This window comes from Microtus oregoni, unplaced genomic scaffold, assembly GCF_018167655.1.
Source record: "Microtus oregoni isolate MIOR12 unplaced genomic scaffold, Mior012 000087F_ref0000451, whole genome shotgun sequence".
In the NCBI taxonomy this organism is placed as follows: domain Eukaryota; kingdom Metazoa; phylum Chordata; class Mammalia; order Rodentia; family Cricetidae; genus Microtus; species Microtus oregoni.
The window spans coordinates 1492602-1564690 of NW_024544554.1; the positions used below are offsets into that span (position 1 = coordinate 1492602).

Sequence of the window (72089 nt, forward strand, 5' to 3'; positions counted from 1 at the left end):
CTTAATTATACATTACATTTTTAAATGAACTACACAATCACAATACCTTAATCAAGATCAGAAATACATATACATATAACAAAATTGACTGTAAAATCCACACCAATGCAAATTACTCATACCTATATCATTTCCCCCTTTAAATGTAAAAGAACATTTACAAACAATATTTTGGGAACATGGGCGCAGTTTTTTCTCTCCAAACTGCTTTCTGCTGAATGGGGGCGCTGTTAATCAGATCATTTAGGGTGTAACCTGTGTGCCAGGTTTATCTCAGTTGGCAGTTGAGTGAAGTAATTTTTTTGAGGGTGTTCACAGGAACTTTTCGGGAGGTCGTGGTCTATCATACCATATCGGGATAGATGCAATCCATAGGGTCTGGTCCTCTGTGAAAACAAAAGAAGACCCTTTCCAAAGCATCATATCCTTAGACCCAAATTCTGAAGTCATACCCTCATGATATCCGTTTTGGTTCCACTTGGCAGCCCATAGAATGAAATGTCTCTCTGTACTTAGCTCCTTTACAGTCAAAAATTTTAAAGAAAACACAATGTACATAATCCAGACTCTCTGTGAATTTTTCATTTTTACGTGGCTTATTTTTTTTTAATTTATTTTAATAACTATCTGTACTCTGTCTCTTTAAAGACTTTACCTTTTTTTTTTAAACCATTAACTTTATTTTCTATATTCTTTTTCTTCTCTCTCTCAAGTCTATGTGCATTCATCCAACAGTGTGGTCTTTTATGTCTGAATCTGTTTTATTGTGAATCTATAACATTTTTTTACTATCCAGGAACATTTTTTAAAATGTTAAGCAGTTCTTAAAAACTTAAGTTGCACCATGTACAGGTAATACGGTAATAAGGTACAGCCTGTTTCCTGCCCAGTCTAAACCTTAACTGAGCTGTTTTTATGGTAATTACGGTAGTTCCTGCCTGAGGCCAGCACAGTTCATCATGGCGGAGCCGAGCAGCTCCTGCCTCAGAGCCATTTGGTGCCCCTGAGCCACACACAGTTCCAGGCACACAACAGTCCACATTGCCATCAACCAAGCCGTAGCACATTACTCCAAATGCTCTATTTAAAAGCTCTGTCTCCCGCAGGATCCAGACAGAGATCGCATTGGTGGCACAGCCCAGAAAGTCACACTTTAAAATGACGCAGCTTTTTTTCTGCTGCTGTTGCTGATTCAGGAACTCTCTCTACAGCAAGCCACCAACAAACAGCCAAAAGCTGTGTTAAACTCTGTTTTTTTATGTGATAAAAATTAAGCTCTCTCAGGTTTTACGTGGAGTTCATTAGCATGTTGGGCGCCACTCTGTTGAAATATGGATCGGCGGGCTGTGTCCCGCCACCTGGCTAGCTTTACCCTAAATAATTACACGGAAACTGTATTCTTTTAAACACTGCCTGACCCATTAGTTTCAGTTTCTTATTGGCTAGCTTTTACATATTGATCTAACCCATTTCTATTAATCTGTGTAGTCCACGAGCTGGCTTACCAGGAATGATCTTAACCTGCGTCTGTCTGGAGTGGGAGAATCATGGCGACTCCCTGACTCAGCTTCTTTCTCCCAGCATTCCGTTCTGTTTACTCTGCCTACCTAAGGGTTGGCCTATCAAATGGGTCTAGGCAGTTTCTTTATTAATAAGAAATCACTCCCACATCAGGGGGCAGAGGCTAAAATTCAGAGGCAGAGGGGCCAGAGGCTAGAGTTCAGTGGTGGAGTTCCCACTGAGCACACCTCTGCCCTCCTCCACCCTCCAGGACCCAGAAGGAACTAAATTATTATTTCCAATAATTTTTCCTTTGGGGGAAAATTACAGGAAATATAAATCATCACAAGATTAGAAACGTTTTGCGTTGATCATCAGCAAAGTATAGACACTGGAAGACACTTAAAGTGCACATGCCAATATAAGTCTTTAATATTTGCAATGGGAACAATTACAAAGTCATGTACATATTGCATAAACACCTATTGGAACCAAGCATTAGAAAATAGGGATCGGGATAACCTCGGCAAGATCTTCCTTGTTTTACTAAAACTTTCATTACTGGGACTCCTAAATGAAAAAATAAAATAAAGTAAACAAAGCTGAAAGTTTATAAAGATGGAAAGAAAACCATACTGGTATTAAAGACGTTTCCAACAGATTCCAACATTTATTTGGGGCAACTTTTTCCCAGGGATGAGTTGCTTCACAGTAATGAGGTCAAACACACTGGATGGCTCTCTCGAGACCTTTTCTGTTCAAAAGGTCTTTCAAAATAAAGAAGGAGTGGAGGAAGAGGCTAGGGAACGGTTCCTTCAGGAGCCAAACGCATTCTCGGAGCACGGACATCTGTTTCGGTTTACATAGTTGCAGTATGACTTTGCACATGGAAATTAAACCCAGGCACCCTGCCGAAAACGCAGCCTGCGTGTAAAAGAGCTGCGAGCACAGCTGGACTCGGTAGATTCACCTCCTACAGAGCACAATATCCTGTAAGCCACCAATGACCCCACTCCCAAACCCAAATGTCACAAAACATCATCCTGACTCTCATGAAACTTTTATAGTAGAGAGAGAAAGGGCCGTGAAAGAGAAGAATGTGCTTACAATCTGGAGGCGTTCTAGACTTTTGTATTTTTCTCTAGAAAGGAGATTTTTAAAAAAATAAATATCTTTATTCATTACTTTAGGCTGAGACATTCCCATTCTATTTCATTTCACGAAGTTTCGTTATTAGTTAGGTAGATAACCACAATACTTTTCAGCTTAATAATCAGGTCGTGTTTGGTGGATACAGCCATGCATCCCTTGGCGCACAACGATGTGCCTCTGCTGCCTCCAAGTGGCAGTCTTGTATTTCTACAGTCGTAGTTTATTTTAAGCCCTAGCTTCGTATTCGATTCTGAAGTCATTTTCAAGACCTCAGACTTCAAATAGGAAACCGCTAAGGACTTGAAGAATATAGGATCTGTTCACAGGCAATTTGCACAGTAAAAACAATTAATAAATGAATAGCAAATAGGAGTCAACAGCCCAAGGAGAACATATTATCTTGGGTCAAACGAGAAGCAAACAGAGAATCAATGTGCAGCAATTCAAGTCACTGCAAAACCTGGGTGGCGATGAGTTACCATTCATTGAAAGGATTTCAGTGTTGTGAGCAGAAACGAGGAAGGTTTGTGGGAAACGTTTGCAGAAGAGAACTGAGAAGCCATGGACCTACGGGAAAGAGGTTACAATGGCGGGCAAACCGAAGAGCCTACTGCTGCGTATTGTGATCATTCATGACACGGGTGACCCCCAAGACTCCCCCTGGGTGGGTGGGAGACAGACACATACGCCATGCAGAGAGGGCTTGGGTATGGGGTCTGTTTGGTAGGTATTGGAAGCAGTGTAAGAGTAAGGGGTTATGGGGGGTGGAGAATGGGGGGACAGAGAAGGGGGTTCAGAGAAAGAGGAAAGAGAGGGGGGAGGGAGAAGCAGAAGCTGCTTCCTCAGGAAGACAGAGAGAGAGAGAGAGAGAGAGAGAGAGAGAGAGAGAGAGAGGGAGGGAGGGGGAGAGGGAGGAGGAGGAGGAGGAGGAGGAGGAGGAGGAGGAGGAGGAGGAGGAGGAGGAGGAGAGATGGAGGGGCTGGAGAGATGGCTCAGTGGTTAAGAGCACTGCCTGCTCTTCCAGAGGTCCTGAGTTCAATTCCCAGCAACCACATGGTGGCTCACAGCCATCTGTAGTGAGATCTGGTGCCCTCTTCTGATCAGCAAGCATAAAAACAGAACACTGTATACATAATAAATAAATGAATCTAATCTTGAGAGAGAGAGAGAGAGAGAGAGAGAGAGAGAGAGAGAAGAGATGGAGTGGAGGCAGCAGATCTGCCTCTGCAGGAGGAAGGCGGGGAGATGGGGAGTGGGCGGGGCTTGTCTCTTAAAAGGACAGGGTACCCAGGTGACTGGGCAAGCCAGCGGATTACAAGTACTATAAATTGCCAAATAAAGGTAGACATCCTGAATTGTCATAGAAGCTTATTAAATCAAGAAAAAGACAATGTATTACAGAGGTAAATCAAAACCTTTTATGGCACTCTTTGCTGCCAAGACAAAAGGCCTGAACTGAGCCTCTGACCCTAGTCATGGCCCTGCAGCATGCATTAATTCCATACAGACCTACCTCCTCAGTCACACGGGTATGAATTTATATGAACATAATTCTCTCCAAAACCGGAGATAGCTAGTAGGCCATGTCCCCTAATCCTTTGCTCTAACTAGGCAATTTAAAACTTGAGTCCGGAAATCAAAGAAAACCACCCCATCTCCAGGAGAAAAACGAGGCCTTGAAAGCAGTAACAAAATAGAGCATGTACAGATAGAAACGGTCTCTTGGTGTTTTACCGAGGCATTCTGTTTTGACGAGGTGCACTTTGAGAGGGAGATCTTCAGAGGATGCGAAGGAACCCAACCCTCACCAGAGGGGTTCAACACAAATTCGGGGAAATGCAGGATTCTGGAAAGGTCTTGGGACTTGTGCCAGGCGAATGAGCCTCAGAAGCACACGCGAAACTCCAGAACTTGATCTCTGTTCTCAAAAATGATTGATAATTTTAATACCTTAATGTGAGCTAGATATTATTGGATGCCCCCCCCCTTTTTTTTTTAACGGAGTCATGGTGCACCACAAAGAATAAAGAATCCACACAGTGAAGCTCCAGTAACAGCTTCCCGGTCCTCACACAGGCGAGGTGACAAGGCAAAGTCACCCAGCCCTCAAGAGAAAACCACACATCGCAAAGAACACAGTAAATGTTCACCCTGCAACCAGCGTGTTTTCCTCTTTGTGATGCCCTAGGCCCAGATGTTACTAATCATGACCAAAGTAGGGCTTCCCATGCAGAGGGGCCCAGAGCTCCCCGACTCTCAAACATATTCAGGCCACCTTACACATCCCTAAGAGCCAGATGAGTCCCGAGGAGCTATTTGCGGAGCTATTTGGGATGGATAGCTTCTTGCAAAGGGGAGGTTGGGGTTTTCTCCAACAGAGTGTCGCTGGTATGTCAACAGCACTCCAGGGTGGCCCCATGCCCAGGAGTAATTGGCCAAGGCCAATTGAATCCTTGTATTGGGGGTTGTTTGTTTGCTTTGCTTTGCTCTTTTGTTTGTGGGTGTTTTTTTTTGTTTTTTTTTGTTTTGGTTTGGTTTGTTTTTTTTTTTTTTTTTTTTTTCGAGACAGGGTTTCTCTGTGGCTTTGGAGCCTGTCCTGGAACAAGCTCTGTAGACCAGGCTGGTCTCGAACACACAGAGATCCGCCTGCCTCTGCCTCCCGAGTGCTGGGATTAAAGGCGTGCACCACCACCGCCTGGCTTGTTTGTGTATTTTTGTCTCACTTCGTTTTCATTTTGATTTTCATCTTTTGTTTTATTTTAGAGGGTTTTATTTTATTTTTTTTTTTTTTTTTGTGGAGAAAGAAAGCATGAAGTTGGGTGGGTGGGGAGAAACTGGGGAGAGTTTGGAAAAGGAGAAAATGTGAACAAAATACGTTTCTAAACGTTGAAAGTCATGCCTGAGAAATTTTCCTTTTAAAGTCTTTTGCCCCCCCCCCACCCAGAGGCCACTGCTTAGCCAAAGGAAACAACGATGTTAAACAGAAACTTTTTTTTGTTTGCTTTCTTTTTTATTTATTCTTCTCTCATATAATCCATCCCGACCGTAGTTTCCCCTCCCTCCTCTCCTCCTAGTCCTGTAGCACGATTAATAAAATCCCAGAGACAGAAACTGGGACTCACCCTGTAGGTCGGAAAAGCAAAACAGCCAGCCACTGGCTCTTACGTCAGCCTCTGTCTGAAACGATGATCCTGCCTGCAGGAATCGCAGAATGAGACTGTGTCTGAGAGCTGTCTCCTCCCGTCTTATATTCCTCTCTAGGACTGGGATTAAAGGCGTGCACCACTACCGCCTGGCTTCTATGGCAAACTAGTGTGGCTACTGGGATTAAAGGTGTGTGTCACCACTGTCTGGTCTGTAAGGCTGACCAGGGTGGCTGTTTTACTCTCTGACCTTCAATCAAGCTTTAGTTATTAAAATACAAATGAGGGGCTGGAGAGATGGCTCAGTGGTTAAGAGCATTGCCTGCTCTTCCAAGGGTCCTGAGTTCAATTCCCAGCAACCACATGGTGGCTCACAACCCTCTGTAATGAGGTGTGGTGCCCTCTTCTGGCGTATAGACATACACACAGACAGAACATTGTATACATAACAAATAAATAAATAAATATTTAAAATAAAATAAAACACAAATGAAATATCACTACATAGTTGCCCACAAATACACACACACACACACACACACACACACACATACACACACATCTTACCTCTCCCCCCAGACTCGCTCCTCCATTTCCTTTCAGAAGAGGGCAGGCCGCCCAAGGATATCAACCAAACATGGCATAACAAGTTACAATAAGACTATGCGCATCCCCTCATACCAAGACTGTACGAAGCAGCTGGGCTTCGTAAGAAATACAATACATAAAGTGGCCCATTATGTATAAGTACACTTCGCCTAACCCCTAACTCTCCTGGCCAAGGATGTCAAGGGAATGTCTGGATTTGCCAGAAATACTTCATTTCTCATGAGACAGTTACGTTTTGTGGAAAAATATTATCCTAGCTCCAAACTCAGTTGAGATATCGACATCTGACTCAGACACTCCAAAGAAGGAGACTATTAAACTCCAGTCATGGGGATGCATGACTATAACTCCCAGGAGATGGAAGCAGGAAGAACAGGAGTTCACCGTCATTTGCAGCTAATAGTGAACGCAAGGCTACCCTGGGCTATATGAAACCTTGGCACAGAAAAAAACTAAGTGGAGCATATTTTTATGGACAAAGGCAGCTAGTCTGAAGGGAGATTCAGGAACATCACTGAGAGAAAAAGTCACCAGATACAAGAAAATTCTGTATTTTTTTCCTTTAGTTAAAACATTATGACATCATTTCCCCCTCCAACCCTCCAGTGCCCCTTCTTTGTTCCCTTTCAAGTTCGTGGCTTCTTTAATTATTATTGCTACATGAATATATACAAGTGAATAAATGTTCAATTAGCGATGTTTGCATGTGTTTTTAGGGGTGACCATTGGGATTGGACAGCCAATTAGGGGGCTCACATCTTGGGAAAACTAATCCTCCCTCACTGAGGAGCTTTTAATGGCCTTTCTCTCCTCTATGGGAGCATTGAATGTCAACTGGTGTTTGCATTGCTCAGGTCTTGTTCTGACAGCTGTAGTTCTGAGATTTTTATGGGTGTAGTTTCGCTGTCATATCTAGAAGACACAATCTTGCAGCTGACTTTCTGGTCCTCTAGCTCTAAATATTTCTTTCCCGTCTCCCACCATATTCTCTGAGCCTTAAGTAGAGGAATTGTTTTTAATGGATGTATCAGCCGGGACCAGAAACTCTGCAGAGAATTGTTCTCTGAATTTTGACCAGGGGCAAATTTCTGTAATTATCTCTGCCTGCTACAAAAGGAAACCTCTTTGAGGGATGAGAGCTACACATGGCTGTGGCTATGAGAACTTGTCCTTAGGATGCAGCCAGGAAATACACTGACTTAGGGAAGCGGCTCTAATAGAGACTCCTCCAAGATCCAAAACCTCACCAGCCGTGGGTGATTTGCAGAGTTTACAGCATCAGCAGCATAACTTCCCTCCTGCTGAGTGGGCCTTAGGTCCTGTTAGACAGCTGTTGCTTACCACCAAGACATCAGTGGCACTCCTTCAGCTCTTCCTTGCCATGCTGGGCCATTGCTGTCATTTGTAGGCATTACTGCTGGGTAGGACTACCGTTGCACTGAGGGCTGCTTGTTAGTTCCCCGCTGCCAAGCTGGCTTAGACACAAAAGAACCACACAGAAACTGTGTTGATTAAATCACTCACAGAGATCCCACAAGAAGACCAACTCACATTCTGTCACATAGAGGACCTAGGTCAGTTTCACACAGGCTCCCTGGTTGTAGGCTTAGACTCTGTGAGTTCCTATGAACCCAGGTTCGTTGATTTCGTGGGTATTCCTGGGACTTCCTTGACCCGTCTGGCTCATACCATCTTCTCTTTCTCTCTTCAGGAGGATTCCCTGATTGGCTGTGGGTCTCTACATTTGTTCCCATCTGTTACTGGGTGAAGCCTCTTCCATGACAATTGAGGTAGGCACGAAGAATAAATTTCTCTCTGTCTCTTGTTTGATTGCTTTTGTGATGTCTAAAGCTGTTTTGACATTTGAGAATATATTTTCCTGAAATGAATCAGCCTAAATTTATGGTGAAATTTTAAAGTACCAAGCCTCTGCTCCTGTTGGGGTTAAGATACCAATGCCTCTTCCCTTGGGATAGTTCAGAGACAGCACAAATGAGAACTATTATTGACATATGGACCACTCAACATAGACAGATACCCCTAATATGCAGGAACCATGAACATGATGCACACATAAAGTGTTAGAGAGGCACCACATGCTTGGAATTCAGGGCTAAAGTCAAAAGAACTCAACAACCTTTGCAAACCCGACAGCCATTGCAGCAGCCCTGACATCTTGGTGCATTTGTTCGTTTGGTTTTGGTTTTCTGTGTAGCCTTGGCTGTCCTGGAACTCACTTAGACCAGGCTGGCCACGAACTCACAGAGATCCGCCTGCCTCTGCCTCCCGGGTGCTGGGATTAAAGGCATGGGCCGCCACCTTTAATCCTGGACTGCGTCGCCAAAGAAAAGAACTTGGCAGAACGCTGCAGAGATCCTGTGGCAACTTAGCGACGCTCACAAAAAAGCGACAGCTAAAAAGCTACACTTTATTTACTACTGTAGCTAAAGAAAGGGCTCTTTCTACTCCCCAAATAATAATGATAATTAAAAAATAATAATAATAATTGTCGCCGGATGTCGCTCACAGAGACAGAATAGGCGAGTTGACGAGGCCGAAGACATATCTCTTTGTATTAAATAACCGCGGCGGTCTCTGGTAAGATTTAATTTTGTGCGCGGCTGTTCGGCTCCACCCTTTCTACAAGCAGCTTTAATTTGACAGTGCCCAAACTAAAGATGGCGGCGCAGGCGCGGCGCTGACCACACTGACCATAGAGTCCCGGAGCTAGAGGAGCCCGCGGCGGACCGCGGCGGAGACCCACGCCCCGGGCTAGCCGGCCCGGGAAGGAAGTCGGTGGTGAGGCCGGCGCTCGGCGGCTCCTGCGCCTGCGCGAAGATGGTGGAGGAGCGCGTCCGCGTGGTTCGCTGCGGCGGTAGCCGGCTGAACTTCAGGAGAGCCGTGTTTTCGGCGGACTCTAAGTATGCGGGGGACCGCGGGCAGACGGGGCCGACTGGGCGCCGCGGGCCGGGGAGGGGACTGGAGGCCGAGTGCGAGCATGGGCTCCGCGTGTCCGGACCCGGGGATCCCGGGGCAGCCTGGCCTGGCTGCTGCATGGGTGAGCCTGGGCTCCCCGGACCCTGCCTGCCGGGAGATCGGGGTGCAGGAGCTAGACCTCTAATGATTCCGCCGTCTCCCCTCGTCCCGGAGAAAAGCATTTCTATTGCCAGCCTCTTTTCTTTTCTGGAAATTTACGTAAAAGCCGATGTTAGATCTCTAGGAGATAATCGGCCTCCCACAGTTTGGGAAGAATGAAATGTCTGTAGGCACACAACTTTTGCAAAGGTGCCTAGCTCAGTGGTCTATTGCACGTGAGCTGGCATCCAGGCCGCTACCTTGTATCATCTTGAAAGATGCCTACTAGTAGTGAAAGCCTCTGGACAGCGATACTTAGAGCTTGAGGAGCATAGAGGAGAGTCAGCCTGGTCCTCACTGCTTTGAGCTTTATGATAAGTTATAGTTATGAGTGTAACCGCTTGGGTTGGGAAGGAGCATCAGCTTTGTGGGAGGAAGCCACAGCTCCAAAAAGCTTTAGACAAAATCAGCGTTTCAGCAGGTGCAAAGGAAGCCGGTAGGACTTAGGAGCGCCTGGACCTCGCCGTTGAGCGGAGCCTTTAACTCGGCATTTGTGAGCTGCTGTCTCCGGTCAGCGTGGAGCATTTTGGAGCACGGTGCACATGTAGCCGGTGAAGAGGAGCTGGGTGTCAGTGTCTGCAGCCGTTCCGCAAGGGAGCCGCTCAGTTGTTTGTGGGGCGATTCTGTATCTGTCACCTCGTGGTTTTCTCCGTTAACCGATGAGTCCACCTTCGGTATCCTCCTAAGTTTAGCAACGCCTCCATCGGACTATACAGTTCTTAAGCTATTTTGAAAGATATTTGCGTTGTTGTTCTCTTTCTAGTAGGTCACAAAAAGATGACGCTCTCTGTGTCATATGTGAGACTTAGCTTTCCTCCTCTCTCTCTGGTTTCCAGGTATATCTTCTGTGTCTCCGGAGACTTCATCAAGGTGTATAGCAGTACCACCGAAGAGTGTGTGCACGTTCTACATGGGCACAAAAACCTGGTGTCGGGAATTCTCCTCAACCCCAACAACCATCTGCAGGTGCCAGTCTGGGGTGGAACATGCTAGCATTGGTCTTACTAGCTTAAATTTTTAGGGCTCTAAATATCTGCTGGTTCCCCTAGTCAGGGGATTTTTCGATTATTCTTGGTGGAAAGAGAACCATTGCTTCGAACTACCCTGCTCGTGTTCTACTCAGGGAACTCTTTCAGCCACATGATGCTAAGAGCTCTTACTTGAGAAGGATGTTCTTGTCTGTATGTGGTTCAGAAATAGAGGTGCAGTTAAATGGGTTTCTTGATTAGATAGCTTCTTGGGTCTCCATATCGCATTTGGCATCGTGAATATCCAAACACAGATCCATAAGTTTTGATTAAAAAATTTATTTCAGTATTTTGGTCTTGCTATAACAAGTTCCTATTTTCTTTCTTTTTTTTTTGGTTTAATGAGATGGGGTTTCTCTCTTTATCTCTGGCTGTTCTGGAACTCATTCTATAGACAAGGGTGACCTTGAACTCCAAGATCTACTTGCCCCCTGCCTCCCCAAGTGCTGGGATTAGAGGTGTGCACCACCACCACCTGGCTTAAGTTCCTGTTTTCTGCTTTAGTTAACAGCTTGGAGGCTATAGCTTGGTTTAGACGGGCTTTGTGTTGCTGCCCGAGACCATGTCACACAATGGTCTTTCTCTCCAAAGTTATATGAGCTCCTCTTAAAAATCAGAACCCAATAACTGTTCGGTGTGGCCCAGGTATGTTTTTAATCCTGTCCTCTAAGAACTTGGCAAAATGAATTATAATGAGCATCCTTTGAAGGCTTTTAATGGGGGAAAAAAAAGTGTTCTTCAGTTAAAATCAAAAATTTATTAAGTGTGTTATTAACCTTTGTCAAAAAATTTATATACATTGTATAAAAGTTTGTCTCAATAATAAAATCAGACAAAGGTATTTTTCTTTTTTAAAAATACTTTATTAATTCTTTGAGAATTTGAGACATTACATTTTGGTCATATTCACCCCCTCCCCTGTCTCCTCCCAGGTCTACCCTTCATCCCATAGCCATCCAACATTTTTTTTAAGAAAAAAAATTTTCAATTAGCGCTGTCTATACAATCCATTGATGTCTGTTCCACTTACCAAAGGCCATACAGATGAGGTCAGCTTTGTCAGCAGATTGGGATGAGGCTGTGGGATAAAAATTGTGTGCACTGGAGAGTTCCGCATTGTTCTGACGGCATTTGTGTTTTTAACTGTTTTACTCACCCATGTGTGTGATTCTTAGATAAAATAGCTGCCATTAATTTTTTTACCTAACATAATTATTCTGCCTGAATAGATACTGTCTGACCCAAATGTGTTTTATTTTAATCTGAATCCAGTTCACAAAAAATGGTCAAATTGGGGCCGGGCGATGGTTGCGCATGCCTGTAATCCCAGCACTCGGGAGGCAGAGGCAGGCGGATCTCTGGGAGTTCGAGACCAGCCTGGTCTACAGAGCTAGTTCCTGGACAGGCTCCAAAACCACAGAGAAACCTTGTCTCGAAAAAACCAAAAAAAAAAAAAAAATGGTCAAATTGGCACTTTCTTTCGGGTTGAAATTATTTATAAACCTTATAACCAAGCTTTTTTTATCTAACAACACAAAATCTGTGTTAGCCCTAGTAAAAAGCTAAGGTTACTTATCCTAACTCCACGCGGTATTAAGATGTGTGCTCACTGGGAAGGGTCCACAGACTGGTGTAACCTTGTCAGGGTGTCTGTAGTGATGTACAGCAACGAAGAGTTCTGCACCTTGTTGTCACCATGCGTGCTCATAGAGTCAGTGCGTAAGATTTCCTACTGTGTTCCCGAAAAGATTGGTCTTTAATGGATTGGATTTTAAGAAAGGAAAAAGAAGGCTGTGTTATTTGGCTATGTGAGGGACTTTTTGAGATACTTATTAGGTGAGATGAATGCCGTGACAGTAATTTGAAAGAGGATTGGGCTTTAGAGAAAGCAGGACGAATTCTTTTTTTTTTTTAAACAGAATTTGCCTCAAGTTTATTTGTAAAAAACAGCATAAGGTCCTGAACATCTGCAAATACTGTGTAGGTGTTCACACCAGTCCATCTGTCTTCACACTGGCAGACTGCGACCTTTTTTATGGGGCCTTCACAGGGGCCTGGGCACCTTTGGGAGCCTGAGCTGCAGCTGAGGCCTCTGCCTTGGCTTGAACCTTGGGCTTTGTTTTTTTGGAGCCTACGACCCCTGGCCACGTAGCTTCTAATCCGCTTCCCAAGCTTGGGGTGAGCAATTAAAGCCAGACGGGTGAGTTTGCGGGTGGGGCCCTTTGGCACCTTGGGCTTCACCACCTGGGGCTTCACCAGGGCCTTGATGGCCTCCGCACGTGCGCTCATGGCCTTTGCATTATTTGCCTGCATCTTCTTCAGGCCTTTCTTGTTGTGCTTCTTGGCAAAGCGCATGTTCCTCAGGAACTTGGGGTCAACCCCCTTGAGAGATACGTATCTTTGTGACCAGGATTTCTTGATGCCGTTTCTGTGCCATTTCCGGGACTGGTTGTGTGTGGTGTGGTTCTTGGACTTGGCCATGGCTGGACAGTAATCGGCGGCTCCCGAAGCCAGCAGGACAAATTCTTGAGTCATCTCCCTCATGCGTTCCATGTCCCTTAGCCGAGCAGAAGAGTGACTCCCGCCCCCTTCATCCCTGCTTAGACTTGAAATTGCTAGATTGCTAAAACTAGATTCTTTTGCAGAGACCCCTGGCTGGTCTCCTCCATCTCAGATACTCAGGGCAGAGATGTCTCAGACTCCGGAGCTTTGGAATTTGGGGAATATTCGTTTTACTTTGCCGGCTCAACAGCCCCAAATCCCAAAGCTGAATCTGATACTTTTTGAGCATCGTGCTGGGCCTCCTGAAGCTTTGCACTTAAATTTTAAGTAGGGATATTCAAGTTTTATAAACTCCACTGTCCCTTAAAGGCTAACGATGAGCTGATGAACAGCATGCACAAAGCAGCCCTTTAGGCCCATAGTTATTCATTGATAATTTTGGAATACTGTTTAATCCGTTCTCTGCTGTTTTACCCTTCTAGCTCTACTCTTGTTCCTTTGACGGCACAATTAAGCTATGGGACTATCTTGATGGCATTTTGATAAAGGTATGTGTATTGTTCTTTAGTTTCCTTTTCTCTATAAGGCTTAATCTTAAAGGGACTTCCTGAACAAATTAGTAAATCTATATTATTTCAAAAGATACATAGTTCTGACTATGTAAAAATTTGAAGATCCTGTCACAGAAAGAAGACTAATAAAAGCATTAAGAGAAAATATTTTAAACACCAATAAGAAAAGACTAGATAGACCAACAGGAAATATTTTAAACAGCAATAAAAAACAACTAGTTATTCCAGCAGGATGGGAAGTAAATGATCCTGGACACTGAGGCTGTAGGTCAGTGGTGGGGAGTCTGTGTGAGGTGCTGGCTTCTCTCCCGGCCTTCTCTGGGAAGGGTAGAAGAGGCAGATGTAAGTTAGGGATTATACAAAACAGGAAAAGACATGCCAGTTACCATGGTGAGATGGTTCATCCCATTAATGTTAGAAGTATAAATTTAAACAAACAGAGTGATTTTTTTCCCCCCTGCCAAAATACACATTATAAAAGAGCGGAATAAGCACGGTTTAGAGAGAATTTATATGTGTAGTCAGCAGGAAGAAAACCAAAAATACAGTTCTTTTCCTATAAGAATTTCTCACTGAAATGTGTGTGTGTGTCCCCATATATATCTTCCTTAAATTGTTTATGGTGGAACAAACTCTATATAATCTTGATGTTACTTAAAATTATGGTAGGTTTAGTCACTGAGACGCTGCAATCATTGAGTCAGGAAGGCATATAAGAGATTGTTCGGCGAATCGTGTGCCTGGCCCCTATAGACAGGCGCTGTCCTGTGGTAGGAGACAGAGGTGAGAGCTTCAGACTGCGCTGCGAGCTCAGGGCTCTGCTGGGGGCATGGGGCATAGTGTGACCTGTGACCTCTTTCAGACGTTCACCGTTGGACCTAAGCTCCATGCCCTGTACATTCCTCCCAACGCTGAAGACTCCGTCTTCCTCACGATCCTTAAAGAAGACCCAGGTACAGCATAGTGCGCTTAATAGTTCTCGTGGCCATCAGCTGGATCTTTGCCATGTCACAGAACCGTGTTGCTCGGCGCTACTTTTAATCTCGGGTTACCGTTTAAATTTCTGTCATTTTTTTTTCCCCAAGAATTTTTATTTTATTTATTTTTAATTAAAAATTTCCACCTCCTCCCCAATTTCTGTCATCTCTACATCAGGGTGGGGGTTCTGTTCCGAGGTCTTCAGCGGAATTAAAGGCAAGTGCCGTTTTAAACCTCAGCTTGGTATACTGAAACAAAAATACCCGTGTAAGATTTTTATTTCTACAGTGATAGCCAGGAGTGGCAAGAAGTTGTAGATTCAGACCTTGTTCCGATGCAGAGCCCAGGGACTAGAGAGATGGCTCAGCAGTTATGAGCATTTGCTGCCCGTGCAGAGAACCCGGACTTGGTTCCCTTACCCCTGGGGCAACTTACAGCCACCCATTGCTCCACTCCCAGGACCCCCGTGAGCACCAGGCTCTACGTGAAGTGCACTTTTATACAAGCAAGCAAAGCTCATAGACATTAGGTAAATCATTTTAAAAAAAAAAAAAAAAAAATGATGAGTTCAGCCAGACAGTGGTGGCACACACCTTTGATCCCAGCGCTCTAGAGGTAGGGGCAGGTGGATCTCTGAGTTTGAGGCCAGCCTGGTCTACCAAGCAAGTTCTGAGGCATCCAGGGCTACACAGAGAAACCCTGTCTTGGAAAAAAAAAAAAAAATGAAGAATTAAGCTTTTTGTTCAATATGACCTTAAGTTACAGTCTTGGCATTTGAGCGTACTGAATGGCAGTTTTGTGTGATTCGGTGTGCTTGTTTTAGAGAAACTCTGTAACAAATGGCTTCCTTTGGCTAGACGTATTTCAGCTGGTTTCCGTGAGACTGCCCAAGTCATCAAGCCAGAACGTGGAAGCTAGGGAGCGGACCTTTGTTTTGGATTATGTAAACCGGTCACCCAAGTGCATTGACTTCGGGTATGAGGTACGTTTCTCCTGTTAGTTTCTGCTTATATTTAACATCTGTTCCCTGTAAGTGTTCCCCTCAACACTGGTCATCCAGTGCAATACCATATTTTTGTTGGTAACTAAAGATCTATGACATTGTTTTAACAAGTATTCCTGGATTATGGTCTGTATTCTTTTAGAACCATCCTTATGTTATATATTCTGCCCTTTGTTCTTTTATAACTTCCCCCCCCCCCAAATAACAATGTCTGGTATTTTTACTCTTTTTTTTTGCCTGTTTCATATAAAAACCACTGAGATTGTTCCATTTTAAGAAAAGAAAAAGAAGTTATTCTATTTTAGGCTGTGTCTCTTTAGACAATATGGACTCTGTAACTATAATTGACATACCCATTATAGGAAATTCAGGTATTACAGAAAAATACAATGAGGAAAGAAAACCTTCAGTGTCACCAGGGATAATGTTTAAAGACTTTTCTAGACTTTTTTTTTTAACACATAGAAGATGACAGTTTTTAAAGGAGATAAGGTCAGAAATATTTGTCTCTTTTCAGCTGAATATTGCACCCTGCATGTTTGTGACAGGTACTTGATGATATTCGTACCATTATCTAGCTACCTGTTAATAACTTATTATTTTAAAATAAAATGCCACCGAAGACCTATTACGTCAGCCTTGGGGTTTGTAGGATTCCTTTGTCATTCTCCTGGGCGGGGACATCCTGGGCAAAGATGGCTTTATCACGGTCGGTCAGTATTCACTGTAGCTGATCCTCAGTTAGAGTCCGCCTCACTGCTACTGCAGTTACCAACGGTGTCAGGCTGAGATCAACGTTAGACCCCCTGGCCCTGGATTAGAGCTTGACCGTAAAGGAGTATGCGTGAGAGTGACGGTGTTCCCGTAGCTCTGAAACATAAGCTGACAACCAGAGCCCGCCAGCCAGACGGCTGAGTGCTCCTCCGCACTGAAAAGACATTCGTGATCTACATAGAGGTGTCGTTCAGAAGGGTGCTTGTGTTGAGCTACGGTTGGTAACATACAGTAAAATAAGCCGTGATGATAACAAATGGCAGTTGCTGGTGAGCGTTGGGACATTGGCCAGACGGGGAAGGGGCATTCAGGGGTGATGAAGGAAATGTTTCTAGGTCGTGGTTGTGGCAGCGGCTGTGGACAGGCTCAAACGTGGCGTGGTATCATATGTATGCCTAATGGGGAAAAAATTACATCACTGCAATTAAGGCAAGAGAGTGTCGTTGTAGAATTTAGGGCTTGCTTCCTCTTGATTTTAAAGGTAAGACGGTCTTTTCCATGGCCGAAGTCTAGCACGCCGTTTTGCGGTCTCCAAGAGCTTTCCTCCTAATGCTGCCTTCTGCTTCAATCACCAGGGAGAATATATCGCCGCGGTGCGGGACTTCTACTTGTCCGTTTACTTTCTCAAAAAGAAAAAGACATGCAAGTAAGACTTCATCGTATTTTCCAGAGCCCTTGTTACAGTGTTGTACAAACCTGCTTCCTGGGTCTTGTTTCTAGAAGTGGGAACCTCCAGTGTAGGTGAGGATCCTAGCTCGGGGTCTCCTCCATCCCAGACCCCGTCTATGCAATGCACCAACCGTGGACTTGGTGTAAAAATGGATTTAGATTGACAAGGCCTGGCCTGATGGTTCTCATTGACTGTAGGAACCGAAATAGGAGGTTACTGGGGCTTTGTTGCAGTTCACTTCCTGTTGCTGAGAAGGACACCTTTACCAAAAGCAACCGGGGAGGAAAGCACGTTTTCGACCATCATCTTGATCTCACAGTACCTCATAAAGGGCAGTTAGAGCAGAAACTCAAGGGGGCCAAATAAAGCAAAGGCCGAGAATGTTGTTTATCGGTGCTCTCGGTGGTTCCCCCAACTTGCTTTTTCTACCCCCCAGTCCCGCTTGCCCAGTGGTAGCATCTCCCCTAGAGAGCGAGGCCCTCCCACCTCAATGTCAATCAAGAAAATTTCCCACAGGCTTACCAACAGGCCAAATGGAGGCATTGTCTCATTTGAGCTTTCTTCTTGCTGGATGACCCTAGCTTGGGTCAAGTCAACAAAATAAATAAATCACAGCATGGTCTTAACCTATTTCATGGTTCCAGCCACCGTGTACTTCAAATTAATACGTTGAAGTAGAGACAATATCTCACGGAGTTGTAAGGATGAATAAGATCTGTGTTGAGAGGCTGCGGTGAGAGCTGGGTGTTCTGTAGACAGTCTCTGTCAGCCACGGGCATCTTCCCAGCCTCCCTTGTAAGAGCCTCATGTCTTCACAAGTGAGCCCACCTAGACAGAGCCAACAGTTGATTCCTCTGTCGCGGCTCTTTAGGACACAAAGTCGGGTGTTGCAGTTAGGACTTCATAAGCATGGCCATAAGCTTAATGCTGAAAGTTTGGTTCAGTGAGAAAATTGAATAAGCTGTCCCCAGGCCAGGAAAAGGTCCTAAAAAGACTGTCCTCGCCACCTACCTTAGCAGCTTCCGTTGGCCAGTTCTTGGGATAAGATACGAGTCACGTGAAGTTTGTACTGTGTTTTAGTAGATGTCCACCAAACAGAATGCTTGGTTCAGAACCCAAGGAAAGTTGTCTCTCTTTTTCCTAGCTTTACGTTACCATCAACCAAAAATAAGAAGAACTCTAGGAACAGGTTCACCTGTGTCGCCTGCCATCCAAATGAAGACTGTATCGCATCCGGCCACATGGATGGCAAGATCCGGCTTTGGTCAGTGAGCTCGGGGAAACACGGGGTCCCTTGCACTCTGCCTCCCCCCTCACCCTGAGGAGCACCCCTGCCTCTGGGCTGTGCTGCCGAGCTCTGCCTTCCTTGGTCCTGTAGGACACCTCACCCTAAGCTTCTGGAGAAAGGAAGCGCTCTCTGTCACCTAGAACCATCTAGGCTCTCAGCCTTTGAACTAAAACAGGACAGTGTGGCATTGCCGCGCGCCTACTGGGTGGTGTGGTAGGGTCATAACAACCTGTCTGTAGAGGTGGTTGTGGTTAGGAATAACAAGCTGTTTCCCAATACTGAAGCCCGAATGCTGGAGATGGCCATTTGTTGGATTTAGCATGCCGTCGTTTCCTATCTTGCACCTGAGGTCAAGTTAAGAGTTTTGTTTCCTCAGCCCTAAGTAAATGTCTCCATCAAATAGCTTTGCTCAAGGTTCAGGGAACCCCTTGGAAGAGGAGGCAGAAAGAGTGTCCTTTGCCTGTGTAGTATGGCTTCCAGTTCAGTGTTTCTATGGGATTCCGGAGGAGAAACAATGTTAAAAAGCATTTTGTTCTCTGCAACAGGCGGAATTTTCATGACGAAAAGCAGTATACATACACCTGTTTACATTGGCACCACGATTTGGTGATGGATTTGGCCTTTACGGTGTCAGGTAAGGCCACTTTGATAATGAAAAGGATGTTTAGAAGTATCCGAATCAAATGTTGGGACTCACAACGTTTATGGTTTAAGATTTAAAATTGTATGAGGCCCCAGGTATGGTATACAGCTGTAATTCCATTTCTAGGGAGCCTGTGGCAGGAGGATCATCAGGAGTTCCAGGCCTGCCTAAGCTCTGTAGAGAGACCCTGTCACAAACAAAACGTTATGGGAGTTAAGTTGTGAACACTTTGTTCTTCCTTAAGACAGGGTTTCTCTGTAACTCCAATGGAGCCTGTCTTAGAACTCATTCTGTAGACCAGGCTGGCCTCGAACTCACAGAGATGCGCCTGCCTCTGCCTCCTGAGTGCTGGGATTAAAGGCGTGCGCCACCACCGCCCTGCTAGGAACACTATTTTCATGGCTCTTTGTTGTGCTTTGCTCTCCACCATAGCATGTGGTTTAGCTATCCGGATTCTAGAGTGTACGCTTCTGCTCATCTCTCCTGACACGGAAAACCCGTGTAAAGTCTAGGCAGCCTTAGAATAGAGTTTAGTCCATGATCCGCTGCTGTCTATAAAATGCAAATAGCTGCCAGTGTTTTCCGTCATCTGTCTTCGGACCTGTGAAGTGTGTTGTTGACTGTCCTTTCACGGATGAAGGATGTGAAGAGCTGAGGCAGTGGCTAGCTAGCATACCGTCTATTAGATGTTTGACTGACAGACATTTTATCTGTAGGTCATCTTGTCTCTGTTTCCTCTGTTGCACAATAGCGTGGCTGGCGCTATTACTATTGATTGTAACTATAAAAGAAGAGTTTGATTGTTTCGTCACAAGGAATCGATAAATGCCCAAGGTGCCAGATGTTCAAATGACATAATTTGAGTATTAATACTATATATGTGTGCAAGCATCACGTTGTACCGTGTATATCTGTGCAGCTATGCCAATTGAAAATAAAATTAAAATAAGACTGAAAGATAATCAATGAAAGCAGTTAAAATGGTAGGCAGGCACGTTTGTCCATGTCTAAAGAGATCCCCTAAATGCTGGTGACATTTGCCTTTGTTTTGTCTCCCTCCAAACTCTGCCCGTGTGTTCTCTTCGGCTGTGAAGGCAGCAGTCTGCTGAGTGGCGGGCGCGAGTGCGTGCTGGTCGAGTGGCGGGACGGAGCCGAGAAGAACAAGGAGTTTCTGCCTCGCCTGGGCTCAACGATCGAGCACATCTCCGTCTCCCCTGCAGGAGATTTCTTCTGCACTTCTCACTCTGACAACAGTAAGTCTGAGTGTCTCGGTGGCGATACGTTAGTCAGCAGCCTCTGGGTGGGAAACAGGGGCCTAGAACTAGCTAAGAACGGGAAGAGGCTTACTAATACATGGGTTTTTTTTTTTTCTTCCATCCTCCGATCTTCTCCACCCCTCTCTGCCTCACATGCCAGCAGATCCATCATTTTCAAAATTGTTTTTATGTTTATTGCTATGGCAGTTATATTTTCAGAATCTTTTAAGATGGAAGGTGTGTTTGAAGTGGGCTTTCCTGCTTCCATAAGTAATAGTATTGACGTGAGAGGGCTCTGAGTGTCTTTCGTCACAGCTCGAGGGAGTGAGGGAGCGCTGCGGCTTGCCATCGGAGGAGAGGCATGTCTCTTCTTCCCATGCCTTCTCAGCTAGATCAGTCTGTGCGCCATCGATTTGTCCATGAGCGCAATCTGTAAAAGCGGGTAATAGATGCCCCCCACTTACACAGAACCCTGCTCAGTTCCCAGCACCCCCATCAGGCTCACAACCCCCTGTAACCCCAGGTGGGGGATACCCAGCATTCTCTTCTAGCATCTTAGAGCACTTGCACCCACCCTGCAACAGACACATGAACACACAGACTTTGAGAGAAAAGATTAATGGCCTCGCCAGAAACTTCTATTCCCATCCCTGATTGTTGAACTAACTTGTAAAATGTAGCCCTAATAACACAGACGTAGTTGAACTTACTGGATTGTCTTGTATTCTGGCACATTTCAGAGTCACATAAACACGGGTCCTCTTCACCTTGGCACTCTGACCTATTTATGTTTAATGATTTGTCTCCCTGCTTTAAACAGAGATAACCGTTATCCAAAGAAACCTCGACCCATGCGCAGTAATCCAAGGCCTAGTGAAAGGTACTGCGGACTCTTGGGGATGTGGGACCGACCTGACGAGCAGCTGCTGCCCACACGTGAATCACCGTCTCCTCTCTTGCAGATAGGAGCATATCCACTGGCTTGATGGTCGACCCGAAAACCAAGGCCTTAGTTTTGAATGGAAAGCCTGGTCACCTGCAGTTTTACTCTCTCCAGGGTGATAAGCAGCTGTATAATGTAAGGTTTTGATCTTTAAGCGAAGTTTTAAAACGAGGGATAGGTCTTTACAATAACGCCTGATGTTGATCCTATGCGTCTGTATTTGAATGTGGCTCAGAGTGTCTGTGATTACTCTAGTGCCGTTGTTGCTGCCCACACGTGAGCTTCAGGCGCAGTGATAGGGCTATAGATTTAAGTGCACATAAGACACAAATAGATTTTATGTGTAGACTTGGGTCCTAGCCCCCAGATGCCTCCTGAGACTGTGTAAACATCCTAACCGTCGAATACATCTGAGACCTTTTGGATCTGCTATTCAGATCAGCTGTTCAAACGAAGGTTCCCTAACCAAAAGCAACCACATCATCATCTTAACAAACACTAGACAACCCATTGTGAGGGATTAAGAGATCCCCCATAAATGAAAAAGCTAGCCTACTTAGACCGTCCCTTATCTTTTTTTATTTCGTTCCTCTCTTAAAGCGAGAGAATTCGATTTAGCTTTGAGAAATTATGATTGTAAATTAAAGGCACTTCTATTAATAACATCCCGTCCTCTCTGACCTTGTCAGTTAGACATCATCCAGCAAGAGTACATCAATGACGATGGGCTGATCCAGATCGAGCTAAAGAAGGCCGCCTTTAGCCACTCGGGCACGTGGCTGGCCACCGTGGAACAACGGCAAGAAAACCCATCTGAGCTGGAAATGCAGATGAAGCTGTGGGTTTTCAGCAAGAAGACCCAAGGGTAATCCTGCTGTGTGGCCCCTCGTTCGATTCTTGTCTCACAGTTAAAGCCGTCAGTCTTTCTGTTCCATTTTGACACGTGGGAATGGGCTTGGGGCATTATTCTAATAGTAAGGCTTTGTTTAGCTTTGTGTGCTGAGAAAGCGTTCGTGTAAAGTAGGTCTTTCTGTGTCATCCCCGAAATGATGAACCGTGAGAAAGAATTGTAGCCCACAACACAGTACACAGTTCTAGGCAAATCCAGAATTCGAATCCAGATGTGCCTCCGTGTCTGTGAGAGTTGAGTATAGACACGTGTCGCTATAGACATGTGTCATTATAGACCTGTAGACATGAGTCATATGTTTATGTAAATAACCACCGCTGGTTTGAGAACTGCTCGTTGGGTCTTTGTGTGCCAGCCGTCTTTTGAGACAGGGTCTCTCTCTGTGTAGCCCTGGCTGTTCTAGAACTTGCCATGTAGACCAGAGTGGTTCAGACTCAGATTTGCCTGTGTCTGCCTCCCGAAGGCTGGAGTCGTGGCCTGCGCTACCACACCTGACTGGGGAAGTTTCTAAAGAGTATGGTAACCTGAGCCTGTGCCACGCATTGCACGCAGGAGAAAAGAGGCCCAAGAACCAAGTGATTTTTCTTCCTAGTCCTCTCTTCGCAGAGACGCCTGATGCGCCGCTCTGCTGCTCTCTTGGGACACAGAACATTGTGGGACTCGGGCAGTTCCAATAGTCATTTTTATCCCGTATTTCCACGTTATAAACATAGTGGGGCCTTTCAAGGCCATTCTTTTCTTCTGGTGTCTGTCTTTAGAAGCAGACCTCTACGTTCTGTGTAGCTAGCCTGCAGAGCCTGCTGCGGAGGCCTTCATTCAGCATGGCTTGTTTGTGTTTGGCTCTTTTTTACCAGTGAGCTGGTCGCTGTATATAGTGATAGGCGGTTGAGTCACCGCGGACGCGTGTGATGTTAGAACCTGTCCTGTGTCCGTGACAATCCATCACCCTCCCATGTTAAAGATATTACCGCACTTTGTACGGAATATTAGCCTGCCATATCTTTACCAAGAGTAAACGTGTGGTTTTGCTTCTGCTAGGTTCTCCCTTAACACCAAGATCGCCATGCCTCATGACGACCACATCACAGCTCTCTGTTTCAATAATGCGGAAAACTATGAAAGACCCATGCTGGTCACAGCTAGCAGAGACGGCCACTTCAAAGTGTGGGTGTTAGCCGATGACTCCGATATATACAGTAAGTTAGCACGTAGGTCGTGCTGAGAAGCCACGGCTGGAAGAAGTGATGCCTTTGTATGTTGTTAATATCCTCTTTGAGAAGGGGTTCTCTACCTTGTTACCTTCTATAAACTATTGCTTAATTTCAGCAGATTTTTTTCATGTTAAATTTCTATATATGCTTTGACCAGCATCTGTGCCTTTGGGGAAGTGAATGTGTCTGTCTGGTGCAGTTGAAGGGGCTCTTGTCCTGGACCTTTCTTTTCTCCGCTAGGGGGCGGTAAAGGTCTCCGGGAAGGGGAAGATACCAGAAAAACACTTGAAACTTGGGACAGTGTGGGGAATCTGGTTTTTGGTTTTGTTTTGCTTTTCTTAGTTTAGCTTTTATAACGTGTCTGTAATGCTATTTATTAATATTTATGTCATTGTTGTCATGACTTGTTTTCTCCACAGAAAAAGCCATCGGCTGGACTTGTGACTTCGTGGGCAGTTATCACAAGTACCAAGCAACCAACTGCTGTTTCTCGGAAGACAGCTCCTTGCTAGCAGTTAGCTTCGAAGAAATAATTACAGTGTGGGATACAGAAACGTGGGAACTAAAGTGTACGTTTTGCCAACGAGCTGGGAAAATAAGGTAGGTAAATTAGTTTGAATTGCACTACCACAGTATGTGTATCTTTGTAATTTAAGTAAGTCTTAAAGTTCAGCAATGATGTATGGGTTCCCCAGTAGAAGTAGTCTTAGCTTGCTGGGGAGTAAGGGTAAGCTAATCAAAATGTTCAAAAGCTGAGACTTGTGTGCGCATGAGCAGTTTACAAGCATTCTTAAACCAGGATCGACATTGAACGGCCGTATCCAGTTCTGTTAGAACAGTGAACAGTTGAATGGGGGTCCTGGCAATTAAAGCTAGCTAGCCGTGTGCTCCCGTGGAACATAATGTAATGCCCAAACCATTGCTGCTGGTACCCAGACCTGAGGCCTTTTCTGACAGGTGACCGATTCCATCTCATTTCCAATATGTCGGATTTTAAATTTACTTTGTAAAACTTTCTGTAAAATTTTGAGTACAGATTTTCTCCTGTAGGTAAAGACCATACGGTTTTGTTCATTGTCGCACACATTTTACATAAGCTCTGTGTTGTGTGGCGATTGTTACAATGACGCAGCACATAAGAGTTGGTCATCGAAGTTCCCTAAAGAGCCGCAAGAACCTAAACACCCTCTGTATGGCCTTAGCCCCAATTCCATTGCCGCCAGAACAGTTAGGAGCACAGAAGGGAAAGCCGTGCCTGCTCGTGGTCTACACTGAGTAGGACTAAGCCAGGGCTCACAGCCCGCCGCTCTGTGTAGGTAAATGTGCTGGCACTGCCGCCGCTCACCCTGGCATGCTTCTGACCTAGGCACCTGTGCTTTGGAAGATTGACATGCTCCAAGTACCTTCTCGGCACGACTGAGAATGCCATTCTGTGCTGCTGGAACCTGCTCAGCTGTTCATGTAAGCTGTGTTTACGCTGAGGTGACTCGGCCCGTGGGCGGGAGGAGTAGCTCCTGTTTTCTCTGGTGGCCTAGGGAAGCATGCGCGGGGCGTTGCACTTAGGCGCTGACATTTCGGGACTTAAGGGTCCTGTGGCCGTGTCCTTCCCATAACAATACGTATGTAATCTTTCACTTGACCGTAAGTTTCGGATCAGTGGGCTGGTGGTAGGTTACTGTAAACAATAAGACCCTTGTGCCCAGTGTGCCCCGGGTGCAGGCCTCCACCTTCTGAGTTGAGCAACGCTCTGTTGATGGTAGGATCCCGGGCAGTGTAAGATCTGAAAGCAGTCTCTCCCAGAACTCCTAGGAAATGAGGCGTTGCTGCCTTTGATTTGCACGTAGGGAAGATGTGATGTTGTCTGTGCCAAATGTGTGTGTGTAAGAGCAGCTCAGCCGCATCCCTGGATCTGAATGAGCCTCGCTTGGTGACAGTGTGCGGAAGGACCTGAAGTTGTTTCTGTAGCTCCGCTGTCGGCTGCACACTTCACCGAACCCTCCACAGAGGATGGCAGTGTGAGTCTGTTGTTAGGGAGAGCTTAGACTCCTTCCATAGAATAATGACGCGTTAGACTGCCCGGAAGGATGAAGAGGACCCATCGTAAAGACGGAAAGAGCTCCTGACGAACCTTCTCTCAGAAGTGCTTCCTCTTCCCACAGTGCAGTGGAGCGCGAAATTAAACGTTAGCGTTTTGGAAGCCGACCCCTACTCAGACCACGTTGCCGCGGTGTCGCAGTCTGCAGCTGGCTCAGACTGTAAGTACTCACCACGCTCTGATGGCATCAGGCCTGTTTCCGAAGTGTTCTTTCTAGTGTCTTTTGTATAAGCTGAAGCACACGCGCTGTGGATCAGAAACCCCTCTACGGCTCCTCCTTTCTTGCCAGACACCTATAGTGTGTGTTTTCACGCTTAATACTAGGAGCGTTCTGGTACATCGCTGATTTTCCACGGGCCAGGTCTGACTCAGCCTTAACAGTCTCCTTTAGATGTCTGCCTGGGCTTCGTCTGCTTCTGAGACAATGTCTCCATCTCTTTTCTGATCCTTAAGACAAAGGCTTGGATGGTATTCTGGTGTCTCTTCTTCTGTGCCCCTGGTCTCTGGAACAGAATTCCTGGTCTCTTTCGGGTTCTCGTCCTCATTCCTTCCCTATGTGGTGCACACAGTAGGTGCTCCGTAGATTAAACAGAAACAACAGCAGATCTGAAACAGTCCTAAGAAGGGCTCTTACCAGGTGGGCTGGGCACAGGAGGAGTGTGACCCTGTAGGCTGAGGGAGAGGTAGCCTCCACAGGTAAAGTGCCACCGTCCTTCTGTTTCCCCTTAGTGTTCGTCTTTAAGCCCAGCGAGCCCAGGCCACTGTATGTTCAGAGGACTATCTCCAGAGAGGAAGTCCAGTGGGGCGTGTTCGTGCCTCGCGACGTCCCGGAGTCCTTCACCTCGGAAGCTCACCAGTGGCTGAACAGGTCCCAGTTTTACTTCCTAACGCAGTCACAGGTAATTAACTCTCCTGACCACTTTATGGACATAACTTTAGAAAGTTGGTTTCTAGGTAGAACTATGACTTCACAGGGTCATTTCCCAAATGAATTCGTCAGATAGATGTCAGCCCAGCGGTGCTGTGAACACTGTCTTCGCGCGTTATCCCCGCATCCACGAGGCTGTCTGTTAACTCTGACCCGAGCAAAGCCCCGAGCACGAGAACCATTTGAAGTTGCGTTTATTAACATTTTCCCTAATTTTATAGCTTGATTTGCTGTTGAAGAAACTGGTGGCCATTATTTTATTACCAGCTCTAACATGTCTCAAAAAACATAGTCCTGAGACTCAAAGTCTTGTAACCCTCACAGGGCCTTTCGAGCAAGTTTACATCCTTCCTAGCTTTTCTGTGAGCAGATGTACATGTCAAGATGGAAATTTGACATTTAGAATCTTGTGTCGTCTCATTTAATATTGTTCATATTAATTTACCTGTCATTTCAGTGTTTATTAACCTTCAGTACAAAGTCTCCGGAAGAGAAACTCACGCCAACAAGCAAACAGGTAGGCATTTGCCGCTGTCTGTGCGCACTACGCTGTCTTCCTAAAGAAAGTCGGCTTTTAGAATTCAGCTCTGACAAAAGTGGTTAGCTGGGCTGTAGGAAGGAATTAGAAAATGCGAGGAGGTGCAGCAGGCTTGGAGAGAGGGGGACAGGGAGGTATGTCTTTCCGTTTTAAATAGGAAGTCCAGGTAAACCTTACTGAATGCATCCATCTTACTCTGCCTGCAATACGGGGCTCCCTGGAGAGTTGTGAACGGGGACTGACTCCTTCTCCCACACACCCCCAGCTGCCCTGGGTTTCGTTTTTAAATAAAAAACAAATTCTGCTCAGTCCCAAGCCTTTTACTCTATTTCAGTTTTTGTCTATTTTTTGTGGGCAGTTTTCTCATGTTTATCGACAGCACACACACACACACACACACACATGCACACACACACATGCACACACACACATGCACACACACATGCACACACGCACACACACACATGCACACCACACACATACACACACACGCGCACGCACGCACATGCACACACACACACACGCGCGCACACACACGCACACACACACACACACACACACCTTGCTTTTCTCACAGCTGTCTGAGAACGTTGCTTTCTTGGCTCTACTAAGATGCTCTCCTTCCAGCATGTCATGCGGCCTTTCTCCCTGTCCTCTGCCCCTGTGAGCGCATGCCCTCTGTGGTCTGCGGCATCTGTGGTTGGCTTTCCCGTGTAGAAAGTGGGACCCTAGGCATCAGTTGCTTTTCTGTGACGTGTGAACAACTCTGAGTGATCTCTGCCCCTTCGCCAGAAGCACCTACAGTTCAGTGGCACTTACCTGTTAAGTCAAAGAAGTTCCACCTTTTCATTGAAATAATGTCCTTTTCTCTTCTGTCCGTGCAGCTGCTGGCAGAAGAAAGTCTGCCCACGACCCCGTTTTCTCTTCTGTTGGGAAAACACAGGCGGCAGCAGGATGCGAGGTCCAGTGAGACTTCAGACAACGAGCTGGTACAACTCCCCTTAACGGAGAACATCCCTGCGATTAATGAGGTGAGTGGGGGTCCAGCAGATGCGGGGAGCCCTGGAGCTGCAGGCTCTGTCTCCAGGAGCATGCGATTCATCCTCTGTCCCTCAGTGGGGTGATTCTCTCTCTCCTGGACCTGGGTGAGAAGAGAGGGTTGCTCAGGTGTGGGCAGCTGGAAGGCCTGCCTCCTTTGGCTTCGTTATTCCCCGGGGAAGCCTTTTGTGTTCAGCTTAGCATTTAGAACAAAGGGTATTAGGAAGGGAAGTAACCCTGTGCCCAAGGAGGATCTTTTACCAAAGTCTGCCTCTCTGCGTACCTCTAGCTACTCCACACCCCGGCCCACGTCCTGCCGTCGGCTTCTTTTCTGTGCTCTCTGTTTGTGAGCTCGTTGCTGCTGTCTAAAGAGACCGAAAGGTAAGAGTTCCAAATAGATCATCTTCAGTATTGATTAGAGATTGTCGTCCACTTTGATATGTAGCTGATGACATAGATTATTAAGTACAGTTATCCGTAACTCAGTGAGGGAGATGCATTGTGCGTGCTTAGAGATGTGGCTGAGAATCACACTTTCTCTACGGCCGCCTGCCCCTTTATGGCCGTGCTCCGTAAAGACTCTCGTCACTGGGTCATCTTTTCTGTGTGGTATGTCAATGTGGGTCTCACAGTTGTGCTTTCGAAATGTCTAACGGTGTTCATATTTTATTCTGCTGTTGCCAAAGTGCTGAAGAAGTTCCCGATGTAGACATGGAAGAGAACCAAGAAAGCGACGATTCAGATGAAGAAGACGATCTTACCGAAAAAGCCCAGGAGACACATAACCCGGATCTGAGGGACGATGTCATACATCAGCTGTCAAAACGTGAAGAGAAAGAGCTCAGAAAGTTCCGAAAAGTAGACTACAGCTGGCTAGCAGCTCTGTAGGCCGAGGCTGTGGACAATACAGAGACATGTTGTACTTAGGTTTTACCCCCTGTTAATACTCAAACTCTTAAAGTTATTTTATTTTTAAGACGAAATATTAAAAGTCTTTTCTTTCTGTATTTGCTTGTTTATTTAGAGTCTTGCTAAGTTGCTTCGGCTAACCTTGAACTTGAGACTCCTCTCTCAGCGCCCCAAGTCAGTAGTAGGTTTCTAGACCTGCTATCCCTGGTCCAGTCAGGTTTGTTTGTGTGTTTAGATTTTTTTCACTTCATGTGTATGAATGTTTTCCTTGCATGTATGTTTGTGTACCCACTGGCTTCCGTGGTGCCTACCAAAGTCAGCTGAGGGCATCAGGCCCCAGGAACTAGTTACCCACGATGATGAGCCGGCATGAGGTTACTCCGGAAGAGCAACGGGTACTCTTAAATCACGGAGCAAACTCCCCAACCACCTGGCCAGACTTTTTAAAAAACTCTTAATGTAAAAAAAAAAAAAAAAGTATACTGTTGGTGTCGGGTCTTACAGTTGTGGGATCTATGCATTTATTTCTGTATTGAATCAAGAAGGAACCTTTTTCCCGGTAGGCATTGTTTCTAGGTGAGGTGACGGAGCTGGCTGTACTTCACACACATGCTTCGTCTTTAATTTAAAGACAGAAAAGGATTTCAAAAGTCAAGAGGCTTTGCCACTGTTACTTTTAAATCTGACAGCAAAATTCCTTTATTTGCCAGATGTGGCTGATGTAGTCACCCATATAGACGTGACTCCCTTTGGTCAGATTTCCCAGTCTCTACCACTCAAGACAAAGTGGAAGCCACCCAGTCAGCAGCCTTGGGTTGTGTTAGCACTAATGACCCTTATTTTAGTTGATACTGAGTACTAACTATACTGAGCTAGAACTCCCCACGCCCGCATGTAAAGTGAACAATTCTGTGAGCTCCGGTGTGTTTACATAATTGTACACCATCATGGAATCCAACCTTTGAGCAATTTCATGCCTCCAACCCCTACCCCCCCCAAAAAAACCCCACCTAGTTCCTTCAGCCTCCCCACCCTGCTGGCTAGGCAGCAATAATCTAACTTGACAAACTTGCCACTTCTGAACAGTTTGTCTCAATGGCCTCACGTTGTATGAGCTCTTAAGGTTCTTCACTGTGGTACAGTTGAAAGAACGAAAGCCTTGGTCGAGGTGCTGTGTCCATGCTCAGCTGGGCCCCTCGCCACAGAACTGTATGAAGTAGCAGAGCCTGGCTGAGGAGGATGTGGGGTCAATCTCCCTGTGTACAGTGACAGCAGGAAGGGGAGGAGGGGTGCGGGACAAGTTAACCCTTCAAATACACCTCAAGGACCTCAGCTGCCTGGCCATTCAGCTGTTAAATCGGTGAATTAGTCCCTGGAGGAAGAACTTAGTTTCAGACACCACAATCCCATCACCTAAATTGTGTCCCCGGCTGGAGCCCAGGCCACTAAGTGAGCCCGTGAGAACATTGACTGTGTTTTTCAAACATGGCAGCATTCATGTCGGTTGTATCAGCACTTCGTTCCTTCCGTGGTGTTCATTTTCCTTGCATGTTTACTTAGTGCTAGAACTATGGGTTGATTTGTCTTCACGTCCTTGGAAATGCTGCCGTACTGAACCGGAAAATCAGTTGTGCCGTTGAACATCGCTTCATAGCCCGATCCATCCATCTTCAGTACCTTGAGAAGAACAAATTGTTCTTTATTGTCTTAAGGCTTTTTAAAAATACATCATGTGAGCAGGGGAACCTTGGGGGAGGGGAGATATAGGGAGGGGAGCCGAGAAAAATGTAGAGCTCAATAAAAATCAATAAAAAAAAAAATACATCGTGTGTGTGTCGGGGTATAAGGAGCTATGAGTGCAATGCCCACAGAGGCCACTAGAGGAGATCTTTTCTCCAGAGCTGGAGTTATAAAGGGTTATGAGCAGTCTGAGGTGTGCAGAGAGCTCTAGCTTTCTACCGCCCTTTGCAGAAAGTACATACTCTTAACCACTGAGCCACCTCTCCAGCCCTGATTCTTAAATCGATTTTCAGTTCAAAGCTAAATTGAGGAAAAGATAAGAAATTTCTCAAAGTCGCCTCCCCTACACATGAGTAAGTTCTGAATTATCAACTTACAGCGATTACATCTGTTAGAACTGCTGAACTTGCATTGACATTATCACATAAAAGACCCACCAAAAACTGCTCTTTCTGCTCATCTTTACCAGGGCATGAACCACCCTCATCACTGTGTCTGTGACGTGAGGCACAGCTTTTCAATCACTGGTCAAAAGTGGAATTAAGACACAAGGATTATGCCTGGCAAATTGCAAATGCTAAGCACTTTGAGAATAAAACTGTCTCCAGCACAACAGCTGTCTGTCATTGGGAAAGAACTGAAGTAAACAAAATGGCCCAGATTTAGGGCTAATCCCCACAGAAAAAACGAGATCTCCTCATGGCTCTGAACCAGCTGACGGTCTTTAAGCTGTCTGAGCTCCAACCCCTCTCCTTGAAGAATTCCCCTGCTCAGGCAGTTGGTTTGGATTTCCTCATTAGGTCTGTCATGTTGCTGATAGGAAGGGGAATGTGTAATTTGTGACATTATGCACTAGAGAATAAACAAGTTGTGATTAAAAAAAAAACTCTAAGCTTTTGGATAGTTAAAAACAGGTTTTTTGTTACTATGGAACGCCATTCTTGGATTTTTCTTGGTTTGTTTTGGGTTTTGGTTTGTTTTCTTATTAGAGGCCAGCACCCAAAGAAGAGCTGTAAACTGTGTTGTAATCTTACGGATGTTTTCCAAGTCTTTGTACCGTGGCTGCAGAGGAACTTCACATAGAATCCTCTAAGTTAAATATAACCATCTGGTCGAAATGACCTGAGTTTCATAATGCAGTGGCCACTCTGTACGGCTACCTTATTTGAACTTCTAGAAGCTGTGTTTTCCTTTGTTAACTCGGTCGCTTGCAGCCAAGAAAATGATCAAATTACTTTGTAATGCCAAATTAAATTTCTCCCAAGTGCAGGTTTTACAGAAAGGATGATTGATGGACACAGACATCACGGAGGGAATAACTTCTAATGTTCTATAGCACATGAAGAATGTAGTGATTGACAATGAAGCTGAAAACAGCGGATAATTTAAATGTCCCTATCACAAAGGCCCAGAAAGGTAAGTTACAAGGGGATAAATATATCAATTATTCCAGTCTGATCATTATACATGTATTCTGTATTGAAAGATCACACCATACCCACATGTGTGAACACCTGATTTGTGCAAGCTAAAAATAAAAAATTCATTAAGTAATAAAAGAGAAGAAAAGGGCACCCAAGAAGCAAGGGCAGAGAGGACCATCATGAAGGAAGAGCCACCTGCGGGGAGCTGCTCTCCAGCCCGCAGCACTTCAGCCTCACAGTGGGCCCCAAGGTCTCCCCGCGGGGCCACTGAAGCTCCGTTTGCCTGGCTCTACAATGGCCTTTCACAATTACTCTACTTCCTCTCCAGACTTTTCATTCCTCGAAGTCCCTTTGTCAATTGCAGGGCCTTCTTACGGCTTTCAAGCAACTGAAACGAAGATCATTTCAGACGACAGTAGTGAATATCCATATAGTGTCAAATATTTTCCGTTAGAAACATTAAGTCTGCTTAGCTCAATAAGAAAAGTATCACAGGGCTGGAGAAGTGGCTCAGAGGTTAAGAGCATTGCCCGCTCTTCCAAAGGTCCTGAGTTCAATTCCCAGCAACCACATGGTGGCTCACAGCCATCTGTAATGAGGTCTAGTGCCCTCTTCTGGTCTGCAGGCATACACACAGACAGAATATTGTATACATAATAAATAAATAAATATTTAAAAGAAAAGAAAAGTATCACAGTAGTTATCTCCTGGTATGGAAGACATACATACTCGAGAGCAAAGTCTTAATAACCCCAGCCCCTTGTTTAATTTAGATCTTTAAAAGATAGAAGGAATATGCTTATAAACAGGATTCCGTCTCACCCTATGAGGCTGGCTGAAATGGCAAGAGGTAGACCTGGAAAGGACCCGACAGGATCATCGCTGGAAAACGGCTCTGAGATGGAGACAAAGAAGAAAGCCTGAGCTAGCATTGACTGTAGTCAGGGGGCCTGACTAGAACAAAATCAAAGCAAGCCGCAAATCTGAGACCTCAGCAGCGATCACGTTTCTCGCTTGATTTGTTTGCCAAAACCCGTGAGCAAGCCACTGCCTTCTGAATCACAGTTCCTTCCTCAAAACTGCAGAATCAGACAACACGACCATCCCGCAGTTCTGCTTCTGCGCAACCACAACATTAAGTTAGTCCCCGGAGCCCTGCCAGGTAGCTCGGACTCCCACCCCACCCCAAAGCGATAAACTGGTCTGTCGTACTAAATCCATGCCTCACAGATAGGAAGTGTGGAAGCACAGTTCTGGTTGGTGAGCCAGCTCAAAGATGACACACCTTTGATTCACAAACTCCTTGGGAGATCAGAGCACCGGGCTCACAAAATGCAATAATCAGACATGAAAGCGCAACGGTTCCTCCTATTGTTTTGTGGGGTTTTCATAAACCCCAGCACTCCGCCGGTCGACTGCCTTCCCGGAAGGGTGAATGAATATGCGATCCCAAAACAAGCCTTTGAAATACAAATATTGATATTGTGCTCTAGTTCACATAGGAAAGTAAAAAAAAAAAAAACACCTTGTTTCCTCAGAAATGTCCGTCTGGCTTTAAGGCACCATCGTCTACTTACATAGCTCAGTAATGTAGTGAGTGCCATTGATGCCAGAAGGAACTCCATGCAGGACCTGGAGACAGCTCACTTGATGTGGCATTCCCCTCTGTATGCTATAATTACCATTAATGAATAAAGAATTGCCTTGGGCCTATAGAAGAGCTACAGGGGAACCAGAGTTAAATGGGGGAAAACTAAACTGAATGCTGGGAGAAAAAAGGCAGAGTCAGAGAGAAGCCATGGAGCCCTGCAAGAGAAAGACACCAGAACTTTACCTATAAGCCACTGCCACATGGCGATACACAGATTACTAGAAATGGGTTAAATTAAGATGTAAGAGTTAGCAAATAAGAAGCTAGAGCTAATGGGCCAAGCAGTGATTTAATTAATACAACTGTGTAGTGATATTGAGGCTGAGTAACTGGACAAGTGGCCTCCTCCAACACTCGCTCATCTAGGCCATTGACACAATCTTTAGTGATGTATTATTTGTGTTTTAATAAATAAAGCTTGCCCGAGGATCAGAGGGCAAAGCAGCAATACTAGTCAGTCATACAGGCCAGGGAGTAGTGGCATACACCTCTAATCCCAGGATTTGGGAGACAGAGGCAGGCAGATCTCTGTGAACTCAAGGCCACCCTGGGCTACAACAGGATTGAATCTGTCTAAAAGAGAAACAAAGCTCACACAGAGGAGATCCCAGCACTTGGGATCAGATGCCTTTAATCCCAGCAGTAGGGAGGGGAGACAGGAATGATATGGCTGGGCAGAGACAGGAACTCAGTGGAGTGTGGGGTGTGGAGTCTTCAGGATTCATGGAGGCAGAATCTTGCCCATTTTCAGTCTGAAGTAGAAGTAAGAGCCAGTGGCTAACTGCTTTGTTTTATGATCATCAGGTCGAACCCCAATAATTTTTTCTGGGTTTTTATTATTTGTGGTACATTTGACACTCAACGTTTGGTATATGAATTCATGAAAAAGACATTTGTCTGCAGCTCTACAGCCACCGGCATAGGCTGGAACTAAACATGGCTACAGTCACTGCCCTACCGGCTAGGTTTTCCTTTTTTCTCTCCTGGTGGGCTCGCCCTAAACCCCCTTCTCAGGTTGCTGCCAAAGTAGGTAACTGCCTTGAAATCGAGCCAAGCTTTTATTTTTCTTTTTTTTTTTTAAATATTTATTTATGCCGGGCGGTGGTGGCGCACGCCTTTAATCCCAGCACTCGGGAGGCAGAGGCAGGCGGATCTCTGTGAGTTCGAGGCCTGCCTGGTCTACAAGAGCTAGTTCCAGGACAGGCTCCAAAGCCACAGAGAAACCCTGTCTCAAAAAACCAAAAAAAAGGGGCTGGAGAGATGGCTCAGTGGTTAAGAGCATTGCCTCCTCTTCCAAAGGTCCTGAGTTCAATTCCCAGCAACCACATGGTGGCTCACAACCATCTGTAAAGAGGTCTGGCGCCCTCTTCTGGCCTACAATATGTATATTGTATACATAATAAATAAATAATTTAAAAAAAAAAAAACCAAAAAAAAAAATATTTATTTATTATGTATACAGTATACAATATTCTGTGTGTGTGTATGTCTGCAGACCAGAAGAGGGCAGCAGACCTCATTACAGATGGTTGTGAGCCACCATGTGGTTGCCGGGAATTGAACTCATGACCTTTGGAAGAACAGGCAATGCTCTTAACCACTGAGCCATCTCTCCAGCCCCAAGCTTTTATTTTTCTATGCAGCAATAATAAGCCTCACATTTTCATCAACATCAGCAGCAGATTGGTAAGAAAACTAGGAATGTTTAAAGGAATGAATTAGGCCGGGCGGTGGTGGCGCACGCCTTTAATCCCGGTACTTGGGAGGCAGAGGCAGGCGGATCTCTGGGAGTGTGAGGCCAGCCTGGTCTACAAGAGCTAGTTCTGGGATGGGCACCAAAGCTACAGAGAAACCCTGTCTCGAAAAAAAACAATAAAAAAAAGGAAGAATTAGTTAAAAGAGAGTTTTTCTCCATATTAAAAAAAAAATGGAAACACCATTATGTAAGCAGACACTCTGATTTGATTTTCCAGCTGCCCAGACTGGAATAATCACACAGAAACTATATTAATGACAACACTGTTTTGGCTCATTAGCTCAGGCTTCTTGTTAACTAACTCTTACATCTTAAATTAACCTGTTTCTATTATTTTATATTTTACCATGAGGCTTGTGGTTTGTAACCTCTTGGTTCTTGGGTGGCTACATGGCATCTGCCTGACTCCGTCTTCTTTCCTTCTCTATCCTTGAATTTTTCACCTTGCTATATTCTTTAGTTTTCCCTGCCTAGCTCTACTCTACTATCAGACCAATCCAGTTTCTTTATTCATTAACCAATAAAAGCAACACACAGACAGAAGGACCTCCCACACCACTTCTCTAGAACAAACACCCGTTCCCTGGACAGAGCAAAGGGGATGTCTCAGACCCTCATGCTGGACCTGCTGGTGGAGTTCTGAGCTGACATTGAGTGGTCAGTGTGACGAAGGTGTCCCAGACCCTCATGCTGGATCTGCTGGTGGGAGTTCTGAGATTTTGGTTTGGATCCTCTGAACCTCCATCCATACCTCTCGCTGCCTTGAGTCTGGGCTCTTAGATATAAGCCCACCTCGGAGAAAACCTGGAGAGTGAAGCTAGCAGGAAGGAATGATTTATTGCCCTGGATCTTTTTGTGTCTGGGGAGAATTACTATTATACCAGAACGAGTCTCTTTAAACTTGTAGGGACCAAAGTCTACTCTCAGGCCTCTGAAAAGTTACTAGCACCTTGCCTTGGAATGTATGACTCCTAGGGCAGTAGAATCATGCTTAGCTTCTCTATTGCTGTACTAAAACACTGGCCAAAGGGAACTGAGGGAGGAAAGGGTTTACTTCACCTTACAGCTCACAGTTCATCATTGTGGGAAGTTAACTTGCGAACTCCAGCAGGAACTGAAGTAGAGCACAGGGGAAAGCTGTTTACTGGCTTACTCTACAATTTGTTCAGCCTGCTTCTTGCACAACACTGCATCACCCACCCAGGGGTGGGGCTATCCACACAGGCTGGGCCTGGACCTTCCCACATCAATCATCCATTAAGAAAATGCCCACACCAACCCAGTAGAGATAATTGGCCAATCAAGGTCCCCTTTTCCTAGGTAACTCTAGCTTGTGTTGAGTTGGCAAAAGCTAACTAGCACAAGTAGAACCCAGGCCTCCATGTCCCTGACCTCTGCTCCTACAGCTATTTGATCTGTTTTGTCATTTCCTCCAGGAACAGAGATTCCTAGCTCTAGACACCCAGAACTCTTTTCACTTCTTAGCCACAGCCTGTGTCTTCCCATACCTGCCTGACATTTGTAGGGTTTGTTTGGTTTTGCTTTTTCCCTTTAACAAAACGTGCTATGGTTTGGTTCCGTTTCGTTAGAGAAGCCAGTGAGAATGCATCCACACTTGAGGCTACGTCTTGACCGTCAATTCTCCAGACTAGAAGCACAAGCAATACTTTTATAATTCTGCCAAAGATCATTGAGCTTGTTAGTGTTCGTCTTAATGAATCTTGTCTAGAACATACAGAGTGTTCTGGATCAAATATAGATTTCCTGTTTATTACAATAACTCACAAGTATGAGCACACTCACACCCACGTACACGCAGGTGTCATAACGAGGACCAGGCGAAATGATTTACACGGCAACTGGAAATTCCAGTTTGACGAGTACCAAAAAGCAACTTCTCTCTTTACCTAGCAGGAAGGCCAGGGTTCTCAATGCTCCTGGAATAGCATTCCTAGAGACGGTGAATCTGATGGCTTGTTTCTGGAACAGAGCTATTTCGAGGCCCAGGTGGGCTCCATGGCTGGTGATTTATGAGCTGGGATGGGTTCTATGTTTGGTCTTCATTGTACTGTCTCCAGTCTGTCATGGCAGCCTGAGGCCTGACCTAATGGCGTGGTCTTTGTTGCAACTCTCTGTGTCTCTCCGGCTTATTTCGTCTCCTCAGTCCGTGTCAGAGCCACCAACTAGGTAAATTGGTGTGATTCTCAGGTCAGGGCTATCATCAGCACAGGCAGACTACGATGTCAAATGGCAAGAGATGTGCCGTCTTACGTAAAAGCAAATCAGTTAGAACAACAGCAGATTCCCCAACAGAAAGTAAAAGTCAAGATGTATGTCAAGCAACAGTTGCCGGCTTGGATTGCTGCATTCATCAGAACGGCCCGTTATAGCCAAGGAAAAAAAGAAACACTTCCACAATAAATGAAAACTGCAGTAATTCATGAGCACCGAGCCAGAAATAGAGAGAAGATGCCTGAAGGGACCTCGCACAGGAAAAACAGAAAAATGAATACAATCATGAGGCCACAACTAAAAACAAACTAAATAAACTAAAACAGTAAATCAAGGACCAAAGAATAAGGAAATGCCAAACATCACAAAATGACAGAAATTAAAATGCACCTTTCAACAATAGCAATGATAATTACTTCAATCATCCAATCAAAGGACAAGCAGATTCCGTTAAACATAAGACATCTATTTGTTCGAAGAAACCCCACTCACAAGAAAAAAAATAACCCTGGGGGCTGGAGAGATGGCTCAAAGGTTAAGAGCACTGGCTGCTCTTCCAGAGGACCTGAGTTCAATTCCCAGCAACCACATGGTGGCTCACAACCATCTGTACTGAGATCTGGTGCCCTCCTCTGGCGTGCGGGCATACATGGAGGCAGAATGTTGTAACATAATAAATAAATAAATCTTAAAAAAAAAAATAACCCTGAAAAGCACAAGGTTAATGGGAAAGGAAGGAAAAGCATTCTAAGGAAAAGGAACAGGAACAGTCAGGTGTGGTTACACTGACATTAACAAGATGAGCTTCACAGTAAGGCTACCGAAAGAGCTGTCTTATTTATTTTCTTAAGATTTATTTCTTTGCTATGTTTACAGTGTTCTGCCATGTATGCTTACAACCAAGACGAGGGCACCAAATCCTATTAGAGATGGTTGTGAGCGACCTTGTGGTTTCTGGGAATTGAACTCAGAGCCTCTGGAAGAGTGGCCAGTGTTCTTAACTTCTGAGCCATCTCTCCACCCCCAAGTTGTTTTATTTTTAAAGGACATTTTATTTTCATTAAGGAAACAAATCAACAAGAGGAAAATTCTAGACATAGATGCACTGAGCATCAATACATCCTGTTTCTCAAACAAATACTGCTGGGTGTAAAGACATAGATCAACTCCAACACAGTAGTAGTAGGTGACTTTCATACCCTGATCTCACTAAAAGACAGATTAGTAAAACAAAATAAAAAACAATAAAGATAATAGATATAATGAATTTGACAGACAACTACACCCTATCATACCCCAAACTCTGCAGATCATTCCCCATTGCTCATGAGACTTTATTATCTGAAATTTATTTATCTGAAATTAAGCACATTTTAGGATACAAATAAGTATTAAATTTATCTGTTCATGGTGGAACAAAACTAGAAACCGACAAGAGTAACTATATCATACCCAGCAACTCATGAGAGTTGAACAACAGACAGATAATGAATGATATACATTTTTGACAACACTTTAAGTTTCTCACTTAAAATTATCTAGGTCCTATTTCAGTGTTCTTAAGTGGTGTCTTTTGGAGAAGAAGGAGAATCCTCCCAACATTTACAAGCAGATGAAGTTCTTTGCCCTTCTAGAGCAATTGTAAGACAGTTGGCCATCTGCTGTAGCTGTAACAAGACAGCAGGATTTCTGATAGTAAGAGAAACAATTAATTGAGTGAAAAGATTGTCCATGGGTCGGGGGAAGCTGTACTTGCTGTGCATCTGACAGAGGATGAATTTCTTTCTGGAGTATAGAAAAGAACTCTAGAACTAAACACCCAAATCCTCAGAGTCAGGCAACAGGCTAAAGAGATAGTTCTCGAAAGGCGAAAGAACAAAAAAAGGACTATAAAATATTTTAAAGGGTGCTGGAGAGATGGCTCAGCGGTTAAGAACATTGCCTGCTCATCCAAAGGTCCTGAGTTCAATTCCCAGCAACCACATGGTGGCTCACAACCATCTGTAATGAGGTCTGGTGCCCTCTTCTGGCCTGTAGGAATACACGCAGACAGAATATTGTATACATAATAAATAAATAAATATTTAAAAAAAATATTTTAAAATCTCGAGTGCAGTGGTACACACCTTCGGTCACAATAGTGCTCAGGAGACACGGGTAGCAGACCCCTGTGAGTTTGAAGCCATCCAGCGCGGAATGGAGAGACACTGTCTCAAAATAGTAATGTAAAGAAACAAAAATTATAAAAACTGTTCACCCAAGAAATTCAAACTGCGCTGATGTTCTGTCTCTCAGCAGTAAGAAAACCACCATTGAAAAAATGAACAACGGATGCTGGTGAGGATGTAGGGGAAAGGAAGCCTTAGATGCCGCTGGTGGGAATGTAAATTGGTCCAACCGCTGTAGAAATCAGTACCGAGGTTCCTCAAAACAGTGAAAGCGGAACTCCCCTAGGACGCGACCATACCGCTCAGGGGTGCTTACTTGAAGGACTCAGAGCAGACCAGATATGGCACACGCGCATTTATTGCAGCAGTATTTACAACAATCAAGTCACTTCATTAGCTGTGGTAGCAGTCAACAGATGAATGGATAAAGAAAGTGTGATATGTGTGCCTATATATGTAGGTACGCGATATATGCAGAGTACAGTTTTATTCATCTACAAAACAGGCTAAAGTTATGACATTTGCAAGAAAACGAACACACTTAAGGTCATTGTATTACATGAAATAAGCCAGACTTAACGTTAACCTCCTATAAAATTTGGAGTACATATAAATTGATAACAAATAATGTATGTGCATATAACATGATAAAAACATGGAATAAAAGACTAGTGATAGAATGTGATGCGATGGGGTGAATGTGGTTTAAGTACACAATATGTCTCTATAAAACCCATTACTATGTACAATAAATATAAAAAATAAAAAAATTTAAAGAGGAGATTCTGACTGCGTTCTTAGTTAGCTTTTCCCTGCTCTGGTTAAATGCCTGAGAAACCATTTGAAAGAAGCAAAAGCTTATTCTGAACCAGGGCAAGGCTCAGCCTTCAAGGACAGGTCCTGAGTGACACCCTGCCTCTATACTGGCTCCATCTTCTCGGTCCCCACCTCCTCCTAATAGTTCGTTCGATTCTGAACTCACCAGAAGATGAATCCATAGATGAGGTTATATATCCATGTTCATCTTACTGTCCACATTTACCCTGGGGCATGTGCTACTAACAGAACCAAACCTATCGGGTCCCTCTGCAGTTTACACGATGTAACAGATAGAACACCCGATTGATCTGATTAACTATAAGTTAGCAGAAGAATGACCGGGACAAGCCGGGCGGTGGTGGCGCACGCCTTTAATCCCAGCACTCGGGAGGCAGAGGCAGGCGGATCTCTGTGAGTTCGAGGCCAGCCTGGTCTACAAGAGCTAGTTCCGGGACGGGCACCAAAGCTACAGAGAAACCCTCTCTCGAAAAACCAAAAAAAAACAAGAATGACCGGGACAGCTCAGAAATGACTTCCCCAAAGTCAAATGATGGGTAAGTGATAGTGCTCAGACCCTAATTCCTTCCTTTCACTCCGCAGCCCAAATCCTGGACTTCATCATGTGTAAGTCCATGTGAGCGCCCAGTAATGCCAGCGATAGACTGTGAATTGGCATGGCTGATAATCTCAGTTCATGTGTTTGTTTAAAACAGAGACTCATGCTCCGGCTCTGGCTTGCCTGGAATGGCTGTGCAGCCTCAGCTGGCTTCCCAGCCCAGGCAATCCCCCCCCCCCCCCCCCCCCCCCCCCCCCCCCCCCCCCCCCCCCCCCCGCTTCAGCTTCCTGTATACTAGCGGAGAGCCACCATGCCTGGCTGCTTCATCCTGCTTCTGGTCATATTAACGTATTCAGTCTTCCTAAATCATTTAAGCAAAAGTAAGGGCATAAGAATGGATTGAGAGCGTGTTACCTGTGAGATAAACCAAATACTAGATAATGACAGGTTAGTCGGGTGTGTGGCAAGCTACGATGATGTCACCTTTTCTTTTTTCTTTCTCTAGATTTGAGTATGGAATCCACAACGGGATCACTTCTTTCAGTGAGGAAGACTTATAAACTTCTAAATATATGATTTTTTTAAAGATTTATTTATTTATTGTGTACACAGTGTTCAGCCTCCTTGTATGCCTGCAGGCCAGAAGAGGGCACCAGATCTCATTACAAATGGTTGTGAGCCACCATGTGGTTGCTGGGAATTGAACTCAGGACCTCGGGAAGATCAGTCAGTGTTCTTAACCTCTGAGCCATCTATCTCTCCAGCTCATCTATAAACGTTTTAAAACACAAGGCCTAAATTAAGTCCAGGGTTTGTACAATAGAAATACACATTAAAATGCTGACCCTGGGAGACATTACGCAAGCTGGGTCATAGCTGTTCATTCTCAGCCGCTCTCTGAACCCCAAGGCTACTCAGACAACAGAAGACAAAACCCAGACCTCCATTCCCACACAGAGAGATGCCCAATAGCTATAAATACCTTTGACTCAGCTGTCACCGAGTTGCCGAAGGGTATGCGCAGGTATTTGTTCCAGAGTTTGAGAGAGCCTTGTCTTCTGAAGTGAGGGAAAGGGTAAGGTGGGCGAGGAGGCAGTGTGAGGACGCCCAGCCTGCCGTCCCGCACATGCGCAATGCTTATCCCTTTAGGTCCGGGCGCGCTACAAGTAGACAGAATAGTGACTACTTTCACAAGATGAGGAGAGCTCATGTTTTTGTAAGTGAGGTCACATGATCCCGAAAGCCACTGGCATCCACCTGGAGAGACCGAAGAGTTGTGTGTGGGTAAATCATCTTCAAACCCCCGGGGTTTGACAAAACTAGATTCATTGGCTTTCAGAACAGCAACAACGTCTTTTGGCACATACACGCACCATTCTCCTGCGTTTTATTTGCACAAAGGGTGCAAGCCCGTGACGCAGGACAGGTAAGCCAGAAGCAACACTCCACACCCTCTGAGGAAAACGGTCTTCAGACACTTCGGAGTAACTACAGAACCAGTGAGTTTAGGGGAACATCCAGCTTGGATAGCTTCTGCGTTGCTGAGACATTGTACAGCATCCCAGCGTGGCTTTGCAGTCTCCTAATGAAAAGGCCGCTTTAGTGGCGGATCCTAATGCAGTTCTGATCACAGATGGGGCAGTGCTATGCTCTCCTTTCTTGCTTTGCTCTCGTGTATTCTTGCACCGTCTCCTTGACGTTCAGAAGCATGCCCATCCAAACGCTGGAACGATCCTCCTTACTATGATTCTCCAGTGTCTCTTCGTGAAGAGTTCCAGAAACTCCTGGCCACACGTCCTTTAGAAATCACCCCGTAGGAATGGATCCACAAGCTCCCCCACTTCTCCTTGAAGAACCATTTGATGGCTTCTAAGGAAGGGAAGTTGATTTCTTTTAAGGGTGTGGCCCCTGGTAGGTCAACTCTCCTCCACACCCAATAGTATATAGGCAGCAAAAAATGGATTCAATAGATGGTAATTTTTTTTCTAATTTTAGATGAGAACACAAAGTTGGGGGAGGTAGGGAGGTGGCAATGAATCTGGGAGGAACTGGGGGAGAAGGGAGTACATTTGATCAAAATACACTCTGTGAAATTCTCCAATAATTAATACCAATATTACATTTTAAGAAAGGCATCAGGAAAAAATTTAAAGAAAATCACTCAGGGGCTGGAGAGATGCCTTAATGGTTAAGAGCCCTGACTGTTTCTCCAGAGGACCCAGATTTCATCCCCAGAACCCGCATATCAGCTCACAACCTATAACTCCAGCTGCAGGGGACCCAGGGCTCTCTTGTGACCTCCTGAGGTACTACATGCATGTTGTATATAGACAAACAAGCGTGAAGAACACCCATAAACATAAATAAAAGCAAAGGAAAAAAATTAAGAGAAAACTATGTCACAGCATTAACTGTATAAGACACATTTAAATAAGGATTTGTTTTCTATTTCTAATCTCCTGGAATAAATAATTCATAAGAATTTCACATCTTGGGAGCCAGCTCTGGCCATGCACGATGGTTTGTGATTGAGAAAACAATTTAGCAGGCTTTGTCACGTGCGTCGTCTGCACTGAGGAGCTGGAATGCTGCCCTTTGATCGCCAAGCCTGGAAGGCTTCCTGTCTGGAAGATTTCCTGCTCTCGGGCTCCAGGTTTCAACAGCAAGTGACTCGTAACTTCAAACCGACCTCGGAAGTCATCTTCTGTGGCCTCTCTGAGCATCTTCTTGATCTAGGAGTTAACTAGGTTGACTTCCTGGTTAGGAAACCCTTCGTTAAAGGATTCGAGTTTCCCAGTTCAAATCACACTTATGATGATCAAGACATCTTTCCAGCCTACCCTTGTTTATCCGTCTAAGCACATTCTGGTTGTACCTGTTCTGAATCTCACATGCAAGAGACACCCAGAGTGCCTCAGAAGACCGGGCGTGTCACCAGTCCCTGAGGAGCCTACAATAACTCAAGTGACATCATACTTTTCAACAAAAATGCAAAGGTTTCATAAACAGTTTTTCAGTGTGCTCTTGAATCCAGTTTTGTCTGTTTTGAGTGCTAGCATTTCTACTAGCTAGTTCGTGTCAGCCATATTATTTTGTCTTTGGTTAGGGAGGTCTATCTCATTAAGTTTTTAGGCTAACATTAAATAAAGGGTTTCATTACGGCATCTACACACACAGACACGCATGCATGCGCGCGCGCACACACACACACATACATGTCATTATGGTTTGTTCTTACATGTTCACGTTCCCGGCTGTTCTCCCATGTTGCCAGCATTTTAAAGGATGCATTCCTACTGCATAATCAGTCATATAGTGTGGCTAACTTGAGGCTGCATCCTCCCCATGGCTGCTCTCTCGATGCCAGGGAATTCTGCCCGAGCACAACATCAGGAACGGATTTTTCTACAACTGAGGAGGCCTGTGTTGTGTCTGCCTTTAAGAAGCATTGGAGCCGGGCGATGGTGGCGCACGCCTTTAATCCCAGCACTCGGGAGGCAGAGGCAGGCGGATCTCTGTGAGTTCGAGACCAGCCTGGTCTACAAGAGCTAGTTCCAGGACAGGCTCCAAAGCTACAGAGAAACCCTGTCTCGAAAAAACCAAAAAAAAAAAAAAAAAAAAAAAAAAAAAAAAGAAGCATTGGAGTTGTCTGTTTGATGAGAAATAGTTCTCCCTGCTTTCGTATTTTGTGCTTCCAAAACAAACACTTTCCAGTAGCATAGTGAGTTCTTCCAGGACTTTCTGCTTATCTAGTTTTCTACTTCCTGTACTTGGCTCTTTATGCATCTCTACTCATAAAAAATTCTAGGCAACACTCTGCTTACTTTCCCTCCCTTGATACGTTATCCAGTCATAAGTGGTCATAGCTAAACATGTTTATACATGAACAACACTAATGGATGCAGAAGGGTGTGTGTGTGTGTGTGTGAGAGAGAGAGAGAGAGAGAGAGAGAGAAAGAGAGAGAGAGAGAGATATAGAAGAAGTTATGAATCTGAGAGGGAGGTGGAGGAAGGAGAACTAGAGGGGGCAAGGAACAATGGAAATTATGTTAATACTGTATATTCATATCTAAAACTCTAAAATAAATTATTAAAAAAATAAAGAATCTGGTCATGGAGAATACCTCAATTTCAGCTCCCAGGAGGCAGAGGCAGGTAGATCTCTGTGAGTTCAAAGTCAGTTTGTTCTACAGAGTGATTTCCAGGACATCCAGGGCTATGTTGAGAGACCCTGTCTCAATGAATAAATAGTTTTTAAAAAGAAAGATCCAGAAATCCTGATTAAATAAAAAGTTTAGAGGTGAAAAGGCATCCATTTTGGCCAGCTACTAAATTGTGTTATCCAGAACCCAAAAAGCAAAACCATTTCCAGAAGTTCTCGACAGGCTATTTTTGTTTAGCTCATGTGCCTAAGATTAGGATATTTGACTTTGTTATGTCTGGAAAGAAGAAAGGGGATTTGTTTAGCATGATTTTGACTCTTCCTCTGGAGCTAGGCAGGTTGCCACTTCACTCCTAGACTCCAAAGCAAGCAGCCACAGCACCTTAGTGGCCGGTGACTGATTACTGGATTCGCTCACAACTGGCTAGGCACAGATCGAGGCTGTGCACATGCTCCTGCCTACCTCCCATGCAGTATCATTCTGGCATCACTGCCAAGCTGAGCCACATTCTCACGAAGGGTGGCAGAGAGTGGGTGGCCAGATAAAATCACACAAATAACACATGGTGTCTCTGATAATGTCATGCCCAATAGTAGTTGGCACATGAAACAAATTACCTGGCCAAGTTGAACATAAATGAGACATATATATATATATATATATATATATATATATATATATATATATATCTCCTACTTATCTAGTGGATATATCTGCTCTTGGCCTCTCCTCACTCTTTGCCCCCGTTCCCAGAGGACTAACTAAACAGATCCTCATGGAAAACCCTGCTTTCTTCTCTCCTGTGAAGTCCCCCAACGACTCTTCCCATGCATAAGTGTCCGCTCTCAAGACATAGAAACACATTTGACCTGGAACCCCAGTGGTCACCCCTATCAGGTGACCCAGAAGAATTTCCTACCAGGCAGAACTAGCCACTAATCTCTCCCGAGAACCAGAGACAACATCAGAAGCCGAGGAACAAAACACCTAGCCAACAAATTCAAAACTAGATATCATCACCTAGAATTACAGCCTTCCCCGAATCCAAATGCGTACTTAACTGCCAGCATAAAAACTGCAATCAATTACAGCCAGGCAATCTATCTCTGCTAGAACCCAGTAACCCACAGCAGGCTCTGAGTATTGTAACATAGATGAAGCACAATTAAAGACCTCTGTAAATATGAAAAAAGTCTTACAGAGGAAATAAATAAATCCATGAAAATAAAAACAAACAGTGGAAGGAAATGAATAAAATAGTTCAAGACCTGAATAAATAAAGAAAACCCACACAGAAGGAAATAAAAAAATATGATCTCAAACAGGAACCTCAGAGGCAAACCTCACCAACAGAATGCAAGACGTGGAGGAGAGAAGCTCAGGCACTAAAGGCACAATAGAAAAAATTAATATCTTAGTCAAAGAAAGTATTATATCTGAAAAACTCCTGGCACAAAGCATCCAGGAAATCAGGGGCAGTATGAAAAGAACAAACTAAAAATAATAGGAATAGAAGAAGGAGAGGAAACCCACATCAAAGACACAGAAAATATATTCAACAAAATCATAGAAGAAAATCTCCCTAACCTAAAGAAGGAGAGGCCTATAAAACTACAAGAAGCATATAGAACACCAAAAACAATGGACCAGAAAAGAAAGTCCCTGTAGTGATATCTTATTTGTGTTTTAATAAATAAAGCTTGCCTGAAGACCAGAACACAAAACAGCCACATTGCTCAGCCATACAGGCCAGGCAATGATGGCACACACCTTTAATCCCAGCACTAGAGAGCAATATAAAGCAGAATGAGATAGGAACTCACTCTCTTTCAGTATGAAGATTTCAGAGAGGTAAGAGCTGTCTAGAGGCTTGACTGCTTTGTTTTTCTGATCTTCAGATTGAACCCCAATATCTGCCTCTGAGTTTTTATTATTCATGTTACAAGTCCCCATGCCACACAATAATCAAAATACTAAACATACAGAACAAACAAAGAATATTAAAAGCTGTAAGACTTTAAGACAATACTAAAGCCATTTTTGGCAATTCTGAATCCTCTCAGCCTCTGTGCCATAGTGCTTCCCCTCCTCCCCTGGGAACCAAGGACCTAACAGCTACACTCGCACGTACTCAGTTCCTGAACAATTACCCGTATACTTATGCTTTGGTTCGGTCCCCTGGGAAACGGGGTCAAAATGACCTATTACCTCATCTGATCTGGCAACAGCTCTCCAGTCTATTATTGGTAATAGCCCTTTCGAATAAGCCAATCAAAATAGTTAAAAAACAACCCCCCTTGCTTCTGTGGCCCCTTTAAAAATAGACTGTACCCGCTGTTCGAGGTCCCTCGGCTTCCCGAATGCTGGGGGACCCTGTCATGACAGAATTAATAAAATCCTCATGCTTTTGCATCGGCTGTGGTGTGAGAGATGGTCTCTGGGGGTGACTCCTTCTCAGTGTTTGGACGCTAGAGTCCAACATTTGGTTCCCTGACCGGGAATCGAGTCGCTCCCAGACACACTCTAGACCCAGTTGGAGGTATAAAGAAACGAGCTCATTTTTATGTCTGTCTGTTTGTGTATTGTGTTTCTGTTTCTGTGTAATTGTGAATCAGTAAATTTGAAGGAATATTGTACCTGCGCAGGGCTAGTATTTGAAGGGGACCAGGCAGTGGGACAGACGTGTCCGGGAACACTCCCTGGCCCAGCCGTGGAGGATGCTTCACTGGCAATTTGTGAAACTAGGAGCAAACAGGTCATCTTAGTTTCTAGGGAGTGTGGCCCTTATCGCCCACTCCCTTCCAGGTTCATATCAGTTTGTCGCCGCGCTGCTTCTGATTTTGAGTCTATGTCTTTCTTTTTGTTCTTGTGTATTTTCAGTTCTCCACCAGAGTGATGGTGAGAGCACCAGCTTCTGGTTTTGAGTTTATGTCTGTCTCTTTGTATTTTTGTTTTTGTATGTCGGTTTGTCTTTGTTAAAATCCACCTGGTCATCATCAGTTTCCCTGATTCCGAAAGCAGCCCCACTGCTGGAAGAGGTGATGGCTGCCCCTTCCCAAGCACTTTGTCTTCTCTCTTTCCTGTACAGGAGCAAAAGAAACCCAGAATCCAGGCACCTCTGGTTCTTCCTGATATCCAGCCGAGCATGACAGACTTCTCCCTTCTCCTCCTCCCCCGGAGGAAGCACTTCGTTCCTGAGGAGCCCCGCTGGTCTGGTCCTGAAAACTTCAGTACTCAGTGTCTATGCTGGGACAGGGGAGGGATGTCCACTAGAGAGAGTGATCTCCCAAGCATTTCCCCTTTGCTCAGTAGCAGGCCAATTACAATATTGCCTTTTTCTGCCTCTAACCCTTTCTTCTCTTATAACCCTTTCTTCTCTTGGGACTCTCAGGCCGTGACCGGGCTTATAGAATCTCTTCTGGTTATTCATCAGCCCACTTGGGATGATTGCCAGCAGCTCTTACAGGTGCTCCTAACCACAGAGGAAAAAAGAATGTCCCAGGAGCTAACAGCAGGCCAACCCAATCACCGGACAAGATAGAGGATGGAACTTCAATACTCCAGCTGGTAGGGAGCAGCTCCGTCTTTATTGCCAGAGTCCAATTGGTGGGTCTAAAGAAAGGGGGGGATTGCAAAGCACCCCACTAATTTGCTAATTTGGCTAAGGTAAGAGCAATAGTACAAAGGTCTGATAGTACTCCTGCAGGATTTTTAGAAAGACTATTGGAGGGGTACAGGATGTAAACCCCTTTTGATCCCATGGCAGCAGATCGCCAAGCCAATGCAGTGATGTCTTTTATAAGCCAGTCAGCATCAGACATTCGTAGCAAGTTGCAGAGAACGGTGGGACTGCAGAGATGCTCCCTCCAGGACTTTGTAAAGGAAAAAAAAACAAATTAGACAGATAGGGAGGCAACAGAAGACGACAGCTGCAGAGACTGTGCACCTCAGACAGAGCAGCCCCTGAGTGGCCAAATGCGGACTTCAGTGAGGAGTGGCCCTACAGGACTTTGGGCTCGAGACACTTCCCAAAGCAGCTGCTGAGCAGAAGCGGGTTGGAGAATGGCACCAAGTACAGCCGGCTACTGAAGTGATGCTCTGCCCACCTGAGAGGCCTACGCAGCAGCCACAGTGACAGTACTGAAATTCCCCCCCTTGTTTACACTGTACACCCAGGTGTCCGATTCTGGGGTGTACGGGGGGGGGGGGGAGTTCCCCCTCGCTTTGTCTAAAGCATTTGACTATGGACAAAAGGATGGCTGATTATTACTAAGTGTCCCACGCTTTTATTAGAAAAAGACCTGTTGGAGACTTTGACTTCCCCTACTGTTCTCCAGGGCTGTAAAGAATAGCAGGCTGTTCTCTGCCTTTGCCGTGCCCACCTCGCTGAGGAAGGCTTTGCAGCCACTGCCGGCTGAATCCTCCCAGCTGCCTTGGTCACAGCCCAAGCCTGGGGACTCTGCTTACAGTCACAGGCCCCTGCAGGTAGCGACTGACTGAAGGGAGGAGGGGCTGGGAGATGCCGGAGCCCAATTCCAAACAGCCTTCCCCAGCTGCTTGCAAGTTTCAGAGAACTGCCCCCAGCTCCCAGACCGCAACTGTGGGAAGCTTGGGGTACTGCAATGCTCAAGCAGAGCCGGTTTTGGTGACTTATGCTGGTAGGATTTGCTGAAGAAGACAGGGCAGCCATGGTGAATGACCTGTGCAGCCTACTTAAAGGGACATCGGCCGAAAGGCAGAGAAGCTTTTTCTTACCAGTACTAAGAAGATCAAAGAAGAAATTTTCTCGAGGTTTGGCCTGCTCAAGGTAATCGAGGTTGATGGTAAAACTGCCTTGTTACTCAGAAAAGTCACGGCATAGGTAAGACTGGGAAAATTACATTGTGCATACAGACCCCAGAGTTCAGGACAGGTAAAAAGAATAAATAAAGACCCTTACCAAATTAGCCTTTGGAATCTGGCACTAGAGACTGGGTACAGCTCCTTCCCCTAGCCCTGTTCTGTGTACGAAACACCCCGTCTCAGCTTGGACTAACTAACCCCCTATGAGATCCAATATCGGGGACCCCCCTCTTAGTTTCCTAAGGCCCCTCATGACCCATTTGCTCACAAACCCCATCTGCAGGCGCCGTTGAAGGCTCTCCAGATCTCCGAGCCCAGGCATAGAGACCCCAGGCCACCCTGACACCTGGAAATCTCGCATTCATTCCAGAATTGACACCTGGGGTATATCCGAAGGGACATGAGAAAAGCTGCAGCACCCCACAGCCAGAACAGCAACTGCCCGCTCATACCTGCAATCCATGCCTCCTTAAGCCCTTGCTTTGATACCCCTGCCCTCACCCCTGATTTCTGTCAACTAGTAGCAGAGCTAGCCTCCTGGGATATCCGAGATACATATCCCCCTCAGCTGCCCCTGGAGGCTGGCAAAAGATTTTCCCCTGGAGGAAATATTTGGACATGGGGGTCCAGACATCTCCCCCACTTGTCTCCATGGGTGTCGGGAAGGACTTGCTGCAGGCCAGACTAGACCCTCCCTAAAGGGGCCCTAGCTATCCCTGCTGCTGTCTGCTGGACTAAGCTACTCTCCCTGCTTCTCTGCTGGCACCTCCCACCACCAGCCCGGGCACCAGGAAATCTCACACCCGTTCCAGGTTGGCGATTCTGTGTACGTGCGGAGACACCAGTCCCAGAACCTTGGACCTCGCTGGAAGGGACCCTACACCTACTGCCCTCAAAGTGGATGGTATTGCAGCCTGGATGCATGTGTCTCACGTCAAGCCTGCACTTTCACAGGACGACCAAGGACCATCCAAATGAAAGCTTCAGCATACCCAAAATCCTCTCAAGGAGGCCTGATTCTGCCAGGCTTGCTGATCTTTGCCCTGATGTTTATACCTCAGGACTTAACCTGGACCCTGACTAACTTTGAGACTGGGCAAGCCTTAAGGCTAGCCCCTGGAGTTCATCCCCTGAATACCTGGTTCCCCCAGCTAACTTTTGACCTATGTTTAGCAAATTACTTTTGGGAGGATACTGAGCAAACCCCCAGAAACTTTGATCCTGTATACAAATATTCTGAATGATATATTTGTCTGGGGGGAGGGGAAGCAAACTCTGCAGTATGGGGGGGGGAGCTTAAAGTAATACTTGGGGTTTATGGTTGTATGATCCAAAAAAAAAAAAAAGACATAGGGATTCTGTTCACCCTGTGAGTTGTTGTAACACCTCCAATCACCATAGTACTAGGGCCCAACCCGGTATTGCCTGACCAGGGCCAGCTAGCCCCTGCTGAGGTAGCCCCCCCTTCCAGGGCCCTGGGCTCCACTCCTAGTCCTAAAATCCCTTCTACAACCCCTGCTTCACTGCTGGCAAGCTCTAATACAGGCCAGCGACTGTTTAATCTGTTAATGGGAGTCTTTTCCTTGCTAAACAGTACTGACCCCAGCTTGACACAATCTTGTTGGCCATGCTTGTCAGCAGGACCTCCCTATTATGAGGAAATAGCCTCATCTGACAGTTTCAAAGTCCCAGGACAACAGAACCTGGTGCCTTCTATTGATCTATGGTGGGCCTACAACACTGGTTTGTTAATCTCTGTGTACAGATCCAATTGGTCCTCCAAATTTACTAATATCTCAAGATTGAGATATTTGACCAAATAAGAGGAGGGAATGTAAGACTTTAAGACAATCCTGAAGCCATTTTTGACAATTCTGAATCCTCTCAGCCTCTGTGCCATAGTGCTTCCCCTCCTCCCCTGGGAACCAAGGACCTAACAGCTACACTCGCACGTACTCAGTTCCTGAACAATTACCTGTATACGTATGCTTTGGTTCGGTCCCCCGGGAAACGGGGTCAAAATGACCTCTTACCTCATCTGATCTGGCAACAGCTCTCCAGTCTATTATTGGTAATAGCCCTTTCGAATAAGCCAATCAAAATAGTTAAAAAAAAAAACAACCCCCCTTGCTTCTGTGGCCCCTTTAAAAATAGACTGTACCCGCTATTCGAGGTCCCTCGGCTTCCCGAATGCTGGGGGACCCTGTCATGACAGAATTAATAAAATCTTCATGCTTTTGCATCGGCTGTGGTGTGTGAGATGGTCTCGGGGGTGACTCCTTCTCGGTGTTTGGACGCTAGAGTCCAACAAAGCTACAAGGGAAAAAGACCAAGCAAAGAGAAGACCCTGCAAATGTTTCTCCATCTTGCGTTCTTGCTGAGGCCATTTCAGGTTTAACCTGAATTTGATCTCCTTGATGGAGAATTCCATGAAAAAATTATTCAGCTCTATTCTAGGAACCCAGGGTCAGTATGTCTTTTTTTTTTTTTTTTTTTTTTTTTTTGCCTCTGTTAAATTCCCTGCTTGTGCTAGCCTTCCAACTAACTGCTTATCTTAACTTCTGCCAAATTGTTTGGTTACCGGAAACCCACCCCCCACCCCAGAAGCTGCCAAATGAGATGTCTGGACATGGTTTCTACTATCAAAATTTCCTTGTTTGGAACATCCGGGACTACACTTAGGTTTCTGAATACCTGACCGGAATAAAGATTTTCAATTGGCTATAAACTGTGTCCCAGTGATCATCTCTGGTGGGTTACCTGTAACAGTGACATATAAAAGTTGACCTATTAGAATAACTACTGACTTCTAAGTGGGGACTCTAAAACCAAAAGGGCTATAGATGTTCTACAGACTCTAAGAAACCATAGATGTCAGCCCAGATTAGAACACCCAGAAAACCTGCCAATCACAATAGATGTAGAAAACAAAGCAGTCTATGATAAAATCAAATTTAAGCAATATCTACCTACAAATCCAGCCCTATAGGAGTCACTAGAAGAAAACTTAGAAACTTTACGTTTTCTTTAGAGGTCAACCATACCCAATAAAACACAAGAAATAAAGAATGCCAGACCAGCAAATCAAAAAAAGGGAAACACACACACACACACACCAGCACCACGCCCCACTAACAAAATGACAGGAATCAACAAACATTGCTCATTGATATATCTCAATATCAATAGCCTAAATTGCCCAATAAAAAGACACAGAGCACCAGAATGGATGAGAAAACAGATTCTACCATTCTGCTGAATCCAAGAAACACACCTTAACATCAAGGATAAACATAGCTGCAAGGTAAAAGGATTAAAGAAGATGTTGCAAGAAACTGGACCCAAGAAGCAAGCTGGTGTACCCATTGACAAAGTAAACTTCAAAACAAATCTAATCCGTCGAGCTTGGAAGAACACTACATCCTCACCAAAGGAAAAATCCACCAAGAGGACTTTGAAACTGTTTTCTGTTTGGTTGGGGTTTTTATGTTTTTTATTTGTTTGTTTTCAAGATAGGGTTTCTCTGTGTGACCCTAGCTGTTCTAGCTGTCCTAGAACTTGCTCTGTAGACGAAGCTGGCCTTGAACTCACTGCCTGCTTATTCCTCCGAGTGCTGGGATGAAAGGTGTTCCCCACCGCCGCTCAGCTCAGACTTTGAAATTCTTAACATCTATGCCCCAAGCATGAGGACACCCACGTTTATAAAATAAACAATAGTACAGCTAAAATCACAGGTTGACCCTCACACACTGATAGTGGGAGACTTCAATACCCCACTCTCACCAATGGACAGGTCATCCAGACAAAAAGTAAACAGAGAAATAATGGAGCTAGCAGATGTTATGAACCTAATGAACCTAACAGACATCTACAGAACGTTTCCCCCAAACAGAACATTTGGAACATTCTCGAAAATTGACCACATACTCAGACACAAAGCGAGTCTCAATACGTACAAGAAAACTGAAATAGCTCCTCGCATCCTATCTGCCATCACAGATTAAAGCTGGATTCCAACAACAACAGAAACAACAGAAAGTTTACCATCTCGTGGAAATGGAGTAACTCTCTACTGGATGTAATATGAGTCAAGACAAATGAAGAAAGAAACTAAAGATTTCCTAGAATTAAATGGGGAGGAATACACAGCAACCCAGACTTATGAGACACAATGAAAGCAGCTCCAAGAAACAGGCTCATAGCACTGAGTGCCACACTAAAGAAAAAAAAAAAATTAAAGATCTCATTCTAGTAACATTCCTCAAAGCTCCATGACAAAAAGAGAAGGCAGAAATAATCAAACTCAGAGCTGAAATCACTAGACAGACACAAGCAATCAAACAAAAATTATAAAGAATCAAGGAACTAAAGAATTGAGTCTTTGAGAATATTGCTAAGATCGACAAACCCTTATCCAAATTAACTAAAAAGTGAAGAGAGGTTATCCAAATTAACAAACTCAGAAACGAGGAGGGAAACAAGCAAGAGATATAAAGGAAAGTCGCTACCTGGCTTGCTCTGACTTGCTCCGTTGCTATTCTTACATCCCTGGACCATCTACCCGTGGCTGGTATCTCCTGTATCAATCACAAATCAAAAACATGTCCCGCAGATATAGCCACAGCCCAGTGTGACAGCAGTAACTCCTCCATCGGGTTCTTTCTTTCTAGGTGACTCTGGTTGTTCCAAGTTGGCAAAAACTAAGTAGCACAATTATCATTTGAGGATTCATTACTACATTAAAATACTTAAAAAGCTATGAAAGACTATAGCTTTTGTGTAAAGGAAACTTAAGGAACTGGGTTTCTCTAAATTTGTCAAGAATTATAAGCATTTAAATTATATTTAATATAATATAAAGCATTTAATAAACTTTGAAGATGAAGTATTTCTATTACTATTCTCCGTCTTATTAGATTGTGTTCCCACACAATATAACTTGAATACACTTTCCCCTCTTTTTACTGCTCATGGTTCCTTTCCAGCTTTTCTCCCATCCAGATCCACTCCCTTTCTGTCTTTCATTCAAAAAGAAAAGACTTCTAAGAGAGAATGAAAAAACATCACAAAATAAAAAATATAATAGGATAAAGCAAAAACCATGATATTGAGGTTGGACAAACCAACAGAAAACTAAAAGAGCCCCGAGAGAAGTGCCAAGCCCCAGAGACCCAGTCATTCCTATGTTCAGGAGCCCCATAAAAGTACTCAGCTAAAGGCTGTAGTATATGCAGAGGCCCTGGTGCTGAGCCCTGTGGGCCCTGAGCATGCTCTTTCGGTCTCAGTGAGGATATGTTAGCTTCACTCAGATGATTCAGAGAGCCTTGTTCTCCTGGTTTCCTCTGTCCCCTCTTTTTCCCCAACTCCTGCCTCCTCTTCTGATGGATTTGAGCTCTGGGAAGAGGCGATTTGATGGAGGCATTTCTCATTTAAAGTTGGATGTTCCAAGGTCTCCCTCTCTCTGTGTAATGGCTGGCTGTGGATCTCTATATTTGTTTCCACCCGCTATAAGAGGCAGCCTCTCTGATGATGGACAAGGCGCTGATCTATGCATATATCAGAATGTCATTAGGAGTCATTCATTGCTTGTTTTTTGTTTGTTTTGTTTTGCTTTGTTTTTCAGATGGGTAGTAGTATTTGGCTTTACCCTATGTCTCTAAGCTTCCTGGTTCGTGGTCACCCAAGCAGTGTTGTGGATGGATTCCATCTCATGGAGTGGGCCTTAAATAAATCAGAAATTGGTTGGTTGCTCCCACACGGTCTGTGCCATCATTGCCCTAGCATATTTTGCAGGAAGGACAGATTGTAGATTAAGGTTTTGCAGGTAAATTGGGGTTTATGTTTCTCTTTTTGTAGTCTACAGAGTACCTATACTGTCTGGTTTTATGTGAACTTGATACAAGCTAGAGTCATCAGGGAAAAAGGCACCTCAACTGAGGAAATGCCTCTGAAAGATCCAGTTGTAAAACATTTTCTTAATTAGCCCATAATTAGTTTCCATCCCTGGCCTAGTGGTCCTGGGTTCTGTAAGAAAGCAGGCTAAGCAAGCTGTGGAAAGCAAACTCTGCATGGCCTCTGCATCAGCTCTTGCCTTCAGGTTCCTCCCGTTTGAGTTCCTATCCTGACTTCCTTCAGTGACGAATAGCACTGTGAAGTGTAGGCTGAATAAACCCTTTCCTCCCCAACTTGCTTTTAGGTCATGATGTTCTATCACAACAATAAAAACTTTAACTACGGCAGTACCTTTCTGTGTCAAAGATACTGGGGCTAAAGGTTCTATGTAGGCACCAGCCTACATGTTCAATGAGTCGTGTGGATATTGTCTTCAGCAATGGGGCCTTGCTGTCCATCTGTGGAGAGCAGCCTGTTGCCTTGACAACAGCCTGAGTTGTTTCAGGATTTCCATGAGACCTTTCTGGGCAGCAACTCAAGTGGATAAAACCTATGCCTGGTACTGAAATATTTGTTTGGTGACAAGAGATGGTCAGTTAGAATTCTTTTTCCCTCATTATTTGGAGACTTCAGTAGGATCAATTTCATATCCCTCAGGAAGTTTCCATTGCTCTAGGTCTCTTTACCACCCCTTAAATGCCCTTCAGTTCTAGCTGTCTTTCCCCTCATTCCCTCACTCAATTCTATCTCCCCTCCTCCTTCCCACTTGAGCTTCCCAGTCTCATCCACCTCCCACTGACTCCAGTTCACCAGTAAAATCTATTCTATTTCCCCACCCAAGGGAGATTCATGTGGGGTCTCCCTTTTCCTCGTGGCCCATTAGCCACCAGGCTACAAGACACAGGGAGCGGAAGCAGCAAGTTGGGTGTGTACAGCTGTAAGAACAACAGAAATAACCTCCGAGAGTCGGTCAGCATCAATGAGCCGGCTCAGTTTTATTCCAGGGAGTGAGAGTAATACATAGGATGGGGACAACATCTGGGGAATCAGGTACTCATAGTGTGTTGTATTTGCATTTGGCAGCAGGGGCCCATCCCACAGATGAGGGTGCAGCCCCTAATTATCATCTGGCTGGCAATGGGGAGAGCATTTGCAGGGAACTGTGTCAAAGGTCACCCTTAAGATAAGCCAGGCATAGCTTATCTTAAGCTCAGGGATAGCACCAAATAAGGAAGGCAGAGAGTCCTGAATTCTCAAAGAACTAATAAAATATATATATTAAGAAACAGAAGAAAGGCTGAGGAGATGAGGAAAGAGAATCTGAGCTTGGTCCCTAGTACCCACGTAAAAAGTCAAGGATGACAGTAGCTATAGTCTCACAGATGGGAAGCAGATACAGGATGATCCAGAAGCTTGCTGGCCATCCAGTCTGGCCAGTCTCATTAAAAAGGCATGTTCCATTCACACAGAGAGACCCTGTCTGAAAATCCAAGTTTAAGAATGTCTAAAGAAGATACTCTACATGCACATGAAGTCCACCTGCACACATACGAACATTCAGACACATAAAAACAAAATAACAACAACAACAAATCATATGAACAAAGATTAACCAGGCAGTGGTGGTGTATGCCTTTAATCCCAGCCCATGGGAGGCACAGGCAGGCGGATCTTTGAGAGTTCCAAGCCAACCTGGGCTACAAAGCATGTTTCAGGACAGCCAGGGCTACACAAAGAAACCCTGTCTTGAAAAACCAAAGTAAGCAAACAAAAAAGACAATAGATTAGGGAGGGGATGAGACAGGATGGGACAGGATGAGACAGGATGGGACGGGACGGAATGGGACAGGACGGGACCTGATGGGAAGGGATGGGATGGGATGGGATGGGATGGGATGGGATGGGATGGGACGGGACCTGATGGGAAGGGATGGAATGGGATGGGATGAAGGAGAGAAGACAAGATGAGATGAGGGAGGGGTGAGGGAAGGAGAAGATGGTGAAGGTTATCTGGTATAAGACTCTTAGTGAGGCAGATGATTTGTGGGCTGTGGGTGGTTCCAATTTACTTGTAAACGATCACATGAGGTTTTCCTAAAGCCTTAAGCACAATCTGTTATTTTACCAATTGGCATCACCCCACAAACAAGAACAAACCTGGACAAGACTGGGGACTCGCCACTTACTTCCCTCACCCCTGCCTGTCACTTTGCTCTGGGAGTCAACCAGCAACGAAGCCAACTAGTACGGCTTTTACAATTGTGCAAACGCCCTGCCGTAAATGGAAAATAGATCCCATCATATGACCGCTGTCAATGAGCCAAGTAAGGAAAAGACAACGGTATTTATTGTAAGGACAATGGTTCATTAGCACACTTAGAGTTTTTCAGTGTTATTACTTGTCCACTAATAAGTAGGTGTGTATCTGTGAACAAAGAGAACCCTTGTTATACAGAGACATTAAACACATCTGTCGGTGTTTTCATGGGCATGGAATATGAAAAGGGATGGAAACGAGGCAGGATGGATTGTGGAATAAGTAATAAATGTTTCCTGTGGCTGACTTACCGAACATTAATTGCAATTACCTGTTCTTCTGACTTCTGAAAGATCCCTAGTCCAGGAAGCAGGGCTTTCAGCTGGCATTAAAAGAGGCCAACAGGCTTTCGGATTACCGTCCTGCCAGAATACCCACAACTCCTCTAAAACACTGGCATGGAACATGTGGCTGCCTTAGTGCATCATAAACTGTGATCAATTAACGGAGAAAACGTCCAGCGTCACAGGAAATAGGGGACCTTCCAGGGGAAAGCAGCCCCGTCGATACACAATGAACTGAATTCAGACTCACGTGTCGTGAAATGCGACGAACAAATGCACATACATTTGTGAAAGTACCGAGTCTGATCAACTCGCTAGAAAAACCTACAATCCATCTGTGGAGAAAGCGTTTCCTCGTTTTTCTCTCAGGAGTTAAAACGGCCGTGACTAGATCTCACAGACTTCCTCTGAGATAAAAGTCTGACTCCACGCGCCTGCGCGTCTTTCTGCCAGGTAGGACCTCAGATTTCCCCCAATGCAATCAGCTGCGCTCTTCTGGTCAGTATCCCAGTGTGAAGGCTCACGTAGCTCCCACAAGCCCTCAAGGTGCGACAGGAGCCTTCCGATTCTGCCACGTGGTTTCACTCTCGGCACTTATCCGGAGAGATCCAAAAATGACTCTGAGGACATGAAGCGGTACCGATTATAGAACCAAAGGAAATGTTGTCCAACTCTGCTGGAGTCAGTTCTAGATAATTGCTAGCTCCGTGTACGGCGCATAGCTGGTAATATCAGTACTTGGAGGGCCGTGGCTTGGTACCAGCCTGGGCTTCACAGGAAAAAACTAAACCAACCAAAGAACATCAACCCTAAAAAAAGACATTTGCCTAAAAACTTGACTACTTTTCTATTAAAGGAAAAATTGTAAAAATAACAATGACATTTGTTTGAACTAATTTGACTGTTTAATAATACAGCAATAATCAAAAGAGATTTAACTTGACAGCTTGACCTTTTGGTAGGATGCAGACAACAGGATATACAATGACTTAAGTGCTGAACCACCTCTTCAGCCCCCCTTTTTCTTTCTTTCTTTCTTTCTTCCTTCCTTCCTTCCTTCCTTCCTTTCTCTCTTTCTTTTTTTTTGAGATAGGGTTTCTCTGCTTTTCTCTGTTTAACAGTCCTGGCTCTCCTGGCACTGCTCTATAGACCAGGCTGGCCTCGAACTCACAGTGATCCACCTGCCCCTGCCTCTCCAGTGCTGGCATCAAACGCATGTGTCATCTCTGCCAGGGCAGGAACTTATTCTTAATTACAACTAGAAAACTCATTTGGCAAGGACTTAACACAGGACAAACAGGGACTTACTCTTTAACCCCAAACAGAACCCTTAACCCTCGCAGGACAAACAGGAACCTCTTCTTAGTTGCAAATAGAAACCTTAGCTTGCAAGGCTTAACATAAGACAAACAGGAACTCATTCTTAACTGTCTTAACAACAAACAGAACTCTTAACCTGCATGGTGTATTTTTCCTGTGTGGTCTCCCAATAACTTGTAAGGTATATCGCTTCTGTTTGGTCTCACCCAAGCTTTAAGGCAACAGTCTATGTCTAATTTCAAAAATATTTATTTAAAAATCACCTATAAACTTACATTGTGGCTTTAATGTCAGCAAATTTCATATGGTTATCACTTTCTCCGCTGTGTCTCAATACAGGGAAGAAGAGGATATAAAAAACTTGTGAAATATTTTTTAGCAGTATAGCATTTGCAGACACTATCGATTGTATAGTTCAACACTAATTTTAAAAAATATCTACCCTTTCTCGGGCTAAGTGAACAACCGTCTCATCCCACTGAAGTTCACTGGAAAACTACACATCCATACAGATCACCTAACCTCTGAAAAGTTAAGATGGGGATGGGGGTGCTGTAGGGTAGAGGAAGCCTTGTAGCTAAATCTGCTGGCCAATTATTTTCTAGCTTGTGTTAACTGAACTGTATCACCGGGGAAACACATATCAAATAGTTAACAAACATTTCAGTTGGAGGAACTTCTGGCCTGAGAGTGGAGGAACTGCCAGATGTCCAGAGACCAGGAGTGCACAGCTAAGCAGGTCTTTAAAGGATCATCTTATGGTGGTCAGGATGGCGGGTGCTCATAGGTCAGTGCTCAGAAGACAGAGGCCAGATTACATGTGCTCAGGAATTGTACATTTGTATTAGTCTGGACAAAAATACAAGACTTTGTCTGAGTATGTTCGTCCTTCCTTCCTTCCTTCCTTCCTTTCTTCCTTCCTTCCTTCCTCCCTTCCTTCTCTCTCTCTTGTCCTCCCTCCCTTCTTCCTCCTCCTCCTTCTTTCAACTTAAAATAAACTGATTACTTGGATCTGAATTCAAGTTGCTAAGCACGACTCTTGCAGTCAACCTACAAGCCAGACTTTGTCAGAGAGACTCCACCCATCTAACTGTCAAGGAAATGCCTCCTGGACATGTGTATTTTCCAGTTCAATATTAACAAAATTGGTGGTCATGAAAATTCATTCATATTTTGTGCAGACAGTTTGTTCAGATAACATCATAATAGCCGCTTCTAGTTCCTCAACTACCCTACAGTCAGGTCTCCCTGGACATAACCTGATCTAGCTTCGGCCCCCTTCACCATCTCCGTCTTTGGTCTGTTTCTTCCTCAGTGTGACTACATTAGCTTCCTGTGACTCAAATGCCCGTCGTGTTATTTTAGCCTTGGCCTGGCATGGCCCTTATATATCTTTAGGTCTTTGCTGTCTTTAAACACTTCCCTTGCCATGTATGATCCATCTTGGGGAACCACAGGGCAATATGATTTTAAAACAATTAAAATAATGTTGTCACACATTTTCAAAATGCTACCGTGGTAATTTTTTCTTCTTTGACACTCTGCCTATCTGTACTGTCAACTCTGTGAGGTCAGAAGCTATGTCAACATAGCGCGCAGACGGTGCTGTTTGTCAAATGGATGGATAATGCAGCTATAATTTCCCAATAAGTCTTTTCAGTGATACCTGCTAACGCATAGGTTGAATACACCCCGTGTCTATTTATAGCCCTCTGTGAACCCAAGTGATCTCTGCTGCCACTGCCTGGCTTCGTGTCCCCACATTAGCCTTCCAGCTAGGCCTTGCTTATTCCTACAAGTGGGAAGTAGCATGAGGCTCTCTGGTTGTAGGGTGAATTATTCTCTTCAAATCAGAAAAGATCACACAGCAAATGCATTGCCCTGTTCACAACGAGGCCTGTGGGCTCCACGGAGAGATTCTTGAAGAGACGTTGCACTTTCTAATCTTCATGTGACAAAGCGCTGAGTTTGAGAGTTTACAGTCCGAAACACAGACGCCTCACATTTGGCGGTAAGATGAAGTCTAACTAGATAACTATCTCACTCCTGAGGGATGTCTTCTGCATCTGCCATTGTCCCTGTGGTTCTTCCAGCATCGTTGAGGCTAAGAGTTTTCACCGTCAGCCTGAATCTCCTTCTCAAGGTGATTTTAAATGCTTGCAAGAAAGGGTGTCCTCATGAGAGCCTGGGTTGTTTTTCTCTGAAGCAAGTCCTTCCTATTTCTGCTGAGCCACCCTACGGCTGCTTTTCACCCAGCTGAAGTGTGTTTATGTATCTAGTGAAAATAGAAACAACGCTGTAATCAGTTCTCCAGGACAGGAAGGAAGCGCTGGCTCTTCCTCCACAAAAGGACACTGGTTCGTGGGAAAGTGTACCAAAAGCACCGAGTTTCTCCTAGACTCCTGTCTCCTACACAAAGTTCAGGAACTCTTTAGAAAGAAACCACTCAATTTTTTTTTTTAACAATTATTATCTTAACTTCAGTACATCTAAACAGTAAACTTAGTGAATCAAATTGTACAGATATGTTTTATATTTAAACTTTTTCATAAGGAAGCAATGATTGTTCTTTTTCATAACTTAAAACCTAGATAACTTCTCAAAAACAACGCATTTTTATCTCTGGATAGTTTATGAGAGGAAGGAGGCAAGGCACAGAGTAAAAAGCTCAGTAATTGAATAAATATTAGAAGGGAAGGGAATACACACACACACACACACACACACACACACACATATATATATATATATTTAGAGAGAGAGAGAGAGGAAAAGAAATGGACTCCATCAGAGACTTCAGAGGTGATGTCATATACTTAGAATAAGAGGATGAGTAGTTAAACAGTTAAAAGAAAGGTTGGGAGCCATCCCTCTAAAGACAAAGAACGAACATTATGAAGAAGTAATGAAATTCCAGGAAGTGCTAAGTACTTATATGGAAAATGAGAATTATCAAAAATTCACCAGTTGTCCAGATAAGATTCAGGATCGGTAGCCGTGCTCACCATGGCTTTAAAATCAAACCGTCAGAGCCTGGTCTGGTGGTGCATACCTGCAACCCCATGGTCAGCTTAGAACGCTTTCTTTTGTTGCAGAACATAGATCAAGTTTCAAAAGGAATACTTTTTCGTTTTTAAATTTATTTTCAACTTTATTATAAAAAGTTAGAAATAAGAAAAAAAAAATCACACACCCAACCTGAGCAGATCCAAAGATCCTGAGCAGTTCAACCCTCTCCTACAAGGAACACTTCTCAAAACTCGTGGAAGGGTTTGCCACACAGCCGAGAGACAATAAGGAAAGCTGTTCAAAGCAGCCTCTGGTCCCGGTGCCCTCTATGGGAGGTCACTGGGTGGTCTGCGGTGGATGACTCTCAGGGCGTTTGTAGGAAAACTGGTAAAAACTGCAGACTTTGCTGACTTGAGTGTGGCTTTGGCGCCTAAATCCTGCACCGGGTGAGGAGTCAGGCCTTGCTTCTCAAAGGCATGTGGTTCTGATGTTCTCTTCCGTCATCTCCACAGCACCTGCAGAAACAGCAAGCTGGCAAAAGGTGCCTGACCAAGCTGGCAAAAGGTGCCTGACCAAGCTGGCAAAAGGTGCCTGACCAAACAAACAGTATAGGCCAAGAAGACCAAACCCTGGGGAAGGAAAGGCGTGATGGTGGAGTTCATTCATTTTAAGTTCGGAAGATTATGGCAACAAGGAACAGAGGCATCAAGAATGAAGTTCAGAAGCTACTAAGCGTGTTCTCTTGAAAGTGTCTCCCTGAACAGCATCGACCACTGCCAATGGCTAACATTCCAACACAAAACAGCCACCTTGGAAGGATGGCCCCAGGCCAGCAGGTTCCAGCCTAGAAGCCACTGGTCAGAAGATCAAAATCCTTCTGCCCTAAAGCATCTGTTTCAAAGCATTGGTTAGAAAAACCAAAATAAAGTGCAGTTATGAAAACAAGCAAAAATCTTACTATTTATATTTCACTAATCTCCTACAGAAGGATGGTGTGGGAGGTCCTTCTGTATATGTGTTGCTTTTATTGGTTAATGAATAAAGAAGCTGCTATGGCCTGTGATAGGACAGAGTAGAGCTAGGTGAGAAAACCAAACTGAATACTGGGAGAAAGAGGGCGGAGTCAAGAGAAGCCACACAGCACCAGAGACAGATGCACTGGAAACTTGCTGGTAAGCCACAGCCACGTGGTGATACAGAAATTAATAAAAACAGGTTAATTTAAGATATGAGTTAGCCAGAAATACGCTTAAGCTATGGCCAAACAGTATTGTAATTAATACAGATTTCTGTGTGATTATTTTGAGAGTCTGGGTGGCCAGGAAATGAACGAAAAGCCTCCCCTCAACAGATGGACATCTCTTACATTATTCCCTGTCAGTTGGTCAGTGGGGGTGCACACCTTTAATCCCAGCACCAGAAGACAGAGACAGGCAGATCTCTGTGAGTTCAAGGCTAGCTTGAACAAAAGCAGATGCCAGGACAGCCAGCTAGGACTATTACACAGAGAAACCCAGTCTTGAAAAATCACACACACACACACACACACACACACACACACACACACACACATTATTCACTGTCCTTTGAATTTTAAATATGATTCACTATTTATAATCTATTGGCATTCATTTTACTGTAAGACAAGTGTCCTTAACTTTCCCTGCTGTATATTTCAGAGTGACTTCCCCAAAGAAAGCAACAACCCCTCCAAAATTGCAGTTTCTGAAGTCTTCACTAATTCTGCTCCTTCTATAAAATGGCCTGACGCTCACAGTCCTCTCGGCCAAGCTACCAAGCTATTAGTACTAGCTTATAGCGAAGACACAGCCCCAGTTGTAATAAATCCTCTCTGCTCTGCTTCTGCTTGGGAAGCCTCTTGCTTTCTGCTTAGATTTCTTCTCCTAAGAAGGTCCGTGTGGGTCTTCTGGAGGCTCAGCGAAAGCACCGTCATATGGTACTCTCGAGAGCCCACCGCCTCCCGTCTATCAGCTGCGAGCAGGCATAGTCTCATGCATGAACCTGCCCTTAAAGGCCTCATTGCTTCGTGCACAGTCTGGCCGGATCTTTCACCCCGTGTCTTTCCAGAATGTGTCTCATTTCTGGAGAGCCCCCATGGAGATTCATCAGATAGCTGAACTTTCAGGTACAAAAGGAGTGAGGGTGATTTTACCTTCCAAACTTTATCATTGCCTCAAAGAAGATTGGGTTTATTCTGTTTGTTCGTTTGTTGAGATAGGGTTTCTTTGTGTAACAGCCCTAGCTGTCCTGGAACTAGCTCTTGTAGACCAGGCTAGCCTCGAACTCATAGAGATCCAGCTGCCTCTGCCTTCCAAGTGCTGGGATTAAAGGCGTGCGCTTCCCCTACCCAGTTAGACTTATTCTTAAAACTCAAAGTGCATTCGCAGTGAAAAACAAATTTCTATTTGAAAGTTTGACTGAAGTCAAATACAGGACAAGAAACTGCCTCTCTATTCTTCTTCAGGTTTGGGGAAGGAAATGTTTAAACAGTACTCGTGTCTAGTAAGAACATTTCTGAGAGGGAAGTTCTGCGCAGCAAAAAAAAAAAAAAAAAAAAAAAAAAAAAAAAAAAAAAAAAAAAAAAAAAGTAGAGGGCCAGCAGGCATGGCACTGAGCAGGAAGGAGGGGGCTTCAGGGCTTGGCTTCCTTCAAGCATAGCTTGGGGCTACAGTGACTTACATGGGGGTGTCCTGAAGGCACTTTCTGGTCCTTTTAACCCGGTCTAACAGACAGAAAGCAGAGACTGAACAGCCCAGCAATTAACATTCATTAGGGAAATCTAACCATCTGTGAACCAGCCTGGGCTAGTTCGCCAGTGTCGTACAGGAACAACAAAGCAGCCTCTGAGCAGAACTGGGCAGGGGAGGAAAACAAGACTTAGAGCTAGAAACCCAGCCAGAAGTCAAACGCCGGTGAAAGGTTTCTTCCCAAACAAGAACAAGACCCCCCAGTGGAAGTCTGGAATTGTCTGTTTAAGCCTGTGCTATCTCGAGAGAAGATATAATGGGGAACCAAGAGCAACTCATAATTAGCACTTCAATAGTTGTTTACAGAGTACTTCAAGGAGCTTGAAATCAGTTCTTCCAAGCCTCAAGTGTTTGGGCATGCTATTAGCGCGTGTTGTAAAGAACGCGTGAAGAACATCGGTGTGTGTTAAGAGCAAATGTATACACTGGTCCAAGCCAATTATGACTAACTTGAAAAACACTGCCGGCCAAACCAGCAGGCTTTATTGCTGTGTTGTGATGTGTTTGTCCATGCTACTAATTTAGAATGTAAAGTCAAACGTAAAGGCAGAAACCTATTACTTTTTATGGCATTTCACCAGCTAGTAATTACGGACTTAAGGATTCTTACACATGAAGTGTGCGTGCGTGCGTGCGTGTGTGTGTGTGTGTGTGTGTGTGTGTGTTGCATCTGAAGGCAATAAGAAAGCTCTAAATCGATTACAAAGACTGGCAGACTTCCCCAGCCAATTACCTTCTCTGTTCAAAAGCATTCCAGCATGATGGAGTCAGCCATGAGCAGGTGACCCCCTACACCACCGCCAGGTGGTCAGCATTCCAACATGGAGGTGGGGGGTGGGGGTGGGGTCGGCCATGAGCAGGTGTCCCTGCTGGCTACTGCCAAGCACTCTAGCTGAGGAATCCCTACTCTTAACGCGGGAACAGATCTGGACCAGTCTGAAATCTACATACACAAAAGATGCCTATATTGAAGACCGGCAAGGAAAAGCTTGATTTCAGCGAGAACAGTAGGAAAATGGTATCAAAATGTAATTAAGAAAACTTCTGTTACCTCTAAACCAATTTGTGGAGAGAAGGCTAAAACAAATGTCCCCACGGAAAGGAACACAAGCAACTTCTAAAATATTAACAAATGCTGCCTAGACCGCTGGAGCTTGGTGCTGTCTAAGATCCCTCAAACATTCTAAATGAGAATCAACCATGAGGTAGAAATTAGACATCATAGAAACATGTAGAACTCTACCAAAACTGAATGATGAAATACATACTAAACAGAGGGTTTCCAAACCTTCACTACACCATCGCTCTCAACCCAAGAAGGACTGTGCTAATAAATGCTGAAATTTGGGCCACCCATCTATGGCTTGAGTTCCTTGCATGGTATTCTGTCTGGATGTTTGAAACCTCTCATGGTGGCTCAGTCCATTTTAGGGCAGCTCTTAATGTGAGCAATGTCTTCCTCACATTGAGATTCAAACTGACCCTGGTCACCTTTTCCTTTCCTTAGCTATAGCTTTTAAACACCGTGTGCTTCTTCTCATTCTGAGCACTTAACAAAAGTGACGGATTGCCTTCCTCCAGGAGAAAAAAATGTAGGCAAAACACAGAGGTTTTATAAATGATTCCTAGGGAATTGTAGGTACCATCAGAAGCCTGTGGATTGTCTGTGGACCTTAGATATAGAAATGTTTCTAGGCCGGGCCGTGGTGGCCCACGCCTTTAATCCCAGCACTTGGGAGGCAGAGGCAGGCGGATCTCTGTGAGTTCGAGACCAGCCTGGTCTACAAGAGCTAGTTCCAGGACAGGCTCCAAAGTGTCAGAGAAACCCTGTCTCCAACAACCAAAAAAAGAAAAGAAAAGAAAAGAAATGTTTCTAATAGTGGCCCTTTACGAGCCGTAAGGAAGTTGTCTTTCTTTTCTGCATCTTATCCAACTGAGCGGACTTCTGAGTTCTTCTGCTGGGCTCATTTCAGCCCAAGGAGACCTCTGACCCAGGTCGATGATCTTACTCTTTAAGTTGCGTTTAGGCCCGTCAGCACGTTTACTATGGCCACCGGCAAAGATGGGAGGACCAGGAAACAGTTGGAAACAACACTGCAGCCAGAAAGAGGTCATCAGAATATGGGGACTCTATGCCACCACCGCTTTTCTTCCCCTACAGATTGCATCCTGAAATGAAGCACAGGAAAACACAAGGAATTTCATGTAAGGATCAGAATTGATCACGTGCCGTTAATTTTACCCAGCCAAAGAGAACTGCTTTTGCTTTCTTCGACAAGGGGTTAGTTCAGGTATTAACTCAGGGAATATGAAATCACGTGACAGCCACATGATAGAGGAACTAAGTAGTCATTGCAAAATTCCCTTTGAGAGTTTAGGGTATGACCTTAGAAAGCCCATGTGCCGTTTCAAACCTACAGAGCCCCTACCGTTCTAGCCCTCTTCAACAAACAACTCTTACCCAATAGCTGTCTCTTTGCTTGAAGAATTCTTAGAACTGCTAGCTGAAGCATTGGGCTTAGCATCAGCACTTCGCAGCTCAGTTAAATGGCTGAGCTGGTCAACTTTCCTATGCCTTGTGAGTTTCTTACTGCTGGCAGGAGAGTTCTGTAACAATTTCCCACTGACCTTGTCCCTATGTTTGGAGGGACTTTACGAATTAGGTTAGATCCCTTCTAGTGTTTTCCATTTTATTATAAGGGTTTTAATTTAAGAGCCAACATTGTACATTAGGAAGAAATGAAAAAGATTTGCCAAAGGATTCTGCTATTAGCTAGCCAAGTGACTAGGAGAAACCCAGCTATCCTCCGGTGAAGTCGATCCTAGAAAACAGCCCCCCAGTTCGGACGCTCAGTTCAGTAAAATGGTTTCACATTAGAGACATTAAGGGGATTTTCAAAACTGCTCTCACACAGATCTTTGACTCCAATGTTCTGATTTATGAATGAACAATGAATGGGATGGGGGATGTTGCCCTCTAGGACGACAGCAGCTTCTTTAGATGCCGACAGCTGTTCTAACCCGCAGTCCGCAAGTTCGTCTGCACACAAGAACTACCTGTTGAGTTTTCAAACCTACCAGGGCCTCTGCCCTCTATAGACTCAGGCTTAATAGTCCTGGGAGACTCAGGCTTTAACGTGTTCTAACACTTTCCAGCCGGTTATGATGAGCAGTCAGGGCTGAGATCCACACTCTGACTCTACCTTCCCGGTCCTATCTAGCTGATCAGCTGACCCTCTCAGCCAACCTTGGCCACTTAGCAAATAAGAAACCCTGGGAGTTTACTACAAGGTACAGTTCTGCCTCCATTAGATCAACCTGACGTCAACTACCTATTTTCCACCTATGATCACAACCCTCTACTCTTGCCAATACCAGTGTTTCCTGTTGTCTCTAGTTCCATGCTATGTTGTAGCCCCATTCTCTCTTTCCTTTCCTGTCCACTACGTCCATCCACTCTTCCTAACATCATGCGTTTGCTCCTTTGCTGACTGCTCCAATTTTCTTCTGTGTCCTGGGTTATCCGAGTCAAAAATCCTCTGTGCTATTAAGAAAAATTAGAAGTGTTAACAAGCTGAAAGAAGGCTGTGATTGGCACCGGACTACCAAATGACAGATGAGGGTAATGAGAAAATTGAACTGTACAGTGAGAAGACCTGTAAGACTGTGATCCTTTCTTCTGCAAAAGATCAGCTATAACCGGGATCACAGTAAAGCTGCGATTATAATCAGTTTATCTCAAATATGGGTTATGAAGTACTAAAGAAGTTGTTCAAAGAAAATGAAAGGGCCGGGCGGTGGAGGCGCATGCCTTTAATCCCAGCACTCGGGAGGCAGAGGCAGGCGGATCTCTGTGAGTTCGAGGCCAGCCTGGTCTACAAGATCTAGTTCCAGGACAGGAACCAAAGCCACGGAGAAACCCTGTCTTGAAAATCCAAATAAAATAAAATAAAATAAAATAAAAAAATAAAAAAAAACAAAGAAAATGAAAGGTACTATTTTGTAGTAGTTACAAAAACAAAATTCTAATGAGCTTCAGAGGATAAAAATGCGTAGAGTCACTGAAGGTTTCGATAACTTTGACTATTAACTGAGATAAATAAATTTCTCCTATTGTACAATATCTCTATGGGGAGAACGTTCCGACCTCGTAAAGTAGTTTTCTGCGTATGGTAATATTCAGTTGTTCTGAGTACATCGTGAACATTGGGCAGCATTGTGGAGACAGGCATCACCTGTCCCATGCTTCCACGAGAGGCTCTCTGAAGTGGGAAAGTGGAGAGACTTTTGTCCTATCCGGTGGATTTATCATGAGGCTAATAAAGCTTTTGACTTTAACCTCCTTTCTTGCAAGGATTCACAAAACCCTAGGAGGGTCCCCACTGACAGATTCCACATGAGTTTTTGTTTGTTTGTTTGTTTTTGTTTTTGTTTTTATCAAAATGTATTCTTAGCAAAAGTAAGTTATGGCAATTTGTTGCGATTTCATTTTTTATTCTAAATATTTAGCCTGGATATGTTATGTATTGATAATTCTGTATTTTGGAGAATAGATCCACCTATTGCCCCTTTTAAGGCATGGGGGTCCTGCTTCCCCTGTTGATCAGAGAAAATGTGTTTCTGGGACAGAGAAGCTGAAGCCAAGCTTTCGAGACAGGTTTCTCTGTGTAACCCCTCTGGTTGTCCTGGAACTCACTTCGTATGCCAGGCTGACCTCGAACTCACACATCCACTTGCCTCTGTCTCCCAATGTTCACGGTGTACTCAGAACAATTGAATATTACCATACGCAGAAAACTACGTTACGAGGTCGGAACGTTCTCCCCATAGAGATATTGTACAATAGGAGAAATTTATTTATCTCAGTCAATAGTCAAAGTGCTAGAATTAAAGGTGTGAACTACCACCACCCAATGAAGCTGTTTTCAGAAGATGAGCTCAGCCAGCGTCTTCCAGACACCTCAGGACTGACATACACACATGAACTCATGGAGCGTGTGGTGTTGTCACATAGGCTCAAGCTGCTGGGGTCCTCGGGCTGAGAGGGGGACATGGACATGAGCTCCCATCCCTAGACCTGCCATTGCTTACAGAGGAAAACCGAGTTTTCTGCAACAGAGTCTCACTGAGTCGCAAAACACCCTTCAAGGGCAGCCCTGTGCCCAGCAGAAGGCCAACGCAAAATGAACGCGATGCTGTTTTCGTAAAATTTTTGTCTCATTGATTTGTTCAGGTTTTTTTCCTTTCTTTTTTGTCTCATTGGTCTTTGGCTTATATTTCATGATTTTCAGTTTTGTTTTTATGGGTTTTAATTTTGTGTGTGTTTCTTGTCTTTTCCTTTTCTTTTTATTCTGGTTTGTTTGTTTTCTAAAGAAAGCAAGGCCATGGGGAGGTGGGGGAGGATCTGGGAGGAGATGGAAAAGGGGGTAACCATCATCGAAATATATCAATAAAATATTTCAATAAAAATATTACGAAGAAAGCTAATAAGAAAAATGAGCTTAGTCAGAATTGCGCATATTTACGGCATACAATGTAACCTATGGAAAATGCAATTCAAAAAGATCTACTCAGAGTACCTTGTGGAGACAAGAGTATTGTGCAAATGTTCCTTGCCCAGCCGTGTTCGCTCCTCCTGGTCCACTCTGAGGTGGACAATCTCAACTTCCACATCAGAATGTTAACCTTTACCCTGTGGGTGACCCCTTATCCCCTCGCCTGTCTCCTCCATATTTAACGCATCATTTTAGTCTTCCCCCTCCCCCCTCTCCCGTCCCCAGGACCTCTCCAGCTGTCTTTGGGCACACGCGGCCCTTTCTGCTCTAATTAGTAGCTTCTCTCTTGTAAATTTCCACGTCTTTCACCAAAAGAGAAAACACAGCAAACAGTAAGTGTGTCTTTTTTCTGAAGTTGCTCCAGCACACAAGCCTTCCAGTGAAGGAAGGGATTTGTGGCAACTGAGCCTTGAGAAGTCCACCGCTTTCCCGAGCAGCCGAACTATCAAAATAGACAGTGGCGATATGAAAAGAAAAACGGCAAAATCAGCTTTTCCTTCCACGAAGCGCGGTCTGGTGGCCCTGGAGTCCGGGCTCCAGCTGCACCAGGAGGAGGAGGGCTGCCACAGGTCCCGGGTGGGAAGTACTTCCAAAGACCGACTTCAGAGTCCAGTGTGAAGACATCTTATACCCCGTCAGCACAGGCAAGGGGAAATCTGCATCCTACAAAGATTTTAATAATTCAAGTAGGAGTTTAAAGTCTACTTAGGTTTTTAATGTTTATTTTCCAAGAAGATATATTTATTAGGTTGTCTCAGTCCTGGAGTT

At 44.7% G+C, this 72089-nt stretch overlaps 1 protein-coding gene across 1 annotated transcript; it reads left to right on the forward strand.

The window, feature by feature from the left end:
* The first annotated feature begins 9178 nt into the window (after positions 1–9178).
* Positions 9179–28923, forward strand: LOC121442193 (WD repeat-containing protein 75). The gene is made up of 21 exons (XM_041643650.1): positions 9179–9325; positions 10376–10505; positions 13552–13617; positions 14504–14594; positions 15477–15601; positions 16972–17042; positions 18211–18330; positions 18900–18988; positions 20092–20250; positions 21074–21133; positions 21216–21331; positions 21886–22061; positions 23145–23302; positions 23737–23917; positions 24684–24778; positions 25477–25572; positions 26142–26311; positions 26798–26857; positions 27763–27909; positions 28206–28297; positions 28603–28923. Exons 1-21 carry the CDS (start codon positions 9243–9245, stop codon positions 28802–28804), a joined length of 2487 nt encoding a protein of 828 aa, XP_041499584.1. The 5' UTR covers positions 9179–9242; the 3' UTR covers positions 28805–28923.
* The last annotated feature ends 43166 nt before the right edge of the window (positions 28924–72089 follow it).

What these genes read in the sequence shown, in the direction of transcription:
- LOC121442193 (XM_041643650.1), top strand. Translation starts at nt 9,243, where the DNA reads ATGGTGGAGGAGCGCGTCCGCGTGGTTCGCTGCGGCGGTAGCCGGCTG. An exon ending in GTGTTTTCGGCGGACTCTAA is followed by an intron (nt 9,326 to 10,375) that starts GTATGCGGGGGA and finishes TCTGGTTTCCAG; the next exon opens with GTATATCTTCTGTGTCTCCG. An exon ending in TTTGGCCTTTACGGTGTCAG is followed by an intron (nt 18,989 to 20,091) that starts GTAAGGCCACTT and finishes TCGGCTGTGAAG; the next exon opens with GCAGCAGTCTGCTGAGTGGC.